At 34.3% G+C, this 60,948-nt stretch overlaps 2 protein-coding genes and 3 long non-coding RNA genes across 16 annotated transcripts; 3 read left to right on the forward strand and 2 right to left on the reverse strand.

The window, feature by feature from the left end:
* Nucleotides 1-9,334: 9,334 nt before the first annotated feature.
* Nucleotides 9,335-12,161, forward strand: LOC110802494 (uncharacterized). Its single transcript, XR_002537198.2, has 2 exons — nt 9,335-9,611; nt 11,808-12,161. It is a non-coding gene; the product is annotated as an uncharacterized lncRNA (long non-coding RNA).
* A 13,767-nt stretch (nt 12,162-25,928) lies between these two features.
* LOC110802499 (wax ester synthase/diacylglycerol acyltransferase 6-like) lies at nt 25,929-28,218 on the reverse strand. Its single transcript, XM_022007921.2, has 5 exons — nt 28,140-28,218; nt 27,939-28,006; nt 27,276-27,488; nt 26,603-26,740; nt 25,929-26,198 (listed from the first exon to the last, which is right to left on the reverse strand). The coding sequence occupies exons 1-5, from the start codon at nt 28,216-28,218 to the stop codon at nt 26,043-26,045; spliced, it is 654 nt and encodes a 217-aa protein (XP_021863613.2). The 3' UTR covers nt 25,929-26,042.
* Nucleotides 28,219-28,552: 334 nt separating this feature from the next.
* On the forward strand, nt 28,553-31,165 carry LOC130472305 (uncharacterized). The gene is made up of 3 exons (XR_008932389.1): nt 28,553-28,845; nt 29,975-30,037; nt 30,969-31,165. It is a non-coding gene; the product is annotated as an uncharacterized lncRNA (long non-coding RNA).
* Nucleotides 31,166-31,405: 240 nt separating this feature from the next.
* Nucleotides 31,406-39,311, forward strand: LOC110802500 (uncharacterized). Its single transcript, XR_002537199.2, has 4 exons — nt 31,406-32,365; nt 32,587-32,704; nt 36,320-36,465; nt 39,090-39,311. It is a non-coding gene; the product is annotated as an uncharacterized lncRNA (long non-coding RNA).
* On the reverse strand, nt 34,645-60,511 carry LOC110802501 (wax ester synthase/diacylglycerol acyltransferase 10-like). Of its 12 annotated transcripts, XR_008932385.1 has the most exons (9): nt 60,273-60,511; nt 60,149-60,192; nt 59,937-60,005; nt 58,708-58,844; nt 54,467-54,996; nt 54,186-54,323; nt 52,391-52,744; nt 52,027-52,142; nt 34,659-36,326 (listed from the first exon to the last, which is right to left on the reverse strand). XR_008932385.1 is itself a non-coding variant. In XM_056842914.1 (2 exons), exons 1-2 carry the CDS (start codon nt 43,634-43,636, stop codon nt 36,225-36,227), a joined length of 864 nt encoding a protein of 287 aa, XP_056698892.1. In that variant the 5' UTR covers nt 43,637-49,534; the 3' UTR covers nt 34,645-36,224. The 12 variants fall into 12 exon arrangements, 1 of the variants encoding a protein (XP_056698892.1); XR_008932386.1 differs by lacking the exon at nt 54,467-54,996 and having other exon boundaries at nt 34,662-36,326; nt 58,708-58,766; nt 60,273-60,430; XR_008932383.1 differs by lacking the exon at nt 54,467-54,996 and having other exon boundaries at nt 34,675-36,326; nt 52,391-52,740; nt 60,273-60,430.
* Between the last annotated feature and the right edge of the window lie 437 nt (nt 60,512-60,948).

Raw genomic sequence — 60,948 nt, forward strand, 5'->3', positions numbered from 1 at the left:
AAAGCAAAGGTTGATCAACAGTTCGGTAAGTTCTTGGCTATGGTCAAAAATCTCGAGGTAACGATTCCTTTCATTGATTTAATATCTCAGATTCCTATGTATGCAAAATATTTAAAGGAATTAATCACTAAGAAAAGGGATCTTGGTGGTGTAGAGAGAGTGGCTCTAACTGAGGAGTGTAGTGCTATGTTACAAAACAAGTCTCCTCCTAAACTAAAGGACCCAGGTAGTTTCTCCATCCCTTGTCATATAGGTGCTTTATTCATTGATAAGGCTCTATGTGATTTAGGTGCTAGTGTGTCCGTCATTCCCCTCTCTATTTATAAAAAGTTGAACATGGGAGAATTGAAATGTACCACCATTACTCTGCAAATGGCCGACCATTCTATTAAATACCCCTTAGGTGTTTTAGAAGACGTCCCCGTGCGAGTAGGTAAATTCTATATTCCTGTAGACTTTGTTGTACTTGACATAGAAGAGGACAACCAGATTTCAATAATCTTAGGCAGGCCATTCCTTCATACCGCGGGGGCAGTTATCGATGTTAAGAAAGGAAGTCTAACCTTGACTGTAGGGGATGATAAGGTGAGCTTTAACTTGTGTCATGAGATGAAAAGTCCAATGCAAGAAGTGTCTTATTCTTTGATTGCCTCTAATGCTAAGTTGCCTCATTCTTATTCTAGAAATTTTTCAAATAATGCACTTGGTTTGAAAGGGTTTGCAGGTGATGATGATCCTGGTGATGCAGTTGATGCTAGTCCAACAGTTGGAGCAAGATGTTCGGTGCTCGATGGCACCAAGTTCAAAGCGAACGACCAACGTTTAAAGTTATACCCTGAAAAAAAAAAAAAAAAAGTTCATTGGAAAATTGGAGAAGGCCCGTCTCTCCGATCTACCTATCGCGCTTGATTTTTGAGGTTTGGAGTCAAGCTAATGACTTAAAACGAGCGCTTATCGGGAGGCAACCCGACCTCTAACTCTCTATCGTTTCAATTTTTTTTTTTTCTCATTTTATTCCTATTTTAATTTATTTTTTTTCTATTTAAATTTCTTATTTTTCATTTGGTTAATTCATTGAAAAAAAAAAATAGAACAACAAAAGCACAAAAATATTTTATTTTCGAGTTCACTTGAATTCAATTTTTTTTTGTTATTTTTAGATTAGTTTTTCGTTAATCGTTTTTATTTATTTATTTTTATTTATTTTTTTGTGTGTTTAATTTTCACTAACGATTCTAACTTTGAGTTTAGTGGTGCTTGAATTATTATTTTTTCAGAATTATAGGTGCAAGATCAAGTCCATTCCGAAAATCCGATGCATCGACAAGCTTTGTAAGCCACAATTATGCAGCGAGCAAGCGATTCACGCCCAGCGAAGGAGTTCATTATCCGCGCATAATCCAGCGCCAAGCCAGCTACGTCGCTGGCCGTTCTCCCCTCGCAACTGAACATTCTGCCTTGTGCGCTGGCCATCCAGCGGCCTCGCTGGAATTCCCGCCCCACCTGATTCAAAATAAGCAAGAAAATACTAAGTCATCCACCTACGTAACTCCATCACCTTCGCAACTCCATCACCTTCGCCATCCACCAGCCCCCTCCCTCACCCGCGACACCATCTCCCTCTTGCCACTAACCCACCCCACGCAATCTCCCTCGCCAGCAACCAGTTCGCCATCACCACCACTCCTTCGCACTTCCTTCCCTATCGCACACTGGCCTCCTACCACCATCGCCTCACCGGCGTCCCGCCGGCGCAGAACCACAAACCGCCCACCTTCGCTTCCCCACCAGTCGTCCATCCATCTCCTGTCGTTTTCGCCCAAACACCATCACCCACGACACCATCCCCTTCGGCGCACCAGCCTTCCAACACTGCCATCTTCCCTCCTTTTTCTCCTCTCCAATCTCCCATATTCACCATTGTTCTATTCATAATTTAAAACCCTAACTTTTGAAATCAATTTGGGGGTTTTTGATTATTTGTAGGCATTGGCAAATTGTGTAGTATTGTGGCTTGTTTGTGGAATTCACGTGCTTTCGTAACCAAATTCTAGTCTTTGTGGTGCACAAAAGATATTAAAATTCCAATTTTTCTAAAGTTTATTCACTTGAATCATTTTTTGAAAAGGAAATTGGAATTTTGATGTCAATATTGGTTGTTGAATCTGAATGGTTGTCGTTGTTGGTGATATGAATTATTTGTTGAGATTGGTTAACGCTTGTCGGTTGTCAAGTTTGAATTATTAGCATTGGGCGAACATTGTCATTGCTTGAACTATTCTTTGGGATTGATCGTTGAATCTTGAAGTATGCACTGTCTTGGTTGATTGGAGTATTTTAAATCGTGGTTGTTGCATCATGAAAGCAACTAAACCAACTAGCTCTCACCCAAATCCACCACATCTATGGAGATTGGCTCTTTGCGGTCGTCAATTTGAAGCTTCTGGCCACACCGCTTCTACTGTCGACAGTTCTACCGAGTCATCCTCGGCCGACGAGGCTCATCACGAGTGAGCACTTTCCATCTCTCTCCCTTGCTTGAGTTATATTGTTGCTTTTTTCACAGTGAGGGCACTGTGTTTTGTTTTACTTGGGGGAGGGATATCTATCTTTATTGCTTTCTAGTATAGTTTTATTGCTTTTTTAGGTGTTGTACGCTTTGTACCATCCATTAGGGGTGGGAGTTTACGTGCAACGAAAAAAAATGTACTGCTTTCCTAGTGTTATTGTTCAATTTAGTTGCATTTTTTGCATTCATATGTCTTTATACCCTGCATTGTGCAATTGACTTTCAAACTATGTTCGGGCTTTATTTGACTCTCTTGAGCTTCTTTTGAACTTAGTTATGATTCTGAAATTCAGTCGGTCATGCTATACATTGATAACTGCTTGGCATTGTGTGAACCAATTGAATGGTATGCAGTAAGATGTTGGTCTCGTGTCAAGAATAGCTAGCCAATTATCTTGTAGGTCACCTTACTATGTGTTTGTGTGATTGATGTGACTTGTTATCGTATGATTTTGGCTTGAGATTCATTAGTAGTTTAGTTGCAACTCATGCATGCCGCGTATGACAGAGGCCATTCTCTTAGGAAGCCTTCAGACGAACTTAGAAACATCAGTTCCTGCCTTTCATTCCCATGTTGTAGCCTTGTCCGTTTATTGTTTTAACTCCACAAAATTGAGCCCTATTAGCCCCGTTGGTTACTTGTCCCGAGTCTAGCTTGGGGGAGCTTCGGTGTTCGTAATGGTTTCATTGATGTTGATTGATTGGCACACTAAGCCAATAGTTCGTGGTTCGAGGCTATGTTTGGATTTGTGGTTCGGAAATGGTGTATATTATTGTTGGCACCCAAGCTTGTAACAGTTAGCATTAGATTTATTTATGTACTTTTGATTTCATTATCTAGTTTCATTTTCATACCAGACGTCAAAAAAAAAAAAAAAAAAAAAAAAGAAGAAAGAAAAAAAAAAAAAAAAAAAAAAAAATGTTTTTCGTTTTTGTATGTAATTTGAAAGCAAGGAAAGGGGAATGAAGAAAGATCATTGACATTATATTATGTTTTCCCTTGGTTGTAACTTGGTTGATTGTTCGGGTTTCATGGTTCGATGGAGTTGGATTTGCGGCATTATCACGCCGACGCATATAGTTCACATTTGCTCCCCAAGTTGGACCTTACTCTCACTTTTTCCCAAATTATACCCTACCCTTCCTTTTCACCTAGCCCCATTACAAGCTTATTATAAAGACCTCTTGATCGGCATGTTTGTTTTGTGATTGAATGAAAATCGTTTCTTGCTATTGTCATCTTACCCTATGTTGCATCATATATTTATATTCTACAAGGTATGCGGCGACGACTAGCTTGATTGAGAATAGTTTGTGGCTAAGCTTGGTTGTTTCGATTGTGGATCACGATGCTTTGTGGTTCTATTTGTATCTGAGCTAGATTTCCGTCTCAATAACTCTGTTTGATTGTTTGCTCGAGAGTTAGGTTGGTCTTACCATGGTTTTATGAAAGTCAAGTGCGTCATGCTTCTCTATCTTTGGTTTAGTGTTGCTTGGGGACAAGCAACAGTCTAGCTTGGGGGAATTTGATGAGTCATATTTGTATAGGGTATTTTAGGCGCATTTAGGTTGCATTATTAGGCATTTATATCATTTTAGTTGCATTTAGGATCACATTTGCATAAGTTATCGTTGTCGTACTCTATTACGCCCCGTTTGTGTTTTCTTAATGTTTCAGGTGATTTTACGGTCATTTGGATGCTTTCGGAGTGTTATGAGTTGATTTGGATGATGAACGGATGGAATGTTGACTCGAGGATCATTGCATATCTCTAGGGATAATTTTGAGTCAATAACGAAGCTAAACGCTATTTTTCTAAGCATCAAAACGGACAAGCGTTCACTCTTTTGATGATATCTCAAGTTCTACATGTCGGAATAAGGCGATTTTTATTGGCCTAGAAAGTAGACTTCAAGAGCTTTCCAACGACAGGTCACACGTCCTTATAGGCATTGTAGAACAAGAGTTATGACATAAACAAGATGGCTCGACTATCCGATTCGCCCGAAGCCCAAAACGATGGCCCAATCTTCCCCTTGGGCGCGAAAACCAGCGACCCACCAGCGGGCCCGCTGGTTTCTCCGCCCAGCTACTTCCATGCGGGTTCGTTGCGTCGTTTCTCGTGATTGTTCAATTAAATGATAACTTATGTAATTATTATTATATTCCTATTTTGTTTAGAATTTAAGAAAGACTAAAATACCTCAAGGGAATGAATGTATTCCCTTATGCTTTTATTTTCTTTTACGTTTTACAATTCCTTAGAACGCTTTTCACGTTATTTTCTATTCTCTCGTTTTCCATTGTTGAACCCTAGTTTTTCCATAATTCAATTCATAAATCTAAGGTACTTTTCATAATTTCTTTTGCTTTAATTCTTTCTTATTATTTTCGTTTCTTAGATTAATTCGTCCTTTGATTATGAATCTCGTTTTTATTATTTATTTCATGCTTGTTAATTCAATTATGAGCGAGTAGTTTTATTCTAGGGCTAAGTAAGGGAAGCCATGTTTATACCATGATTGTTATGCATTAAAGTTTGTTAATTTCTAGATTATGCTTGAGTAATTCCAATTGATTTGTTTTAATTATTGATTCATGTTATTGGCCATTTTCATGGATTGAATATCTAGCTAATAGGAATTAGAATCGAAAGATCGTATTTTTAGAGGCTTAGTACAATTGGCAATTCTGATTATGTTAGCGACCGTACTGCATATGTTGGATTGAAAGTGTTAAGACCCGACTGTAGGATTAACATGTACTTTAATTACTCGGCCTAGTTTATTCGTTGTCGAATTGAATTGTGTTATTGGATTGGTATAAGCATGGTGAACCGAACAGACGCCCTAGACCTTTAATTCATTGATAAATTACGCATTTTTATTATTGTTTTAGCTTTAGTAGTTAATACTCAAACTCAACTTTCGTTATTGAAATAGTTCGTATAATTGGGCAAAAACTAATAGAACTTGTCTCCCTGTGGGATCGACCCGTATTTGCTAAGTATCTGCTAACAACAGACACCGTGCACTTGCGGTATCACTTTTTAATCTATCAGTAGTCCTGTTTCAACACCGAAAACCTGTTAATTGCTAGTAATCAGAATGTATACAGTAATAAAAAGAAACTTAAAGACCTATATTCATGGCGCCTTATCAGTTATCGGCTTTTGCCCTCTAAAGTCAACAATTAGCTGATCAGATTCCTGCAAATTTGGTTTTGGATACATCACTCAGTTCGTTATGTAAGTTGTTCAGGACACGCAACTTGTTCATGACAGTAGCCATCAAGAACTGATGCTACTGGTTTCAGCACCAATCCAATTCCAATGGATGTAAAACCTATGGAGTAGTTTGTAGAAATTGGCTACAGGCTCTAGTGATTACTTTCTTGTAATTGTTATTGCAAGAATCTCTGTGTTTGTAATCCAAGGCTCAACCCTATTCCTTTACTTCCTCTTTATCTATCCAGTATGACTACAAATTGTAGTAACTTTGAATCTGACTATCCTATTTCTCTCTATGTTCATATTTGAACCAGACAAGTGGTGTAACGTAGAAGATGAATTTGATCATGGAGACGCAGCAAAGAACGACTGCAAGGATGTCAATGAGCTTGCAGATGGATTTCAGAACATGTAGCTATTTTGTCAAATACTTGAACTTAAACAATGTAGTAAAAATCAAAATTTTGACTATAAATTCTCACTATTATATCTATGAAAAATTATCATGATATCTTGTTAGATTCTTTTCAAAAAGTATTTTATAAATATAACTTTTTATAATTTTTTGCCATACAGAATTGGATATATTAATGGCATTGCACCGGAGTTCGTGCAAATAGTAAGGCCCCGTTTAGTTCACCTTATTTCTCCTGATGTGGTCTGATCGGATGATCTGAACTTATTTTTTCTGATGTGATTTGATCTGAACTTATTTTTTCTGATCTAGTCTGGTATGGTCTGATCTGATCTGATTTTTCAGAATTAAGTTTAAACAAAAATATATATTTATTAATATTAAACGACTTATGTGTAAAATAAATGTTACACAAATTTAGAATATTGTTATTATTTATTTAACTTTGCTCATGATTCAACTATTCCTTATACTCCCTCCGTATTTATTTAAGAGATACACTTGACCGGGCACGGGTATTAAGAAAAAGAATTGAATGAAATAAAGTAATAAAACAAGTGGGGTTGAGTAAATATTTTAATAAGAAAAACAAGTGGGGACCATGTCATTTTAGGGAGTGGGGGTGGAGGTGGGGTGTAGATATATTATTTAATTAGATGGTGGGGTTGAGAAGTTACTAAAAATGGCAAGTGTATCTCTTAAATAATTAAATACGGCCGGAAAAGGCAAGTGTATCCCTTAAATTAATAAATACAGAGGGAGTATTAGATAAACCTAGACATGATCTAGATAGATCGATTATGATCTAGACATATCAATTCTGATCTGGATATGATTTGTACAAATCGATTCTGACTTGGGGATCATATGTACAAATTTGGTTATGATCTGGATAAGATCTGGACCTATCGGTTCTAATATCGACATGATCATTAATTACAGATCTGGACATGATCTATACAGAGAAGTTTTGATCTGGACATAATCTAGACATTATCTGTACAGACAAGTTCTGATTTGGACATGATCTGGACATATCAGTTTTGATCGAAATAGATCGATTCAAATTTGGACATGATCTGGATATATGGGTTTGATATAGACTTGATCTTGACAAATCAATACAGATTTTGGCATGATCTAGATAGATCAATCAGAATATAATATATGGGTTTGATCTACACGTATGGATTTTGATCTGGACAGATCGATTCTGATCTGAACAGATCGATTCTGATCTGAACAGATCGATTCTGATCTGAACAGATCGATTCTGATCTGGACATAATTTGTACAAATCAGTTTTGATCTGGACATGATCTGTACTGATCAATTCTGATCTGCTCATGATTTTGACTGACCAGTTCTGATATGGACATGATTTGTACAAATCAATTACGATATGGACATGATCTCTGCAGATCAATTCTGATATGAACATAATCTGTACAGAGTCGATATCTAGACCAATCCTAATATGAAAATAATCTGTACAGAGTCGATATCTAGACCAGTCCTAATATGGACATATCGATTTTGATCTGGACATGATATGTACAAATCAGTTCTTATCTGAACATATTGGTTATGTGAGGATTGTACATGATTGTAAGGATCGGTTCTGATCTAGACAAGATCTTTGCAGATTTGAACATGATCTGGACATGATATGTACAAATCAGTTATGATCTGGATATTATGTGATCATACTGGTTCTGGTCTGTATATATAATGGTTCTGATCTATAAAAATCAGTTCTGATATGGACATGATCTGATCATATTGTTTCTGATCTGGACTTAATGGTTTTACTTTGGACATGATGAATTTGAATATTTTGTTAATGTTTTTTATGCCTTCAATTGCACTGAAAACAACATTCTTTTTTGTTAAAGCAATAATAGTAATAATAAAAATGATATACATATATACCAATAATAATAATAATAATAATGATAATAATAATAATAATGATAATAATAATAATAATAATAATAATAATAATAATAATAATAATAATAATAATAATAATAATAATAATATGGTCTGGTCTGATCTGAACTTATTTTTTCTGATCTAATCTGATCTAATCTGATCTGGTCTGGCCTGATCTAATCTGAAATAAGTAATAAGGTCCTGAAATAAGGTGAACTAAACAGGACCTAAGTGTAAAGATATTTTTGAAACGGAGGTAGTACTATTTATTCCAATTCAGTTCAGTTTAGTGCTAAATCAGTAGGATTCCAAGATGTTATAAATTTAATTGAAAAGGAAGCATGTAAGACAATGCAAGCTCATTTACATTGTGATTCTTGATTATTAATAGAAATCTATTTGTGCTTTGCAATATTATTTTCAATTAATGATGATGATTCTCGAAAATTATATTTGATGAACCAAATTATTTATGTGGTACGAGTTGTTTAACGTACAAACTATAAATGCCCTATAGCAGCGGAATCCGTCTTTTAAGTGAAGTATTATAGACCTCAAAAATGTTAACAAATAGTAAAGGGTAAGAAAAGGTAATTGCGTATAACTTAAGTTTAACTACTACGACGTAAATATTTGTCTAATAAGTTAGAGTATATTAACAAGTATTATAAATTTCACAAATTCTTATTTACAGGTGGTGTACAATAAATATTGTACACCGGAGTAAAAGTTAACTCAAAATGCTTAAAAGTTACCTTTATACATGTAAAAGTTATCTATTTTTGAGTGATAAATTTTTTTTCATTTTAATAAATATTGTTTTTTTAAAATCACTAATAATGTATAAAATTGATCATTTAACCCTTTAAAATGTTTATCTATCAACTTTTTTTTATGATATAAAAGTTATAAAAAACTAGGATAAAGTTACAAAAAGCTGCATAAAACTTATCTAAATGTACAATAAATTTATTGTACACCTTATGCGCGCAAGACCTTTTGTATGCATTTATAAAGTATAAATATACATAGGTTTTGGGGGGTTAATTTGTTCAAAAATGGTAATATTATATTTTTGGGTTAATTTGTTCAAAAATGGTAATATTATATTTTTAACCTATATCTTACTACTACAAGTGATACAAGCATACCCATTTTACCTCAAGCAAAATAAGATGAACTCGATCAAACTTTCTACCATGATTATAGAGTTACTTTGATCGATTCCTAACTTAAGTAGCTGAACTTCCCTATCCTTCACTTAATCTATAACCCTTTAAAAAGTGGGAGTAAAATCACTATAGCTTATCTACAGTAAAAATAAAAACGCTTCGTTTCCTTTTTCCTGTCATTGGCACTTCTGTGGTCTCTCCCCTCAAATATCCCCTTTTTCTGCCATGGATGGAGAGTGAAGACACCAGCAAGCAACCTCACATCTTCGCCAACTCTGAATTTTCTTCTGGTAAATTCTCAACCTTTTTGCACTCAATTGTTAATTTCTAGGTTTTCTTTGGTTTTTAATTTGGTACTTTTCCTACTGTTCTTCCTTTTTCTGGAATTTTTAAATTGCAATATTTGTTATGGATGATTTTTATTCTGATCAAGTTATTGTAGGATGGTTTTGTTTGATTTGGGTCATTATTGAATTTTTCTTTTTGCAAATGGTATGATGAGCAAAATAAACACGATTAAGATCCAGGTTTTTTTGACTTCAGGGATGATGAACTTTGTTGGAGACAATTACACTCAGCTCATAAGCTGCTAATTGATTCTTCCTTCTTGGTTATTTCAATTCCATTAGATCCAACAAAAAACCTCTGTCTTAAAATCTGCAAATTGAATTTAACATGGGCCATATTCATGATAGTTCTTCATGTAAATGTACTATAAATTGTAGAGCTTTACACTCATATATAAAAGAGCTTGTACAAAAAATCTTGATGGCCAAGGTCAAGGCCATGCCAGGCCAAGGAGGGGGTTTGGTAATAGTTTTTAACAAGAAATCGACGCACCTCGGTTATTATTCACTAGCTTGATTTTCCTTTTTATCTCTATCGCTCTATAGTATATGCTTTTATAAGTTTTATGGCCTTTTTTTTGTGCATTATTTTGACATCTCGTACATCTGCTCCTCACATGTTTCTTGTGTACTTATGAATTTGTGCATTTCTGTAAAAGCATTCAAGAATTGCTAAAGTTGCTGCTATAAAACTACAAAGCCTTGACCATAAATTATGATGTTGTTTGGTTTTATTGTTGTGATGATCTTGCTGCAAAGTCCTTGTGAATGTTAAATTTGTAAATTCAAATTTATATATTTGCCTTTTGGTTGTTTTGTTAACTTAGTTGGTCTGCTAATTAATTTGTTATTTGAGCTCGGCGGGAGTGTGAAGTCTCTGTCAGTGTTTTTGTTGTTATTTTTAATCTGTCTTGTTCTTAATTTTGCAGATTTTATGATTCTTTGATAGATTTTAATAAGAGAACTAGATTATGACAGTAACTATCTCAACCTTCTTTTTGTTTTGGAGATTTTCTGATTGTATAATTTGGTGCTTAATTAGAACTATGCTATTTCTTTCAGAATTTCAACCACTGAGCTTCTAAGTGTATGTATGTTTTAGAATTTTTAGATTCTTATGGTTCTCTTAAAGTTTGCTCACCATTCTACAATTTCCGTCAGACTAGATAAGAGAAATAAGTACGGAATTCATAAACTACGTATCATTTATTTGAATTGCTCAAAGTTAATCGTTTTGGGGGACTTTCTCTTATGTTGAATTGCAATCAGTGTATAGAACAATCTATCAGGAAGATTTCTAATTAGTATAAATCAAGAAGGAAGTCAAGCTTGTGTCAGTTTATATATGTTCTTATTTTGTCTAATTTAGTAAAGAGATGATGGAGTATTAAATCATGAGGTTATGGGGTTCTTTGCTTAAATTTTTCCTATTAAAAAGAAATCATGTAAGATATGTCTATCATACTAGATTTATATATCACTTTTGTCAAGGGACAAATATAGTATAAAAACAATTGTGTTCTTTTTGTTGATAAAAAAAGGAAAAACAAAATTAAATGTGTGTTTTTGAACTTCAAATCTTATCATTTATGGAGTCGCTTACAGACTTACAATGCTTTAAGACCAAGTTCTCTTCTTAGAACTTCTAGGTTGGCTAGAAAGTTTATGCAGAACATGTCCTAGAAGAAATTACATGAATCTATTTTTTGTTGCCAACTTTCACAATTTACCTATAAATTTTGCTAAAAATATTATGTATCACATGTTGTTGCCTGGACTTGTATGATCCATCACATAAACTAAGATTGATGTCAAGTATATTTTACTTGTATATTGCATTTCCTACTATTAAGGAGCTATATTTAGTTACGTTGATTAAAGTTAATGTATGGTTTACTAATTCAGATCTTGTAATTAGTTCCTTGAGACATTAAAAAGAGAAAAAAGTATCATGCCTTGAAATAATTATATGATCAGTATATTTCTACAACTATTCCAATTTTTTTCCCTTTATATGTTTCATTACATGAAAAATAGAATTGATGATACTAACGGACTATTATACAAATACATGTTCGATGTCATATGTATCATATCTACCTTAATTGACATTGCTCGCATGTGATTTTTCATGATAAGGCGTGCAATAGGATCGAGAAAGTTTCGGATACGTGTACTTTGCAAGTTAGAAAAAGTATATTGGAGCAACCCTGGAAGACTGGAATCGAGTAGGCCGGGTAGTCTAAAGTATAGGTGTTGTAATGGAAATTATCTTGCGTAGGAAACTAACGCGAATGTCACAAAAGCACGAAAGGGTTGTTACAAACCTATCCATTATAAGGTGTTGTATTGTACTTGCTTCACCATATGCTCCGTTTAAAATTAATAAGAAGTCTTAATGCTACCAAAGGCGAATATATAGCATTTTTTGTTATTTTGGCAAAAGAAGAACACGTTGGAGAATACAAGTCCTATACTTTTTTTTAATTTATCGATCTATCTTTGTAAAGTATGTAATTTTCTTTATCTTATTTGTCACACGAGAGTCCATATTGGACAATAACTTTCTAAAACAAAACTACTTATATCATTAATACAAAGGGACATAGAGTACTAGACCAAGAGCGATGCCAATCTGCCGCTCCAAGGTATACCGCGCGCAACGCACGCGTCCAACCTACTAGGGTTAACAAAAGTCAAACTGGACCAACATTAGTTCTAAATAATCCAATTAATATAAGCATGTTACAACTTAAAATATTAAGCTAATTGCATTATAAACTAGAAAGACCTCATTAATCCCCCCATTCAATTTAAACACACATATATATCTCTATTAACTAGCCCAAATTATACACTAGTTTAAATAATAACCATCTTGTCATAAATTAAACCAGTACTACTAGTGTCATATAATTTGCATTAAACAAATTGACTGTTGGTTCAGTGGTGATTGAGGCTGAACTTGGTAGTGATGACCCCGTGTTCGATCCCCCGCAACAACAAATGGGAGGGGAATGAAACCTATCCACTCAGACTCGCCCCGAATCCGGATTATCCCTAATGGTGAACCGGGTGGTACACCAAAAAATTACAACAGAGTAACTAGCAGAGATATCAATTAAACACATAACAATAGTAGCAAAATATGCGTTAATTTGTCAATGCCCTCAATGGTTGTTATATGGCAACTTTGACCCGGGTTAACAAAATTTCTAGAATAGTACTCTATTATACTCTCTCCATCTCATTTTAATAGCTCCATTTAACCAACGCTTTCACAAAACGTGGTCAAATGGAGCAAGTAAAATGAAACTGAGAGAGTACTATTTTTCATGGAAATGTGTTGCACTTGTTGGTCATATGTCAGATACTCGGATACAACTATTGGAGTACTCAGAGTAACCTATTTTTCATAGATTGGTCTTAACTATTTAGTTCTTAATAAAATACTATCTTTTTTATTTATTTTGGTGGACGGTTCCTTATTACGCTTCTTATTAGCCGACCTTAAATCATTTTAGACTAAGACTTTGTTATTTTTGTAGTACACATATTTATTTATCAAAGTTTTCTTTTGATTTGTAACACTTATCTCCACCATTAATATACTTATACATTACGTATTATAGTTTGAAGAATGTATTTGCTATTAAAACTTAAAAATGTGTTATGAAACAAAGTCGTAGATTAAGTAAAGCGACCCCAAGCTCTGTTTCAGGTTGAGCAACCGTAACTTATAATTTGCGAATTTACATAGACTAACCTGTTTTTCATAGATTATTTTGCATTTTAGCACGTGTTGACATTTTCCTGATACTATAGTCCGAAGTGTACATAATGAGGCAATTCCCATAAACATGTTTATCTATACTAATGCAATTGTCTTATTGCAAATTAGTATCAATGTGTTGCGCGTATGAGATATACTGACTTGGATCAAGTTTCAAGCATTCAAGCGTTGTACAGGTTGTCAAAACGCATGTCCGTGACAATTTGTCGTTCTTAGCTTTCAAACTTCTAAGACTAATTTCATTTTGTTATTATTATCTCTTAAGACGTATTTATTTTGAAATATATAATTGTAATTCAAAAATATATTTTACTTTCATTTGCAATTAAGACACCTGCAAAATGAAATGTCCGGATTCCAAAATTAACATGAAAAACAAGATAAATTTAAATGTCAAAAATGGGGGAAAAAATTGAATTCTTCAGATATTTCATTCCAGATGAAATAGAATAGTTCACCTGTTCTTTTTTAGTTGATATATTTTTACTTTTGACACTGTTCATATCATCTATTTTGACCGTCAATTTTAATTTATACTTAAGAAAAAAATCTAGTTATGTGGAGTCTTGATATAATTGTACAAATTTATAATATCTACATTTTAGAAATTTTATAAAGAAAATGTCAACTAAACAAAGAACGGAGGACGTATGATATTCTAATCGAAATATGTAATGTTTCCAATATTTAACAATTATTTACAATAAAAGAAAAAAAATAAAATAAAATGTATTTCGTAAATAGATTTTTTTTTCATGTCATAAATTTTTTCATGAAACATTAAAATTATTATGTGATATGAATTGTATATTGATTTACGATTCAAAACCATACAATAAAATAAGTATTTTTGTTAGATTTAACTACTTTTATAGAAATTTTAAAGTTAATTTGTATTTATAACCAATGAATTTTTTTGTTTATATTCCTTATTATAATTAAAATATTCAATTTATAAAAAAAAAGGCATAAATTTGTAAATTTGTGTAATACATAATCTCCATAAATATGTAATACATGAGTGAAAAATAAATTAAATTAAAAAAAAATCCTTATATAAAATATTAGTTCAACTTTCCAAGTTAACAAAAAAAAATCAAAAAAAAAAAAAAAACTGACGAATGAACCTGAATTTGATAGAATTATTTTCATTGAATAACTTTAGCTTGTATAATTCGAATGATATAATAATCCATATTCAAATTAATCTACCTCGTATATTCAAATTTTCTGTAATATTATTAATTTATGTTTTTTGTAGTCAGAAGTGTAAACTATTGTTGAAAAATGTTTGGAATTTTTAAAAGTAAAAGGAAACATTTGTAGTTAGATCGCACGTCTTTAGGGTATGTCATATAAATAAAAAAATTAACAAAAATTTCTATTTTATTAATTATTTGGGTAAATATTCATAGATGGAGTATCATTTTTGTTATATTAGTTCTTTTGGTAAATTTCTATACATTGTTTCAAGTTATGTTATTATTTTGGTACAAATAAGTACTCGTAAATAATTTTATGTTATGTAAATATCTTAAAATTTTTGAGTAGTGGAAGTATGGAGGTTAAAGGATGATAAGGAGAAGAAACAGTGGGATATATTACACATGGTGTCGTTTAAGGATATGCTCTCCCATGAGACCTATTTATGGTGTCGTTTAAGGATATGCTCTCCCATGAGACCTATTTATCATTTGGACTGCGATGGTTGGTTCATGTAAGATTCAGACTATCCTTTTGTGTCCTCCACCCGTTCGATTCGATCCTGTTGTGTTCTTTCGTATTCAAGATAAACTTTTTTCACTGAACATTCAGACGATGCAGGCAGGGATCCGTAGCTATGGTGTCAAAGGTTGGATTCAACATGTCTTTCTAAGGTCCTTGGTGTTCTCAAGTTGGCCAACCTCACTCTCGTCAAACTTGGATAAGTCCTTGTATTTTTTGTTTTTTACACTTCATTTAGTCATTTACTTTTTCAAGTGCTTCTAATACTTGTAATATTGTTGGTCATGTAGATATAGAATAGTTTATTTTGTTATTTTGATATGGTTATAGGATATCTTTCATTCATAAGGATATAGCTAAAGCTTTCTTATTGATCACTAAGATTGATGTATGATAAAGATAAGAAGACATAAAATTTCTTTCTTCGTTTTGTTTAACTAAATATTTTCTTCATTTTGTTTAACTAAATTTCTTTCTTCTATTGTCATTTACTTCTTCCAAGTGCTTCTAATAGTTCAAACAAGATTCGTCAGTAAAGGAATGATTGCAGTTTAACAACAAATCAAATCAGCGTTCTCTATACAAAAATTCTTGATTTCTTGTACATAATATGATCGAATTGATTAGGAAGAGAATTTAGAATTTGAAGGAGCTCAACCTTGTTAATTGTAAATATCTGGGCATGATTGACTCTTTCTCGTGCTTGTCTAAGGTTCTTTTGAGCAGATCAAGCATACATTCTTTTCATGTTGTTTGCAACATCTAGTGTAATAAATGATTTTGGCGCAAAGAATCTTCGCCTAGTGTTCATCTCTAGAATACAATCTCTCTGTTAGAACTCTTCAAATGTCTGTATTTCAGGTCCGTCCTCGTTCTGATAACGAGTATTGATCAGGAAATTTTTGACCCAACAACTCCCAAAACCAAGCAAAAATCCTAGATTTCTTTTGTAAGTACATGCATTTGGTATAGCTTTTCAGCATCTTCAAGCTATATAAGTAAAGTTATAACAAAAAACAAAGTATTCCTTCAAAAAAATATTAAAAAGAAAAGAATCCAAAGTAATTAAGCAAGCTAGCGTTCAACCACTAATAGGAGTATTGTAAAAAAAACACGTTTGAGCTCATCGTGATCGTACTGTAAGGGGGCGTTTGGTTCACATGGGGTAAAGGGAATGGAATCAACAAAGGGAAAGAAAGAGAATGAGAATAATTCCCTTTGATTTAGAATGTTGTTTGGTTATTATTTTCAATGTTTCACATCTTTCTCTCACCCTTGTTCCATAGCCGCCGACGTTGCTCTTTCTCCATAGCCGCCGCCGGCGCTCATTCTCCATAGCCGCCAGCTCTTCTTCTTCTTCGGTACCGCCGACGGCTCTTCTTCTTCTTCGGTACCGCCGACGGCTCTTCCTCTTCGATACCGCCGACGACTCTTCTTCTTTGGTACAGTCGTCGGCTCTTCTTCTTTGATACGTCGCCGGCCTTCTTCTTCGGTCCCGCCGCTGGTGGTCGCTGCTTTTCTCTCCCTCGTCTGTGGTCGGTGCCACTGGTGGTCGTTGCTTTCCTCTCCCTCCTCTGTTCAACTACGCCGGAGCGTTGACCTCTGTGCGTTATTTCTGCCGGCCTAGGGTTAGAGGTGGTGGTCTGGCGGTGGAGGGCAGAGGCGGTGGTCTGTTTCTGGGTTACAGATATAGGGTTAGAGGAGGGAGAGGGGGGGTGAGAAGGTGAAGGGGGAATGGGAATGGAAAAGTCTAGGGGGGGGGGGGAATCAGAGTAGAAGGTTTTGGGGGTAACCCAAAAATGAAATTGGGTAAAGGGAATGGTGAAACATGTCAAACAAACAACAACAAAGGGAATGATATCAGCCCATTCCCTTTCCCTTTCCTAAAGACTCCCAACCAAACGCCCCCTAAGAGTATCCGTCATAAGCCTTGATTTCAAAAGAGAATTGATTTACATCACCCAAGCCATAAGTATCGTACTGTAAGAGTATCCGTCATAAGCCTTTTAGAACTGTGTTTTAAGTTTTAACTCACGGTTATAGTGTTACTCCCTCCGTTTCTTTTTGTTTGTTACGTTTGGACTTTTGCACGTTTATTAATGTATAATAAAGATTCTTTTTCTTTTTAATTTAAAAAATAAACCCAAAAAAAACCTCAATCTACTAATCACTACAACAACCAATAAGATTATTTTATTTATCAAAATGAACCAATAATGGAAAAGCACAAAGATCGCTAACTTAACATACTTGGGAAATTATACTATCATTCCTTATTTTTTTTTATTTAAACGAGGAAAATTACGTTTATTTTTATAATGTTTTCACTCTTACCAAAAGTCTGATATTGGAAAAATGAGAAAAATTTAATGTTCTAATAGAAAAGTGTGAGATATTAAATGACCCAATGTATTTAATTTGTTAAAATAATCATTTGACATAAATTTTGATAGAATATTAAAGCATTTATGTGATAATATAAAAGGAAATGTAAATAACATTATGTAACATCCAAAAAGGAAAACGTAAAGAACGAAAAGTAACCGGAGGGAGTAGTTTCTAGTATCATTGTTCCGCTCTATATGGCTGACTTTTCTCCAAATCTCAGACTTGCCTATTCAAGCAACTTATATTCCTGGCTAGTTTATACGAGTACTATTGTTTGTATTTAGCTCCTTTCTGATCATAGATTATGCTAATTAAATTGTGAACGTATATTAGGTAGTTTTCATTCTGATCTAACTGAAAGAAAATTTCCACACACATGAACTGATTTTTAATACTTCTAGAGAATGTAGTGATTAGGGTAATCAAATAATACTAAACTAGATTTATGCCCGTACGATACACGAGATTTTATTCATGTTGATTGAGATTTAAATTCATGATTAACTAAAGTGTGTCTCTTTATACTCACTTTATCTTATACTCTTAAATACCAAATATATCTTATCCTAAACTATGATTGTTTTTTTAATTAAAATTTTCTTCCGAATTCCCGTCAAAAAAAATCAAATAAAAATTGTTTTCGTTGTATTATATATTGACCTTATCCTTGACCCTTGTAAAAGCAACAACTACAAAATTGGAACAGTGAATTGGCGTCCCCGCCCCTCAAATCCTTATATGAAAAATCAATTTTCTCTTAAGAATAGTGTATTTACTGTTAACCCTACATACCCCATTTACCAATTTACCCTCTTAAGTTCTCCTCTTCAATTGCCAACTGACGCTTTCTTGGTCGACGATCCTAACTTTCTCCAAAACGTCTTGCGTGCACAAGGTGCACAATAAATTTATTGTACACTAATATAACTTTTACTCATTTTCTTGTAACTTTAACCTAGTTTTGATTAACTTTTATATTAGTAAAAAAAAGTTGATAGATAAACATTTTAAAGGATTATATGATTAATTTTATACATTATTAGTGATTTTGAAGAAATAAATTTTATTAAAATGAAAAAAAAATTCACTAAAAAATAAATAACTTTTACATATATAAGCTTGACTTTTAAGCATTTTGAGTTAACTTTTACTTTAGTGTACAATATTTATTGTACAACCCTTGTAAATAAGAATTTGTGAACTTTCTCTCCTCCGCCCCCCTTCTCCTCCTCCAGTCCTCCCTCCAGTCCTCGACCTCGATCAATGGCTCTCTCCTCTGCTGCTTCACCAATGCATTCTCTTCTCTTTTCCAGTCGAGTTCTACATCGATTTAAAGGTTTGCGCCCCTTCTCTCCTAATTGCACAAATTCGCGTTTTTAGAATGTTATTTTTCATCGCTTCTTTGTGATTTTCTTCCCTTTTTCAGTTTTCTGTTATTGTTTGTTTGATTTAGTAATTTATTGGGTATCTCACCTATTGGTATTGTGTTTGTTGTGACTGCGCTTATCTATGATGAACGAACGAATGCTTGAGATGGGGAGTTGTAACATTTTGATGTTTTTAGGGTGTGGAGGAGTGATTCTTGGGAAGAACAGCAAAATACAAAGTGAGAGTGTTGAATTTATTTTTCTTTACCTTGGTGGGTGGTTGTTGTACTCCTTGAAACAGTGTAATTGTAATTTGGAGCTATCTCGAAGAAATTTATGTTAAGTGTATGAGTTTAACTTAAAAGTATGGTGCACGGTTTGGAGGATATCCTTTGCGTGGAATTGGGGTTGACAATATGTTTTGGTGGAACTAATTTGGAGAGGTTGAATATGATTAACATCAAGTTTATCAAAATCGCGATTCTACTTTAAATCGGAATGGCCTGTCAAAATCGGATCGTAAAATCGAATCGTAAAGTCGTAAGATTCTACAAACTTTGCCAAAATGACATTCTATAATCAAATGTGTAAATTCTTTATCCATCTTTTAAATAAATAACACTAAAAATTAAACTATTTAGTTAATTCCTCATGTAATAGGTGATAAATGATATTCTAACTTGTTTAAGATATTTTATAGAAGGCAAAAAAGTTCATATTAAATAACAAAACTAAGGGCAAATTCAATCATTTTTGGGTAGATAATAATACATGATAAATCATACGAACAATACAAGACGACACACTTTCAAACAAAGGCTATACTCGTCTAGGAACAACGTGCATGTCGTTAATGGAGAAGACAACACATAATTGATGAACAAATTAATGGTTTTTGCAAATTGTTAATGAATTGAAGGAGTGAGACTGTGACAGAAAACGAGAGGAAGGAGTGCGTGAGAGGAAGGAGTGAGAGTGTGTAAAGTGTGAAAGTGAAGGTTAGAGTAAATAAATGAGTTCCTAGGGTTAACAAATGGATGATAGATTATGGGCATAGCCCAAAGTTGAGTAAAAAGCACATTAAAAATAAAATCGGTAGAATCGTGCTGAATCGTACGATTCTACGATTCTATGAGCGATTTTTTTTTATTCCGATTCTAGGTACGATTTAGATCTTTTGGGCCAAGTAGGATCGTAAAAACGTACGATTTAGCGATTTAAAGAATTGCATGTGGTTTATAATGAGCATGGTGATAGTCCCTTTCTACGGAGTGAATTTAGCTCTTCAATTTCCATCAAAAAATAAATAAATTAGCTCTTCAATTATTTATTTGGTGTAGTATCAAACAAATCTATGCAACTTTATTAGTTAGGCAACTTAGTTGAGGTTTAGCTTTGTTATAATGTTAATTTTATTGTTAGCTAATATAATGGGCACTTGTCGTGTTTGGTTTAGTGTATTAATTTAATAGAAAAAGTATTATATTTTTCATTCTTCCTTCTTCTCCCTTAATATAATTTTAAATTTAACACATCAATCACATGAAGAACTTAGATGTGGAGTCCTGATAATCATTCATCCGCTATGCAAGATTCTGGAGAGTATAATAACCTAGGATGTAAAACAAATTGGTCGCATAAAAGCTGGAGGACAAGAAGGTCTAGCAGTCACATTAAGAGACTTAGATGTAAACATGATTATTATTTATTTGATATTTAAGTTCCATAAAAGATTTAGATCTGGAGAGTATGTCAATAAAATTAAGAAACTTAGGAAGGAGTGAAACTTATCTTGAATAAAAACTTCATTCCTTTTTTAGCACGTCACTATTAAATTCCAAATTTGATTAATCTCGTTTGAGGAACTAGATAATGAGTTACATAAGGCATCAAACTGTTGACATATATAAACACTCAGAACTAGAGTAATGAGCTATACTCAACACTCATTTTCTTGTTCATTAACATTTATTCGTGATCATTTTGATTTAGACTTGATCATTTTGTTCAATTCATTCTGACAGTAAGTGTTCCCTTCAACATTTCTTTATCACAATGCTGTAAAAAATTTAATTACTGATGACTAACAATACTATCAGTCACATTTCGTTGTTTTGAAGAAATTTGGGTTTGAAGTATCCACTTATGGTAAAGAGGTTGGCTTGTATGGTTATAGTTGGACAACATCTGCAAACCGTATTGATATACTTCTGCCTGAGGTGATTCTATGACTATATTCTATAAACTTGTTGAAACCAGAATATAAACCTTCGTAATTTGTAAATTGATCGTGTTTTGAGTATATTGTTGTCTTTATCACTAGTTAGGAAGAAGGTTACTTGGAGTTGTCAGCAAATATTATCTAAGCATTGTTTTGGATCATATTTATTTCTATTATGCATGTCTCACATTAGATCAGATGATCAGTTTTCAAAAAGAACTTTTTTTTTCCAACTTCTCATGCATTTTAGTGTTTTGAATGGTTATCAGGCCCGACCCTAGGGGGTAGGCGAGGGGTGCGACCGCCTAGGGAAAGGGACCCAAAATAAGAACATGTCCAGTAAGTTAGTATTAGTAATAAACAACGCATTGAATACACATGTTATTTACTTGGCTCGTTGGTAGAAAGTGGGTGCTAAAGATTTGATACCTACCATAGGTCTAGTGTTTCACTCCCCTCATTGTCTTTATTATTTTGCTTATCCGTTCCCTCATTGTTTTTCTTGTTCACTTCCATCTTCCTTTTATTCGTTCCACTCTTTTTCTTCTTCTTCTTCTTCTTGTTTTTTTTTTTTTTCTTTTTTCTTTTTTAGACTTTGTCAATATTATTATTTTTGTGTTTGTTAACTTATACTGTAATTTTTTATTTAAATTTATTTTTTAGCAACTAATTTTCTAATTTATAATACTTTGTACGTACACATAGTGTCTCAATTATTTAAACCCTTTATTTGTATTAGCTCTGTCCTTTAATCCTTTACGAGATAATTAAGTGTTACGTTGAGTTTATGTACGTAGTATTTGACTTTTAGTACTTAGTTCTAATTGATGTAACTATATGTGGGCGAAAAAAAATGATTATTTGATGGACTATGGTCTATAAGTTTTAAAATAGATATCAAATTTTAATGAAGACAAAATTAACCGATACTTTTATATGCTCAAAATGAACCTTTATTTTAAAAAATTAAAATCTCTTTATCCATATTAGCTATCTTGTAATTAAGTAAGTATTTATTTTATTGAAATATTTCAAGAGATCAACTAGAGCAGGATTTTAAAATTCTAGAATCCTGCAAAGGATATATAATAAATTTTTATTGATTTGAATTCAAAAATATAATGGATTTAACAAAAGAAATTATGATATTAATTCAGTTAAGCTTTGAACTCTATTGTCTAGGCGTTCTAACAATAGTTCATATCTTTTGTTACTTTCAACAAGTAAAACTAATTTGTCTTGAATGATCTAGAAATCAATTAACTTTCAAAAGTCCATCAAAATAGAGCTTTAGAACGTTAACTTGTTGATATGGTCTCAGTAACAATGCTAAAGGTTAGTGGAACTCAAATCAAGATATTGATTTGAACCTAGTAAAGTTCTATTGTTAAAGAGTTGTTTGTTTTAATCAAGCATACATGACTCCACCCGAATTCATGCGGAAAAACCATAAAGCCAGAATCCAAATTAATTGCCACATAGTCTATTAGCATAGGTGACATACTATGTGATGCGTGCCTTCCCTAGCTGCTCCCGAACCGAACAAGAACAAGTCTTTAGAGCCCCAAATGTTGCCTAAGCAGGTCCACAGCACGTTCGGATCCGCCTTAGGTTTAACCAACTAGGATTTTACTTAAGGTTTTATGTATTCGGTTAGGCTTGTATTATGTTCTCCCTTGAACACAATGGGAATAAAGAATATGATTTCAATTCAATTGATGTGTTATAATTATGAGGCCCTAGCCTTATATTTATAGTGTAGGAAATAAGGAATTTGAGTTTTACTAGGAATAGAATTACCAAACCTACTAGGATTGAAATTCTTATTCAATTAGAATTGCAATGTTAATTAAAATCTTAATTATTTAAATTCTAGTAAAACTAGGAATACTTAATCCAAGGTTACTTGGGAATTAAGCAATCGGATATTTCTTGAAGCCCAAGGCAAAAAAACCCAACGCAGCCACGATGGCCCACGTGGGTGTGCGTGCTGCCTCGGCAGGCCTTGCATACGATGCTCGCAGGCTGGGCGCAACCCATGCGCTGCTGCCTTGCCGCAGGCTTGACGCGGCGCATGAGCTGCTGCCTTGCTTGCAGCTTGGTGCGGCCCATGAGGCTGCTGCCTTGCTTGTAGCTTGCCGCAGCCCAGGCACGGCCCATGGCTGCGGCCTTGCTGGCAGGGCGCGGCCCCATGGTTGTTGCCTTGCTCGTCGAGCGATGGGTCGGCTCGCTTGCCGGCTTGTCGCTCGTCGAGCTTCCGATTCGTTTTTCGATTCCGGAAGTTATTTCCGTTTCTAACAAATATTTACGTTTCCGTTAATATTTTCTTTTCCGATAATATTTCCTTTTCCGATAATATTTCCGATTCCGGTAATATTTCCGTTTCCGGCAATATTTCTATTTCTGATAATATTTTCCGATACGAACCATGTTTCCGTTTCCGGCAACATCTACGACTTGGATAATATTTATATTTCCGCCATGAACCATATTTCCGTTTCCGGCAATATCATCATTTCCGGAGTGTTCTTTATTTTTCCTTTTGACGATTTCTGCTCTCACTGGAACTGAGATCCGTCGTTTCCGAATGTTCCTAAATGGAGTACTTAATGAATAATATATTCACTTAAATAATTGATCCGTTCACGTACTATTTGTGTGACCCTATGGGTTCAGTCAAGAGTAAGTTGTGGATTAATATTATTAATTCCACTTGAACTGAAGCGGCCTCTAGCTAGGCATTCAGTTCACTTGATCTGACTGAATTTATTAACTTGTTAATTAATACTGAACTGAAATTATTAGACTTAGCATTAAATGTATACTTGGACCAAGGGCATTATTTCCTTCACCAACGCCCAACGCTAATGGCACGTGGCAGATGCCGACAAAAGAAGGACGATGACACCGTCCTTTTGATAGTTGGCATCGTACCTTTTGTAAGATTTGGCTTTAGCGCTTTGCTCAGAGATTAAGGAAAAAGTTTGCGGCTAAAAAACCACCTTTTTGTATCCGGGATTTGAATTTGGACTCGGTTTTACGGGACGGGGCCCGGCATGCTCGGTTTAGTGGGTCGGCGCCCGTTTTTGGATTGCTTAATGGCATTTTAATTCGAAATGGCCTTGTAAAACCAATTGAGAGGTCCATTGGGTGAGATTGTGTTTGGAATTTGAACTTGATTTTTTTTTTTTTTTGTTGATAAGTCAGAGTAGTTTTCATTGCTCAAAATAGAAACCAGATTACAAAACAAAGTTCCAAGCTAGACAAGCTAAGGAACAAACAGCATGACAACAGTCATAAGAAAGAAAAAAGAAGAAACAAAGCCTAAATTGTACATTTGTTCTTCCACCAAATCTGGTCATTAATGCTAGATTGCTTAGCACCTATGTGAGCCAATCTGTCAATCACACTCCTCTGTATGAATCTGATAGTAGCTGAAGGAGTAGGAACCTTCTGATTCCACAGGGTATCATTTCTTGCTCTCCAAAGAACATACACAGTAGCATTGACAGTAGTGTGTATTGCTGTCTTTTGGAATTTACTGCATTTACTCTTCCATTTAACCCACTTCAGCAGGCCCATATAGTGCACTTTACTAGTAGGAATATCTAGCCATCTTTCAATCCCCTGTAAACATCTTCTAATGTATTCACAATCAAAGAACAGATGTGAACTTGAATTTTTAAAATTGAATTTTGTACCGAGTTCTGAAATGGGAACGAGCTCGGGAGTTGGGCTTTGGATATTGGATTTTGGAATATATTTTAGCAATTGGGACTTCCGCATGGAGTTGCACCAACCACCTAGCAAGGATAATGGTTTTGTCATCATCCCATTAGGGGAGACACAAATTAGGTGTCTACACTGTTTTTATTGAGATTTATCATTTTCAACGAAAAAAAAATCACACATTGGTTTGATATAGAACTTTTAAACATTTTCTTAACTTTTCGATCAGTAATTTGTGATGAAATCTTGGAATTGGTATTATATTATTAGTTAAAATACTTTCTGGAGAAGAAAAAGAAAAGAGGTAGTCATCTTACGTTAATAAATTTTGATTTTTTAATGTTAGCATACATACATTCTAAAATACACGAATACATCGCGTGCATAAAAGAATATATTACAACCAAATAGTTAGGGAATACTTTAAAATATTAGGATTTTTCTTCAAAATTAACCAAATAGTGTTAAAAAATAATTAAGTTACGTACCTAACATTTTCTTTTAGTTTGTTACCTAACATTTTCAAAGTTAATAGTACAAACACATACGAAGTAATTATTATTTTTTTCTTTATTTTAAGGGGACATACGAAGTACTTTGTTTACCATGAAACAAAACAAAAAAAAAATGATAAACACCCAAAAAAAAAAAAAAATTGATTCTCAATAAGTTGCATAATCAAATACGGAATAGTTAACTACGTACATTATGTAGTTTGTAGCTTGGTAGTATATTTGATTTTTCAGCATTAATTTTATCACAAAATATATAATAATATAATTAATATATAGTTTGTTAATATTTTATGATATTTATTATAAGTAAAAAGTAGTCACTTTATTTTTGAAATTAAATATAAACGAGCTTAAAAACAAACACGAACAAGCTTATAAATGAACATGAACGAGCTGTTTGCGAGTGTAAACGAGCTGAATACCAAATTGTTAGAGCGAGTATCATTTATTAAACGAGCTCAATTTTTTATTCGGACCCGTTTATTTATTAATGAACGTGTTTTTGCCGAGCTTGTTCACGAGCTGTTCACGGACGTATCGGCTCATAGTATACTATAATGAAGAGAACATGAAGGGAAAAAAAACACCTTAATTAAAGAAATAACCCTAAATCGAATGAAAATGGTGGGGAATAGACTAATTGGTAAGAGATGCAGTTGCAGCTTCCTTCATCTCAAGTAATGCATCTTCAAAGCAGGTTGCAAGAAATTCAGGGTCATGTATCACTTCTTTGGCTACTTGGATTTGTAATTCTGCCTTCCCCATGTAGCTTACCATATGCAATGTCATTGCCTGGACCCACCATTTTCAAAAACCAATGTTATACGGAGTATATTACCTCTGAAAAAAGATACGGGAAAATATTTTAAAGTATTACGGAGAACTTATATTTGTAGCTCCAAACTTATTTGTACTTATTACTATTACATCCACCTCATTTATGATGACATTAAAAGTGATAACATGTTTTTTGATTATATTAAATTTTCTCATGTTAAAAGGGCATGTAACACTGTAGCTCATTCAGTGACAAGGTGGGATACAAGTGGTAGTACTGAATATGTTTGTATTGGTACGTTTCCTCAAAGTATCACAACTTTGGCGGAAATTGATTTAAGCTAATAAAATGCCCGTAATATCTTTCCCTCAAAAAAAAAAAATTAAATTATTACTATTACAAAAGAAACCATACTTACATGAGGTTGAGCAGAAGCCGTAACTCTTATAAAAGATATAGGGTTCCCAGCAATCGAAATCTCCTCTTGAGGACCAGCAATATTGGACATAAGGAAGCTTGTATTAGAGAAGAGATTGTAATATAGGTCACCTCCAACCTGCATCACAAGCCAAAACTAGGAGATTGAATATGATCTATGACTATAATGGTCCAATTACTACGGAGTTTTTATAAAGAATATATATATGGAGTAAATTGTAAAAAAAAATAAAAATATACGGAGTATCTAGTTAAATTAAGTTATTTCCTCATTATGAGTGGCTGAGACATTGCGACTAGTAAAAGGTCTTGCATGCATAAAGTGTAGAATAAATTTATTGTACACCAAGATAACTTTTATGCACTTTTTAATTTGTATTTCGTAACTTTAAAGTAGTTTTTTATAACTTTTATATTATAAAAAAAGTTGATAGATAAACATTTTAAAGGTTAAATGATTAACTTTATACATTATTAGTGATTTTGAAGAATTTTTTTTTATTAAAATGAAAAAATTTATCACTAAAAAATAGATAGCTTTTACATATATAAAGGTAACTTTTAAGCATTTTGAGTCAACTTTAATCCGGTGTATAATATTTATTGTACACCACTTGTAAATAAGAATTTGTGTTGCGACTAGTTCTAGTTACCTTGGAACCAAATAATTTGAATACAAGGTTTCCTACATCGTAGCATAAACGAGCTTCCATTGATAGTTTTTTCTGATCCATTACGGCCTTAGCTCGAGCAGTGAAGGCTAGAGCATTCATGTCACGTTTGAAGTAGGTAACGGGTAATAAGACCATGGCAAATTTGTTGCCCCACAGTGACCCTGAATTCCCTGATACCATTGTAGACACATCCTGCTCGATTACAACTTCATTAATGTTAATTAGACATTACTAATATATATTATATTAACGAAAATGATAAAGGTCACAACATGCGACCTTTAAGCCGTGTCACAATGATGACATGGCATGCTTATGTGTCATGATTTAAATTGGAAACTAAAATATTTAACTTATATAATCTATTATATACCTTTCAAAAAAATGTAGGAAAATCTTAATACTCTAATTTGTTTCCTTCTTTACATTGATTACCTTATTTATATATTTTTATAGTAAAAATATTGAATTGATAGTAAAAATATTCTGATGACGCATGACCTACGTGGCGCCTATATGTACCAATTAAACTGCGACACGTAAGATTGCGACAATTAAATGTTGTCGCAACTTGCGACCTTTATCATCACCCTTATATTAATATTAATATTAATATTAATGAATCAAATTAAACGGAAAGACCTGAACTCCAGATTGTTCTCTCAAGTTAATTGGGCATAGGCCAGTTATTTGAACGCCATCCTTCATAGCTAGCAATGAAGTACATAAAATGTAAGCAGTGTGTAAATACGGAGTATAAAACGTTATGATCGAGCAGAATATACTCGTACTTATAATTAGCTTGTACTTCGTACTCCGTACTATGTATATAGTTGGACTTACCAGATGGATGTCGAACATTAAGATATCTTGTTAGCCCACACCATAATATTCCATAAAGAACATCATTTATCGTCTGCATTTATAAAATACTTTGTATGAGTTATTGTTCGCATATATTTTTGAAATGTAAAGTACGCATTAAATATCCACATTGGCAAATCCATGATTCAAAACTTGGCAAGTCACCTTTTAATACGCTCTTTAGAAAAAACCAAAGTCTTTCCTCAATTTGAGATACTACTCTTATAAATCAAAATAACGTGGAACTTGTTAGATGTTGAGATAGAATTAGGAATTAATTCTATAGTATAATATTAGAGTTGTAGAATATTACGTTTCCTAATATGAGTTTGTATATAATTAGGAAACTACAATGTAATATAAATACAAAGCAGAATAATGAGAAGCACAGACTTTGATATCTAATTTGTCATGGTATCATGAGCCTAGGTTTAGGTCAATAAATTTTACTGGTACGATTTCAAAGAGAAAGTTTGGATTTATTACTGGTACGATTGCAGAACCAATAGACGACAAGGACAGGCTGGCGGACTGGATAGCTGTTCATTCAATGTTGGTATCCTGGATAACTGGAACTCTTGAAGAATCCTTGCGTACAACAGTTGGGGACTTCGATGATGCTGGAGCGTTGTGGCAGCATCTCAAGACACGGTTCTGTGTTGTTAGCGGGACTCGCCTATGCAAGGTAAAAACACGCTTAGGTGATTGCAAGCAAGGACTGAATGAAAATGTAGATGAGTACTATGGGCGTTTGTCCCTGCTGTGGAAGGAACTGATCAAGTATGCTAGAGTTCCTAAGTGTTCTTGTGGGGGATGCATTTTTTAATATATTATTTAATATTCAAATATTTTGGAGGGAAAATATTCAAATTTCTTAGAGGGAATATTATTTTCAAAACTGAATTAAAATTATTTTTTTCCGGATTTTATTAATTCCTAATTCTATTAGGAATCAATTTTGGAGAAAAAGAGTTTTAATCAACTTAAAATTATTTTATAAATCCGAAAATTATGTTTAGTATTTTATAAAATCAGTCTTATATGATAAAATGTTTATTAGAATATATTTCGGATTTATTTTGGAAAAATAAGATAATTTTAATTAAAATTGGATTTTAAGAGTTTTACCAATTCAAAATTCCCTAAAAATCCGAGTTCTTTGAGATAAATTCTGAAATATTCAGGATAAATCTTAAATAATTATTCAAGAGTCTCTATAAAATTTCGTGAATTTATCTTTGGTATTTCTATTTAAAATAAATTTTACTCTAAACCGAATATCACCAAAATCATGAGTAGATTCAGAATCCTATCATAGCTTAAACACCAACAACGGCTATACCTCTTAGGGTTCATTCTAACCCTAACCCTAATCCTATACCTATAAATAACCCCTACTTCATTCATCATTCCTCACACCAAAAGTTGAGAGCTTTCCCAAGCCCGCTCTTAAACTTCTTCGATTCTCCCTCTTTGGCTCTAAACCTTCTTACCTAAAACTCTTATACCACCACCACGACACCCCCGTCGTGCACTCCTTGACGCCGACGTCTACCTTTTGGTGTCGTGACTTTCACACCCCAATTGATTTCAAAGCCTTCTCTTTTTACGGTCAGTTTTTACTATTTAAAATCTTCTAAAAATGCCGTAATTTTTAATAGTTTATTTTTAAAATCATAGTTCAAAATTTTAATTTATAATATTGTTATTATGCATGCATAACTCATGAATTAAATTTAAGGGCATTAGATTTATTTTTATTAATTTAATTGTTTAATCAGGAATTAATTAGGGTTTTATTTATTAATTGTTAGGAACTCGTGAGTGATCCGTAGCAGGATCAAATTTATCTTTGTGTGAGTTATTATTTAATCAAGGTACGTGTATGTGGCTAGATTATTATATGAATGAAATCTATGTATGGTTTGATTATTAACTTCAAATTATTAATTGTTTTCAAATTGAAAATTGTGAATTAGTGATTTTGAATTGTTTCTTGATTTGTGAAAATTGTTTGAAGATTTTTGAAAGGTTAAATATTTTTCTTGATTTTAATATGATGATGGATTTGTTCAAGTGGTGTTTGAAATAGTTTGTTTGGTTTTGATGAGTTATAAATCTTTATTTCAAAATACGTTATTTTCTTTAAAAATAAATTTGATTAAATAAAAGGAGGATTGTTGGTTTATCATATGGTTGGAACTGGATGGTCTTTCATGACATTATTGTATTTTTATAAAGTCTCAAGGTGGAATGGATTTCATGGAACTTTTATGTTCATACGCATTACTTGTTGTGTAAGTCGAGGGTCACTTGTTGACTATTATTTGGTTAGTACTCCAATGTATAGATTTGTGATGGAATATTAGATTGGGGGTGTGCACATTTAATAAGGAAGGGGAGATAAGAAGAAGTGTTTGATTTTCATATTCTAATTGGAATATATTTTTGGAAAGTTTCTACTTTTGGAATATTGTTACATTTGAAAAGTTTATATATTGGGAATATTTCTTTTCGTGGAATGTTTCAACTTTTGAAAAGTTTCTATTTTGGAAATCTTAATTCTTGAAATGTATATATTTGTGGAAGTTACTATTTAGGGAAAGTTACTATTTATGGAATGTTTCTAACTTTGGAAAGTGAATCTTCTATGATTTCAATTAAGCAAGTTTGAATTAAATGGTTTGTGAAAGTATGTTCAACTATATATAAATGTTTTACATGTCTTGCATATATTCGTACTTAGCTTTTGCTAACCCGTATTCCCTGTTTGTTTTGGCTTGGCCCTGTTCACCTCTCGGTGAGCAGTTTTCAGGAACTTGATGTGATGATGTGACATTCTTGCATACGGGATTAATGGAGAGTTCACTAGTTAGGATTTATTTTTTTCTAAGTTGGTTTCATTTGTGAGTTCAGATTTTAGTATTTTAATTTCAAGGGTTTATCGAATATACACTATTATTATTTCGATTATTATTATTCAATAAAGAAAAGTATTTTAGTTATTCCGCTGCATTAGTTGAGTTAATTAGCCTTTAACGTAATCACGTGGCGGTAATACTCCTAAGTTTCTCTCCATGCTGGTTTTATTCAAATAAATGTTGGTTTTAAAAAAAGAGAAATCACTAGGGAAAAAAATATCAAAAGTGGCTAGTTAAAAGTTGCCCTTATTTAACAAGGGCATCTTTTGAGTGACAAAAATTAAAACAAAAATAAATAAATAAAACTCTCCCCTCCTAATTCCTGGGAAGCGCATCTTTTGTGTTTTCTATCTACTTCCCCTTTGTTGCTGGTGCTCGTGCTCCCCTTTGTTCTTGCAGCTCCCGCGCACTACTCTTCTTCTGCACCGTTTTTCCTCAAATCAGTGATGAATTCGGCGAGTAGTTTGTCGCCGACTCCGACTATGCGTTTCAAGTTCGGAGCATACCTTTGAAACGAGGGAGAGATATTCCAATTTCTTCAGTCCGTCGCCTTTGCTTTCCTCAACTGCCGCCATTGTCGCTGCTGCTTCAAGAATCGATTTTCATCGACGGTCTCGCACTTTGTTGGTGGGATTTCGAAAGTGAAAATTGAAAATCTGTGTATATTTTCAAGGTTTATGTAACTCGTTGAGTACCTAAGAAGATTCGCTTATTTAATTGCTGAATTGTTGGTGATTTATTGTTCTTCCTTTTAGTTGTTAATTTGATGAAAATTTAGTTGGTTCTGTTAATTTACAAACTGCAATTTAAAATAAAAATCTACAACGGAGGAAATCCTTCTTCATGAAATGGGGAAAAACCTATGTTAAACTAATTCGGGTCATTTTAGGGTTTGATTTTTTGTTTTTGATGTTATTTAGATCGATTTTTTGAGTTTTGCTTAATTTGCTGATGTTATTCAGTTTTGTTACAATGTGGTGCTTGTATGAGTTTTCCCCATATGAATCTCTTTGGTAAAATTTCGGTATGAATTTCTCTCAAGATTTTCTTTTTCGAGTATCAATTGCAATTTTAATAATTGTTTGCACTTTAAGTTGATCTTAATCGAATTTTGCTGATAATTTGTTGGCAGTTTCTTTTTTATTTTTCGTTTTGAATTGCTCTGAAGTTTGTCATCTGATCTGAATTCTTCTTTGTTATATTTCCAGGAAGTGATATCGGTGTTGATAAAACACATTCTTCAATCTCTCCCTAAATATTATTCAGAATATCAACTTGTATGAGGTAAGTTTTCAATTTAAATTACTCTGGGAACTTATTTTTGCTCAAAGTTCTTGGAAGTTAAATTTGGGTAATATGGGGAATTTCGCTAATATATACGAGTATTGATTCCTATTTTAGTTTTCCTTAAATTTCTCTCGCTTAGAGAATTGTAAGTTTCAATAATTTGGATTTCTTTTGATTTTTCAATGTGAATTGCTATCTTGTTTCTGTTTGATGGGTAGGAGCTTGCTGCTTCTAGAGGATGTGAGCAATAACTACAGGAGAAGCTCTTAAAGGAGATCAAGGAATCCTGATTAGGGGCTACTAAAGTAGCAAATACAATAATGCAACGAGCTCGGGGTGAGTACTAGTTTAGTATTAGGGATTAGAAGCTTAATGTGTTTCTTTCTTCTTATTTTTTACTTGCTTGAGATGATTTAATTTGTACACAATATTTGAGGTGATGAAATTTCGATTATTTTAGTGTTAATGTGGTTGTTTGAATGAGGGAATGTTGGTTGCAGGAACATTATTTTGTTAGATTTGTAACCATGACATTTTTGTTATTGCTCAGGATATATACATGGAATGAAAAGTTCTAGTTACTAGTTTCTTGAGTTGTGCTCTATTGATGGTTTGTTTTCGGTATATCTTGAATTTTTTTAGCTTATTTCATGTGTTATGGATGTCATTTGATTGTTCTATGCATATACTACTATGTTGGAAACAATTGCCTCTAGATGGAGATACTATATTACAGGGGTTAGATACTTAGATTTATGGGTACCATGCTGTGGTTGATTGTGCGTTAGCTAATCAAGTGTGCACTGAGTGTGTATTTCCATATATGTGTGTTATAACATGTTTCATTAAACAACAACACAGCCTCCCAGAGCGAGGTTTCCATTGATCAAGTGGAGTTGGGAGCTAGTGCTTGACGTATGAGTGACTGTATGAGGGGTAAGATATATGCACTCGGTTATGAATAAATGATTGAAAGTGTGCTAATTAAAGATTGAGTGAGACTAAATTAGTGTGTTTTTCTATAAGATCTGGCGTCTTAGTACATGTGATTCTCAAAGTCTTCAAACAACACGCAACCACCCAATGCAGAGGTTCCATTGATTGATGGCATTGTGGATAGTGTGCTAGCTGAACAGGATCATATAGGGAAGTGAATTTTTGGCTATATAATCAGCAAAGTAACTGCTATCCAGAACTTGTTCCCTTCATTGAACTTGAAGTAGATTGGATTATTGACTTGACTTTCAAGTAGTAAATCTTCTTGTTGGGGGAATTGATTATTCAACAAGTAATGAATTTGCATTTGGTAGGAGTATATACCCCGGGAAAAGATGAATCCCTAGTCAATGTACCATGGGTCAATCTTTGATGTTATTCTTATACAGTTTCCCTGGCAAAAGATTGCCTAACCACACAAAGTGAGGGGTATTGCATTGCTGGCTTCAGAATAGTTGAGATCCCTTTGCGATTTTTCTCAGAGTAGGATAATGAGAAATATCCCTATTTATATCACTCTCGTTTTGTGCTGTTGTCCAGTAGTATTCCTTGTTTTTGCTAAGAGACTAAGACCTAAGTTTTCATGGAAGCACTTTGTGTTATTTGGCGTTTGGGAAATGGATCAGGAGTTTCAAGTTTTTCAGGACTTCTTTGTTGGTTTAAACTTTAGTGATATGTGAATTGATGGCCTGAAGTTTTACCAATTGGAATGCCATAATTGTCATCAACGATTCAACGGAGTATAAGAATTTGTCAGGTATAGAGTAATGGAGTATATTACTCTTTCTGCTCAAGTGCATAAAACCTTTGTAGTTTTCATGTTACCCCCATTTCATAAACACATCTTATCATAAATTTTTGGCCAACTTAGGGACACCTCCCTTTAGATTACTGATTTTTACCACTAGGTTATTTTTGTCTTTTGGAACTTTAGATCTACCCATAGTTACCCTTAATTTCTACTTATCTTTTGAAAGGGAGACGAGTCTAAGGTTCATTCTTCTAAGCAAGGGGATTTAGTACATGTTCCTTCCCTGTTTTTACAGAAGCTCATTTTCTAACCCAAGAATGCGGATATTTAAATCTATCTCTTGAAACGAAAAAAAAAACCTATAGAAACTGCTGGCCTTGCTGAGTGGATAGCAACGTACCCTAGCTAGTTCTTCTTACTTCCGTCTTCATATGTGCCTTTGGCCAAGGCACAAAACTTACATGAAGAAAGAGATTGTTTTAGCTGTTATTATGTCAGTAAACTAAATTCCTACTCCATGTTTATCTCTATTACTGGCTTCGAGCTATTCTTTAATCAGTACTTTTTGTACTCCGTAATTTTAAAGCCACATTTTTCCAGATTCCAAACTTATCTTCTGCATCCCCAGTTTCCATTTGCAAAAAGATATGCTTTATGTTATAGCATCAGTAGATAATTACCAACTTTTTTACACGTCTAGGGTAAATTGGTTGCTTCTTATTTGGTTTGTGGGTATTATCCACGATAATAACTCCTCTCTGTAGAAGAAATTAGCAGCATGTGTAAATTTAGCTGTCTGAAATTAGCAGTGTATACGAAAGTAGTTTACAGGGTTTTCAATATCAAGATATAGACATTAATTTAACATGTTTAACATAGTAGGTGTTTCTTCTTGTCGAATAATCCGAAATTTTGAACAACATGGAATCACCCAACTTGCTTATTTGCATCAAGTAGGAGTATAAGTTAATTAACAACCAAAAATTAACTTATGTTGGTAGTTGAGAATGTCGTTTCAAGAAAAGTTTGATGGAGCTGAGAACTAAACAAGAACTTTCAGATCAAGTGCAGAGACCAATAATGTTTGACCCATTATCGCCTTGTTTTGGTGTTTCTCCTCTAATAACCCTAGCTCATTTCCATCAGAGTTCTCGATTGTGAAGTATAGAAACTAGAAAAATAGGGTGGATACCTAGAGGCTTTTTCTAGGAACACGCACGATTTGCACGTGATTAGGTGGTTTTTGAGTTCTTGAGTGAGATCACACATTCAACAATTATTGCTCGATTTGCACGTTGAATTCAATCTTAATCTGCAAATTTTCTAGGATAATTTATTAATGCTTAAATCTGAATTGTTTGATTTATTGTGGTTGCTACTTGATGTTTGATTTTCACGGCATTTGGAACTGATGATTGGAATTTGGTTTCGTTAGTTGGTGTTGTTTGCTATTTAGATGTGCTTTACTGGTTTAATAGTTGTTGCGCTGTTTTCCTAGGTTATGGACTTATAGACCTTATTGCTGTAAAAACATGTACTCGTACTGCGGTTAATTAGAATAATGTAGATTATTAGTAATTGTGTATGTATCAATTTCATTTCTGTTCTTGTAACAAAACTTGTTAGTTTACGTGCAACTTATCTGCTAGCTAGGCGTTTTGGCAAAAATGTTATAGTTATCTTTTCCATGGAGTGATTGTGTGGGTGGGTTGTATGGTACGACAAAATTTTATTTTTTTATTTATGGGTTGACTGATCTGAGGCTGATTTGCACTAATCTGCGTTAACTGATCTGCGCTGACTGATCTGTTGCTGAATGATCTGCATGATCTGTTGCTGAATGATCTGCATGATCTGTTGCTGACTGATCTGCGTGATCTGATCTGAATGATCTGCATGATCTGTTGCCGAATGATCTGCTGCTGACTGATCTGATCTGCTGCTGACTGATCTGCATGATCTGATCTGCTGCTGACTGATCTGCATGAACTGATATGCTGCTGACTGATCTGCTGCTACCCTGCTGCTGCACTAGTGCAATGTTGCTGCCTGCTGGATTATTGTTGTTGCTGCTGCTTGATTATTGTTGTTGTTGTTGCTGCTGCTTGATTATTGTTGTTGTTGCTGCTGTATTTTTTGTTGCTGGTTGCTGCACTTGTGAGAATGTTCTAACCGCCACATTTTGTATCTTTTACTTGATGCAGGAACACCCTAGGTACCGTGAATAATAATCAAATTGTGAAACGTGGATACTAGTTATGGGAGGAAAGATAGGAAAAGAAAGCATGGGACAAACATGAGTTTTTGTCTTGTGGTTCGCAGCAAGGAAATGAACGCTTTAAATCTAAAGGTGTGTATTCTGTATGTCTATGTGGGTTTGTCATTTATTTTCTATGATTTATATTTTCCCATAGACTTTCAAACCCTTTTTTTGGCTACTTTGAGCTAGCTGCTAAGAATATGTGAAGATTAAAGTTGGTGGACAATTTATTTAACTTTCAAAAACACGTTTTAGCTACAATTTCTTATTTATTTATTTTAATTTCATCATTAGCCATACACAAAATCAGTCAAATATTTGAAATAAAATCTCAATACTTCTAAAACTGACTTTCTATAGGTCACAGAAAACCGAGATCATATTTTCACATACACGATATGTCATATTTTGACTAAAATAGTGGTTTTCGCTCCCAAGTCTCAATTGATGAACCAAAATAGGAATTCTAAACGCTTTTCATGTTTAATTCACTTAGTATTAGGTTGCCAATCCTCATTCTCATCGAAAATGCCATTATTAGCCATAAATGACTTATATCGACCCAAATGACTTATAGACGTGCATAACGAACTTGAAATGAGTCTTATAATCATATAACTAATTATATGAATCATGAAAAACGTTTAGAATATGGAAATAGGTTCGTTTGTTGGTAATTGGAATCGAAAATGCCATTTTTGACCATAAATGACCTATATCGACCCAAATGACCCATAGGTTTGCATAACGAACTTGAAATGAGTCTCATAATCATATAACTAATCATATAAATCATGAAAAATGTTTAGAATGTGGATATAAGTTCGTTTGTTGGTAGTTGGGATCGAAAATGCCATTTTTGGCTATAAATGACCTATATCGACCAAAATGACCCATAGGCGTGCATAACGAACTTGAAATGAGTTTTATAAACATATAACTAATCATATGAATCATGAAAAATGTTTAGAATATGGAAATAGGTTCATTTGTTGGTAGTTGGGATCGAAAATGCAATTTTGGCCAAAAATGACCTATATCGACCCAAATGACCCTTAGGCGTGCATAACGAAGTTGAAATGAGTCTTATAATAATATGATTAATCATAAGAATCATGAAAACATTTAGAATATGGATATAGGTTTGTTTGTTGGTAATTGGGATCGAAAATGCCATTTTTGACCATAAATGACCTATATCGACCCAAATGAACCATAGACGTGCATAACGAACTTGAAATGAGTTTCATAAACATATAAATAATAATAATAAGAATCATGAAAAACATTTAGAATATGGATATAGGTTTGTTTGTTGGTAGTTGGGATTGAAAATGCCATTTTTGGCCTTAAATGACCTATATCGACCCAAATGACCTTTAGGCGTGCATAACGAACTTGAAATGAGTTTCATAAACATTTAACTAATCATATTAATCATTAAAAAGGTTTATAATTTGAATATAAGTTTGTTTGTTGGTAGTTGGGATCGAAAATGCCATTTTTGGCCATAAATTACCTATATCGACCCAAATGACCCTTAGGCGTGCATAACGAAGTTGAAATGAGTCTTATAATAATATGATTAATCATAAGAATCATGAAAACATTTAGAATATGGATATAGGTTTGTTTGTTGGTAATTGGGATCGAAAATGCCATTTTTGACCATAAATGACCTATATCGACCCAAATGAACCATAGACGTGCATAACGAACTTGAAATGAGTCTTATAATCATATACTCCCTCCGTCCCGGAATACTCGATCCTATTTGACCGGCACAGAGTTTAAGGGATTTGAATTGACTTATTTAATTTAATAGGTAGTAGTTGATAGTGGGGTATTATTAATGTAGTTAGTGGGAAATGAGAGTAGGTGTTGAATTTTTAATTAGTTTTTGTATGGAGTAGGGGGTAGGTGGGTTAATAGGGATGGAGTGAGAAATAATATTATATTGTTAGAGTATTTCCATTTTTAGAAACAGGTCAAGTATTAAGGGACGGCCCGATAAGGAAAACAGGTCAAGTATTCCGGGACGGAGGGAGTAGCTAATCATATGAATCATAAAAAACCGTTTAGAATATGGAAATAGGTTCGTTTGTTGGTAGTTGGGATCGAAAATGCCATTTTTGGCCATAAATGACCTATATCGACCCAAATGACCCTTAGGCGTGCATAACGAACTTGAAATGAGTTTCATAAACATATAACTAATAATAAGAATCATGAAAAACATTTAGAATATGGATATAGGTTTGTTTGTTGGTAGAGGGGATCGAAAATGCCATTTTTGACCATAAATGACCTATATCGACCCAAATGAACCATAGGCGTGCATAACGAACTTGAAATGAGTATTATAATCATATAACTAATCATCTAATTCATGAAAAAGGTTTAGAATGTGGATATACGTTCGTTTGTTCGTAGTTGGGATCGAAAATGCCATTTTTGGCCATAAATGACCTTTATCGATCCAAATGACCAATAGGCGTGCATAACGAACTTGAAATGAGTCTTATAATCATCTGACTAATCTTATAAATCATGAAAAAGAGTTAGAATGTGGAAAGAGGTTCGTTTGTTGGTAGTTGGGTTCAAAAATGTCATTTTTGGCCAATATAATTGTTTTCGCGACCAATATAATTTTTGTTTTCGCATATGAAACTTAATTTAATTTATTGGTTTGCATATACGGTGTTCATTTAAAGGTTTTCAAAACTCCAAAGGAGGGTCCCTTTACCAAGATGGAGTTGGATGAAGTTCGAGACAAGTGGGTTACTTAATTCAACGATTGTGAACTACCCTCAGTGTAATAAATAGAGAAGGCTTGTAGTTATTCGTGACTCCTACATTATTTTGTTATTTATCGATTTAATTAATTACATTTGAATTAATTCGGTTATATTATTGGAAATTTGAAATTTATATCATTTTTGAGAATGTCAAGCTGATGTTTGATGAAACAGAAATTATATTGCAGAATATTAGGAATTATATTGCAGATTTTTTTTTTTTTTTAAAAAAAACAAAAAAACTCAAAAGTTGCCCTTGTTTGCAACAAGAGAAACTTATGTGCAGCTTATAAGGTGCCCTTGTTTGCAACAAGGGCAACTTATAAGTTTCACATAAGGCGCCCTTGTTTGCAACAAGGGCAACTTATAAGTTTCACATAAGGTGCCCTTGTTTGCAACAAAGGCACCTTATAAGATTATAAGTTGCCCTTGTTAAGGGCAACTTTTGATAATTTTACAAAAGTGACCCCCCATTGGTGGCACTTACGAAAGGCAACTTTTTTTTTTTTTTTAATAGGTAAGAAGAAGGGACCCTAACTGAACCAGCACCTAGCACAGGTGAACCTGTCCAGCTCCGCAGGTCATCGCTTGAGTCACTCCCAAGCATTTTCACAGTTGATGGGGCTCGAACTTGTGACCTCCAAGTCACAAGGTGAGTTTCCCACCAACTCCACCAACTTATGTTGGTTTACGAAGGGCAACTTATAAGCCACTTTTAAGAGCAACTTATCAAGTTTTTTCCTCTAGTGAATTTGGGGTGTTACAGATACACTCTCGTCGACGGTCCCGCTTGTGCCTGCTGTGCGCACACAAGTGCCCCGTTCGACCCTCGACCCTCACTCTTGTCGCCAATAGGCAAGAGTGCCCTTCAGAATCAGACGCTTACTCGTGCCCCTATGAGTCACAAGACACTCATTCCGCACAAGGCTCGCATCCTTGCCGCCAATAGGCATGAGTGCGCCGCACGGATCCGGTGTCAAAACATTCGGACCGTGACACATTAACTTTAGTTTGTGAATCGGTAATATGGAGTAAATAGAGAAAGAGGATAAATATTAAGAAAATACTCCAGAATATAGAGAAAGGACAAAAATCGTGGAAAAATATAGTCGATACATATAAGCGCCACGTAGGTCATGTCATCAAAATATCTTTACTATTAATGCAATATTTTTACTATGAAAATATGTAAATAAGGTAGTCGATACAAAAAAAAAATATTTATTGTATTTATAATAATTTATAATATTAAGATTTTCCTATCTTTTTTGTAACATGTATAATTGGTTATATAAGTTAAATATTTTAGTTTTCAATTACATCAATAACATGTTATCATTATAACACGTCTTACTCTAAAACAAACCTTATTGTATGATTTGTATCCAAGGTAAACAAACCCAGTGGTCGTAGGTAGAGAGAAAACAAAGGTTGATAAGGCCAAAACGTGACACCAACTTGCCACTTACACGGTACTACCAGTTACCACTGTTTCCAGGACCATGAGTAACACTTTGTTTTGTTACATTAAAATGATGTGTGCTTTCATCCTTGTCGGGAAGTACTTTGCACATATGGTAGATTGGTGTGATGTTTAGTTGGCAAGTGGGAATGAGATATTATGAACTTGAAATTGAGCTCGAAAAATCTGACACGATATGAGAATATGACACGAATCGGATGAAAAAAGCAAGTTAATTAATTATTGTTAAGGGGAAGACACGTTTAATTAAACAGGTAAACATAGCACGACAAATTTGTCACGTATTAAAACAATAGAACAAACTTATCTCGTTCTAGTGACGAACCAAATGAACATTGTCGTGTCATATTGATATAATAACCTAAAAGATGATTAATTCCGTGTTACCCTCTTGCAGTAGGCATCAAGCAGTCGCCCTCTAAGATAACCACAGCTTTGGAACTTGTATGCACTCACAAATAGGGATGGCAATGGGTCGGATCTGGACCGGGTCCGACAAGATCCAGACCCAGACCCGCTTTTTAAGAGGTGGATCCAGATCCGACCCAGATCCGCTGGGTCCAAAAAAATCAGATCCAGACCCAGATCCACTGGGTCTAATGGGTCTAGGGTCGGATCTGGATCCTAAATGGGTCTAAGCGTATTTCTTTTCAAAAAAAAATTTGTCCCTCATTTTTCTTATATTACGTAATTTTTTCTCCCATTTTTTGTATGTAAACGTAACGTTGCTTTAATAAAACCACTAAATATGGAATATTCGTTAATTTTGTTTATGAAAAAAAATCATATTAGCCCTCTAATACAATAAGTATTTAAAGTTTCTAATATTATTATGTATATGTCACGTCAAACAATTTTTAAATAGTTTAGTATCATAAGAACTTAATAAAGTTTAGCACGTAAAGATTGAATTATATTTAAATTTTAATATTTTTTTTTAAAAAATTATATATATGGGTCTGTGGATCGGATCTGGACCGGATCTGGATCTTTAATTCTTGGACCCGGACCCAGACCCGCCCCATTGAACAAAGACCCAGATCCGCCCCAGATCCACAGGGTCTAATTTTTTTGGACCCAGACCCTTAAAAATGGACCGGGTCCAACTGGATCTGGATCGGGTCTTGGACCCATTGCCATCCCTACTCACAAACCGGAATGGAGTACATTATATTTGTCCAAAAACAGAAAATTATTTCGTGAGAGTAGATGAGTGTGTATGAACATTTTTTTTGAGGTGTTTTTGGCTGATCTGAAAGGGAGATAATACAGTCAGGCTTGAGAATTGCAACAATAAAAGGAAGGGGGGAGGGGGGGGGGGGGGGGGGGGGGGGGGGGGTTTACGAGGAGAGAATAATGGGTGATTAAGTCTTAATCAATTTCCAACAGTTGGTGCCAAAAGAAAGGTAGAGCCACAAACTACCCAAGAATCACATTCCTTGAGGCCGTGTCGGCCAGGTATGTCGTCACGAGGAAGTATTTGCGCATATTAGATATGTATGGGTAAATACATATCAGAACAAAAGACAAAATAGGAAAAAAGGACAAAAAAGAAATTAAATAGTACTTATTTAAACAAAAATGATACTTTTTTTTACAGAATGATACTTTTTTAAACATGAATGGTACTTCTTTTTTTGTCTTTTAGCTATTTGTCACATCTGATATACGAAAAAACAACCTCATGTCGTCACGCTTGTGTGTGTACACCAAGACCTCCCTTCCACTTACTCAAACAAGATATATTCGCAAGTCCCAAACTCCCAACCACTTCCATAAAGTGAAAATGCTCTTGAACTTCTTTCTATCCGGGATAAAAGGATCCTCATTTTCTCACTCTCTTTTTTAGTTTTTTTTTTTTTTTTTTTAACATACATAAAGAACTTCCAACAAAGGATTCATTTAAATGGGTCGTGTTAGTGTTGAGATTCCCAACACAGAAATGACACTACTTAATCCGTCGAAGAAAAACAACCAATCGTTTAATATATTTAGTGATAAGCCTTTATATGGAATCAAGTTTATTAAACAAACACGACAACACGACATACAAACCGAACATAAAAAAGAGGGTTAGTATCAAAGGATTTCCTACACACACGATTAATTAAATGGGTCATACGACACAAAATAACACATCTATTAAGAAAGAGGGTTAGTGTTGTTTTGACTTTTCACATCTATATAAGTATACTAGTATGTTTAATTCGAGACTTACCGCATTTGGGATGGCATTTTTGATGGTCTTCATATCACTAATTAGAAACCTTGCAATAGTGAGCTTCCTTGGCCAAAACTCCACCCCTTCAATTCCACTAATCACACCCCCTTCATCTTTCACCCACATACACCTTATTATAAACCTTAACACAAAAATCAGGCTAAACCAAATAAACATTAATCCTTCCCATAACCCTATTTTTGTTAAGCTCCTTTTCTTCTTAAAAGCATTGTCTTTTTTATTTGACATGCCCATGGCATCATGATGATGATGGTCCTTAATTGATGAGCTACCCATGGTCCATAGCAATGACATCAACCCCATACCATCAGCCACAGCATGGTGAGCTCTAAATATCATACACTTGTGTTCATGCATGATGTGTAGCTCCCATAATGGCTTATCCAAGTTCATGGGTGGTGAGATGGCCATGTCAGCCAAGTAAGAGTTGATGGCATCATCATCATTGCCATAACCATGGTCATCATCTTGATGGATGAAGATATGGTCATCTAGGTTAATATGGGTTTTTTCCCAGTGTTCTGTTCCATTTTGTGGGTTGACAACTAGGAGGCTAGAGAACCTTGGGATTTTAATCATAACGGAGTTGGATAATTCGTCTTTAAGGGCAGTGATGTCGATGGGATTTTTGAACCCTAAGACACAGTGGATTACATGGTTGTGCTTAGGGTGGATGCTTATTCGGGTTATCGGAGTCGAAGGCTCGGCTGATATATGGTTTCCTTCTAGGTTATCCATTGTTAACAATTGGATATGATGTTTTAGATGGTGTATAGGAGTTAGCTAAACATGAGACTAGGAAGGTGTGTGGTGTTGCTTGTCTTTTATATAGAGATTAGAGGGTTAGCAATGTCACACCCACGAGGGACGAGGTCACGCATTAGCCTCGTGCTTTTTCGACCCCCTCACAGTGGCGACTTCACTGGGGATAGTGAAGGAAATACTCGTGCTTGTAGGTAATCAAAATAGCCGAAGGGTGGAACGATCTTACCCCGCGTTTATTTCCCAATCAAGTTGGGACGACCTGAAAATCAGCATATTAATGTGAACGGACAGAACCGCATAACGAATCTTGGCTCCCTTGGTGTTTCATCTTGGGAGTTGGGACTAAGGATACCCATCGCCAACCGGGGGGTGCATACGCTTCGAATGTTGTCCACTCGGCACTTTTGCTAGTAGTACACCCGTCCCAAACCCAATCGCTCGCTCATTAGGTCCCTCTCGCCTGCATGCCCCCTTGGCTTGCACTTGCGGGTTGGCCTCTTGAGCGAAATTCGTCTGCTGAAGACACTACATACCTCGACCGGGGCATGTGTTGGATCTACGATAGAAGCGGTACCAAGCCAGGCGCAAATAACTACCCATAGAAGCCTATCATAAACTACATGACATGTTATTATTGCCTCATGATGGAATGTTAGTTACGGCAGGTAATGTCCTGACCGAATTAGGAAAATACCGCATCTTAATTACTTGAAATAGAGGTCAGGGAGTTACACTGGGTAAAAGTTATTCTGGTGTACAATAAATTTATTGTACACCTTGTGCGTGCAAGACCTTTTCTATATGATTTATAGCTTGGGGATAAGTTTTTATTGTTTGAAATTTGAGGTCAAGGGTTCAAGTCTTGTATAAACAATATTTCTACTTGTATTCTTTTTTATTGTATATGTGTATGTAAATGCATCAGATAAGACGACCCTTTAAACGAGGGAGAGAGCCACGCGGCAGATGAACTGATTATAAACACTTTTTAATATGTACGGAGTAGTATAGATTAGTATGTTAGGCAATCAAATAATCTCTCTATTTTATTTGCGTTGATTAGACTTTGTTTTTCACGGTCCTCAAAACATAGATTAATTTGACCACTAATAAATTTAATAACATTCATGTATGATTTTTTCTTATTTTTTTTTAAAGTTGATAATTTAAAAATGCATATTGATAAGTATCCAACAATATCGCAATTCACAAACATAATATTTCCGTACTTGTAATAATGAGAAAAGTCAAAGTTTTCAAACTTTGACAACAAAACTTAAAGTGTAACCTAACAAAAAAAAACAGAGGGTGTATTATTTATCGAAATTAACCGGTTAGACAATTAGATATTTTATGTAACTTGGGGAAATTTTCCTTTATCGGTAAGAACACCTCCTTAGGTAAGAACACTTCTTACGGTAAGAACACTTTTACACTCTCCATGTTCTATATTTGTTTAAACATGTTCAAAATTTGTTCAACCATGTTAAAAATTTGTTCAACTATGTTCTAAATTTGTTCAACAATGTTCTAAATTTTCAAGCTCATGTTTTAAATTTATTCAACGATGTTCTAAATTTGTTCAACCATGTTCTAAATTTATTAATTTTATTCAACCATGTTCCAAATTTTTAGGCACATGTTCTAAATTAATTCAAGCATGTCCTAAACTTATGCAATCGTGTTCTAAATTTTAAATCTCATGTTCTAAATTTATTCAAGCATGTTCTAAATTCGTTCAACCATGTTCTAAATTTATTAAACAATATTCTAAATTTAGAACATGAGAACCTAGTCAACACATATACATATATACATGTTCTAAAATTTCAAGCTCATGTTCTAAATTAATTCAAGCATGTTCAAAAGTTTTAAACATGTTATAAATTTATTCAACCATGTTCTAAATTTATTCAAGCATGTTCTAAATTTATTCAACCTTGTTCTAAATTTTCAAATTCATGTTCTAAATTAATTCAAACATGTTCTAAATTTATTCAACGATATTCCGAATTTTTTCACCATGCTCTAAATTTATTCAAGCATGTTCTAAATTTATTCAAGCATGTTCTAAATTTTCAAGCTCATGTTCCAAGCATGTTGTAAAATTATTCAACCATGTTCTAAATTTTCAAGTTCATGTTCTAAATTTACTCAAGCATGTTCCAAATTTATTCAACGATGTTTTCAATTTGTTCAACCATGTTCTAAATTTATTCAAGCATGTTCTAAATTTATTCAACAATGTTCTAAATTTAGAACATGAGAACCTAGTCCACACATATACATATATACATGTTCTAAAATTTTAAGCTCACATTCTAAATTCATTCAAAGCATGTTCTAAAATTATTAAGCACGTTATAAATTTATTCAAGCTTTCTAAATGTATCCAAACATGTTCTAACTTTATTCAATCATGTTTCGAAATTTATTCAAGCATTTCTAAATTTATTCATGCGTGTTCTAAATTTATTCAAGCATGTTCTAAATTTATTGAACAATGTTCTAAATCCATTAAAGTGTGTTATAAATTTATTTAAGCATGTTATAAATTTATTCAAACATGTTCTAAATTTATTGCAAATATTCAGAAATTGATAAAAAATACGAGTGAATAAATTTTGATAATTATGTCTAATTTTAAACTGAAAATAAAAAAAAGGTTCATGATTGTGCTTCTGACTCCGCCGTTGCCGCCACCACTGCTGGTTCGGAAGAGCTAGGATTCGCTGCCTCGCTCAGCACCACCACAGACCGGCGAATCATGAGAAATCACCAACTACACTAGCGAATCACGAGAAATCACCAAAACTAATTCACGGATCAGATTCGCGGCCACCAGCAACACCGGCAAATCACCAACACTGATCTGTAGTACTAATCGTAACCACCAGGAACACGACGATCTTTGGTTCAAATTTGCTAAAACTATTTGGTAAGATTTTATTCGAATAACAAATCGAAAATGCCTATTAAGAATTTGCGATTGAGATTTGATAATTAACCGATTGATGAATTAAAGGAGGAAGGCCGGTGTTCTTACCGGATAATCGATCGCGATGAGGAAGGTATTCTTACTGGATGAATTGCGATTGATATTTGAGGCGATTAAATTGCTCCGAGTAGCGGCGGCGATTGAATTGATGTGATTGGATTGCTGCGACCGGCGGCGAATGAATTGCGGCGTTTGAATTGCTTCGACCGGCGACGGCGAAAGGCGAACAGCGGCGGCGGAGTGAGGTGAGCAACGACGGAGAGAGGTGAGCAACGGCAATGGTCGGATGTTGGTGGCGGCGACGAGAAGCAATCGCCGGGAAATTTTGGGGCAAAATCACCCGCCATTGAAGAGAGAAGAGAGAGAAAGTTGTGAGGAGTGGAGAGCAGGAAGAGTTTAGAGAGAGAGAAAATGCCGACGAGGAAGAAGAAGGGGGTTGCCTGAAATTACGAACATGCCCTTACTCTCGTATTAAATTTGGGCGGTTAGATTTGATTTCATCCTACGGTTTAGAGAGTGTTCTTACCATAAGAAGTGTTCTCACCGTAAGAAGTGTTCTTACGGGAGCCTTTCTATATATAGGGGAGGGATCCGGTGAGAACACCTCCTTATGTAAGAACACTTCTTATGGTGAGAACACTTTTACACTCTCTATGTTCAATATTTGTTTAACAATGTTCTAAATTTTCAAACTCATGTTCTAAATTATTCAACCATGTTCTAAACTTATTTAACCATATTCTAAATTGGTTCAGCCATGTTCTAAATTTATTCAAGCATGTTTTAATTGTATTCAACCATGTTCTAAATTTTTAACCTCGTGTTCTACATTAATTCAAGCATGTTCTAAAATTATTCAACCATGTTCTAAATTTTTAACCTCATGTTCTAGATTAATTCAAGCATGTTCTAAAATTATTCAACCATGTTCTAAATTTGTAAGCTCATGTTCTAAATTTATTCAAGCATGTTCTAAATTTTCAAACTAATGTTCTAAATTTATTCAACCATGTTCTAAGCTTATTTAACCATATTCTAAATTGGTTCATCCATGTTCTAAATTTATTCAAGCATGTTTTAATTTTATTCAACCATTTTCTAAATTTTTAACCTCATGTTCTAGATTAATTCAAGCATGTTCTAAAATTATTCAACCATATTCTAAATTTTTAACCTCATGTTCTAGATTAATTCAAGCATGTTCTAAAATTATTCAACCATGTTCTAAATTTTGTAAGCTCATGTTCTAAATTTATTCAAGCACGTTCTAAATTTATTCAAGCATGTTCTAAATTTATTCAAGCATGTTCTAAATTTATTCAACGATGTTCTAAATTTGTTCAACCAAGTTCTAAATTTATTCAACCACGTTCTAAATTTATTCAAGCATGTTATAAATTTATTCAAGCATGTTCTAAATTTATTCAAGCATGTTCTAAATTTACTCAACGATGTTCTAAATTTATTCAAGCATGTTCTAAATTTATTCAACCACGTTCTAAATTTATTCAAGCTTGTTCTAAATCCATTCAAACATGTTCTAAATTTATTCAAGCAAGTTTTAAATTTATTCAAACTTTCAGCATGTTCTAACTTTATTCATTGTATTTAAAATTTATTCAAGCATGTTCTAAACTTATTCAAGCATGTTTTAAATCCATTCAAGCATGTTCTAAATTTAGAACATGAGAACCTAGTCAACACATAAACATATATACATGTTCTAAAAATTTAAGCTCGTGTTCTAAATTAATTCAAGCATGTTCTAATCTGACTCTAAAGCTCCAATTCTTTAGCCAACTATATCCTCTACTTCTCCAATTCCATTCCTGTTTAATTTCCAGCTCATAAACCTCTCCAAACTTTACTACAGCTCTCCAAACTCCCTCACAGTCGTCTCTCTGTCTCTCTCCTCAACATCTACCTCCATCTTCACCGCCACTCCACCCTCATTCGACTGAGTCGCCGTATAAATTTAGAACATCATTCTGATTTGAGGAATTGGAATTGGAATGTAGAACATGAATCCGGATAAATATTGAAATTTAGAACATGAATCCGGATAAATTTCGGATTAATTTAAAACATGAATTCGGATAAATTGAGGAATTGGAGGAGGAAGGAGGAGACGTCAACGTCGCCGGTGAGGTATGAGCGGCGCCGACTTGCTACGACCGGCGACCGGCGAGATTGAAACTCCTGAAAATCGATTTTAATTTTGGAATTGAGAAATCGATTCAAATCGATTTTAATTTTTAATTTTTGAAATCGATTTTAATTTCTAATTTTTGAAATAGATTTTAATTTCTAATTATTTGAATCAGGTTAACCAAACAGATCGAGAAGAGAGCGGATTAAACTCGATTTCGATTTCGAAGGATCGAATGAGAATTGCTGAACTGAAAATTGTGTTTACCTGATTCGCGAACCACAACCACCGGCGAGAGGGAGCAGCGGTGGCGGCGGCGGCAGCGAGAGGCGTGGCTAAAAGTTGGTGGTGTTCGAAAAAGAGAGAGAGAGGAATTGAAGAGAGATGATGAGCACCAGAAATAATGAAATAACGACCGGCGAGCGACGATTATCGAGAGGCAACGGTCGGAGGTAGAGCTGCAATGGCCGAATGCGGTGGTGGCTACGACTGAAAATCGCCGGATGGTGGTGGTGTTCCAAAACGGAAGAGAGAGAGGAATTGAAGAGAGAGAAAGAGCACCGAAAATATGAAAAAAAATATGGGGAAATAATAATCAAATTGGGTATTTGTTTATAAAAATTACGATAATGCCATTATAGAAAGTGTTCTCACCGTAAGGAAGTGTTCTCACCGTAAGTAAGTGTTCTCACCGTAAGTAAGTGTTCTCACGAGAGCCTTCCTCTATATATATATATATATATATATATATATATATATATATATATATATATATATATATATATATATATATATATATATATATATATATAGGAACAGGTTCTGGTGAGAACCTCCTTTACTATGAGAACCTCTCCTATAATGAGAACCTATCACAACTGTAAGATTAATTCAGGATGGACGGATTGGATTACATTTTCGCATCAGTGATATCGCGCCATTATATTGTTTTCTGACATTTTCTCTAACTTTTCCCAAAAACACCGAAACTCTTTCTCTCTCTTCAACAAAAACAACCCAATCTCTCTTTGCGGCCCTAAATGCTTGGATTTGTTTTCTACATTCTGTAAATTTGGTCGAAAATCAGGTACAATTTCTCAATTTTAGTATCAATTACACTCGAATCTGTCACAAATTAAAATTTTCTGGCATTTTTTTAATCAACTTTTGTTCGAATTCGATTGTTTATCAAGAATTTGTTACATGTTCGCACGTTTCTTGCACAATTTGATTAATTTGCTGAAAAATTTCTCCAAGATTGAGGTAAAACGATGTGAATTTAGTTGAATTAGGGGGGTTAATTGTACAATATCGCACAATCTTTCGCAAAGTCAAATTCACTGACATTTATTCTAAATTTTCTAGCTGCAATTACATATTTAAGCTTTAAATTAGGTATTAATCCCAATTTCTTAAGTTTTCTTGGCTAAATTTCAAAGCTATTAAACAATTCGTCCCAATCAATTTGTTTGTGGAAAATTTGGTAATATTAATCCAACCTTTGGCCGGTTTTCTTTTATTAATCCCACCTACGACATATTTTTTAATAATCCCACCTTTACTACCCAACGACTTTTATTGGGCTTAAGTGACCGATAACTGGTGAAAAAATCATCGAGATGGTGATGAATTGATGATGATGACTGAATACATCTAGAGAGAGTACTTCCACGTAGGGATATATTACCGCTGACAATAGGTTTATGACGTGTTGGGCCCAATAAAAGACGTTGGGTGGTAAAGGTGAGATTATTAAAAAATATGTCGTAGGTGGGCTTAATAAAAGAAAATCGGCAAAAGGTTGGATTAATATTACCAAATTTTCCTTTGTTTGTGGCATATTTTTAGCTATTTTTTTCCAGAATTTTGGAGCTCGATTTTTGTTCTAATTTTGAGAGATGATGGGAACATTTTTTAGGGTCTTAGTTTTTCTCTAATGAATATTACTGTTTCTTGTAGTTGTATAGTTTCACAACTAGATAAAATGTTTACTAAAAGCAAATAAATTAGATTAAAAATGTGTGGAAGTATACTAAAATCATGTAAAAGTAGATTAAATGTCGATGAAAGTAAACTAAATTAGACTTAGAAGTAAACTGCAAATGATAAGATCCTGCTGGAAATGTTAACTTCTTTGCAATGTTTTTCTACTAAGCATTGGGGAATCTTGTATGCTGGTTTAAGTCAGAAAATGCTTGTGTTTGGTTTAGAGGGATTGATCTGCTGTTTAGAGCTTCGGTTAGCTGCTGCAACCTGCGCAAGAAGTTGCAGTTGAGCTTCTGTTTGGTTAGTAGTTACTCTGACGATGTAGGCCTGAAGGTTCAACTAGTTTACAATGAATTTTTTGGATTTTGCAGCTGCTTCTGTTTGTTCAGTTCAGTTTTGTTCTTCTTGGTATGGTTTTTTTGTTGAATGGATCTATAGCTTGGTAGGTTAGTCTTAGCTTTTTCGTTTTTGGCTTGAAGTTTGTTTAAGACCGGTGCATGACTGTAGGCGTAGGAGTTGAGTCAGCAGCAGTATGCTCAGAGTGGCGGTGTTGGTCCGTTGGTTCTCAGCTGTATAGTACTATAGTGTTTATGTTAGTAATGAATTCAAGTCCATAGGAAGGCAACAACACAATTATGCAATACCGTCAATTCCTTCTCTTATTTTAAATGTAGATCAAAACTAGGTAAAAGTAAATAAATTAGGCTCAGAAGTAATTCATTTGTAAGTGTGGATATGAATTCTTATGATCTTTTTCCATAAATTTCACATTTGGCATCTTTGAATTTAATTGAGATGGTGTTTTGACCAAATCAGACCAAACAGATAAAGTGACTAAATTGTGCAGAGTAAACTAAATCTCTCTAAAAGTAAAGTAAATCTTTGTAAAAGTAAACTAAATGATAATGGAACTTGGGTTAATTATAATTTTTTTCTTAAATATGAAGCCGAAACCTATTAGCTCAACTAGGGATAGCAATGTTCCATTGCACATGGATGTAGGTTCAACTCCTACATAGGTTGATGAGAACACATAACTATGCCCTTTATGAGGATGTTTAATCTTTTTTTCCAAAATAGATTACATAAATTTTCTTTTATTTAATCGAAAAGTAGATACAAACCACGTAAAAGTAAAGAGAAGTGATTCAAAAGTAAATAAAGGATGTAAGGACTTAAGCACTTTGTTTATCATAATCCAGTAACCTACTGACAGTAAAAAAAGTTCACCTGAGGACAATAGTCGGCTCCAGCAGAAAATGCAGTCTCTCCTTCCCGCAATGCGCTTTTCCATTCACCAATTTTTCGGGCATCAGAACATTTACTTAGATGCTTCTCCACTATTTCTGGGAAATCAATTAAGCAAAGCTAATAAGGCCGATATGATTAGCCATACAGAAATGTTAGTTTACTGCAAAGTTTATATGACAGATAAATCAAATCAAATACAAATAGAATGTAGTATCAGATGAACTAGAGTGCAAATATTCAGTTATCGGCTTCTTTGTTTTATATATGTGTGCATGCTTATACACAGGTGCTTCTTTATGAGACAATACATAAGTTCTGATATATTCAAGGAATTGAGTCTTACTATTTACGTTTTGCATCAGTATTAAATGCGGAAGGTGGTTTAAAGTGAGAGCAGTCGCTTCCTCCAGTAGCATTATCCACTTCTAGTTCAATCCCTGATAACCTTACCATATTAGGTTCAGGCGAAAAAGACATACCTAGGGCCTGACAATCAAGATCTTCTTTGGCATTTAAGAGGCCATTTGGTAATGATGGAGAAGTTGACGTTGAGGGTAATTTCCCCAACTTATCCTGCTGATGTTTGTTATTCGTAGAACTCGACTTCTTGCTGCTAAATGATCCTGGAGGAGTTCCATTCGGAATATCGAGGCATTCGGAATAACATTCTTTAACCATACCTCATCTATGTTGCTATCTACCCAAAAAAAATAGAAGTAATCGAATAAGAAAGAATTATATGAGGTCCAACGATCAAAGTAAAGGTCTTTAAACTAAAAGTAAATAAATTTATACAAAAAGTAAATAAATAAATACAAAAAGTAAAGATGAAGCTACATGGGATTTGAACCCGTGTCTAAGCTGGACCTATTGAGCTAGTAGGCTAGTGTTATTTAAAATAGAGTAAAAGTAACAAGAATACAATATATTTTACCTTTTGTTCAGTTTAAAGTAGATAAAGAACCCGTAATTGTAAATAGACTCAATTAAAAAGTAAAGAGCATCACATAGGCAGTAGCACAAAGATAGTACATTTGTCATTTCACTGAACAACCCCTATGCCAACTCCAAAAGAACCCAACATCCCTTTAACTAGCTTCAAGGAAAATGAAATATTATGTAGTAATTCGAAAAATCTAAGAAATAAATAATATAAACTCGAAAGTAAACAATATAGACTCAAAAGTAAATAAAGAAAACTCAAAAGTAAACGAACCTACGTGGGATTCGAACCCACATATTTTGTGCTTTTGCACAATGATCTACCAATTGAGCTAGTATGCTAGTGTTTTTAAATAGAATAAATAAAAGTAAAGCAAAGACCAAAACACTTCCTTGATTTCCTCCAATATCTATTTATCTTAAAGTAGACTAAATCTCTATAAAGGTAAACTAAATTTATGTAAAAGTAAACTAAAATCTTTAAGGTATGTTGGCTGATTTTTTAGAGTAGGCAAGCAGAAGCTTCGGTTACAATTTCAAAATGCCAGGAGTCCCATTATTTTCAGTTTAGCTTACTACACAGATCAGCAGTATAAGGCTGGTTCAAGTCAGACTAGGTACTCCTTGTTCGTTTTGAGTGGTTGTTGCAGCTTTGAACTTTTGTGGTTTGCTTTGTGGTGGTGTGCAGTCTTCTGGTGCAGTCTGTTGCACACTTGGCCATGATGCCTGTATCAAATAGCAGAGAATAGCAACAACCACCTGCAGCATGTACGAGAATCCTTGTATTGCATCAAATAAAATGCTACAAATTTCTCGCCGAAGCTTGTAAAAGGTTGCAGAATAAAGGCATCTTTTCCCTTAATCCCAAACTAGAAAAGTTAGCCACAAATGGAACTATCATATGCTTTATAGGGTAAATGCAGAAATAGAAGTCCATAACCCTTCTCTCGAAGGACAAAAAATGCGGTATCTCTCAATTTTCTTAAATATGCTACCAGTGAACTAAATACAATTCAACATAAGTTATCCAAACTTGCAACAACCAGATGGTTGTAAGTCCTGTGAAAAATACTATCACAGTGAGTTGACAATCCTAGGCTATCCCTTTCAGACAACACTTCTGTTTTGTCATTTGAAAATTAATGCGGTTACACAAATGCTTAATGATTACGGTAGACAGCCAGAACTTTCCTTACCATATTTCCTTGTCCTGATTCTGAAGCAGCATTTCCATCAGATAATAAGCAACGCCAAAACTATAAAGAAAAAGGAGACAAATCCTACAGAGAAATACACAATTCCTTTTTTCCTTCCATTGGAGTAGCGTTTGGAAGCTGCAGAAAAGGCACACCACTATAAGAACAAATGGAATAAGTAATAAAACCAGGGCTGATAGCATAAATCAAAGCGAATTATGTAAGTATATCTGTATGCAGGAAGAAACATGTGAGCTTAACCAAAAAGATGCAACCCTAACCAGGATTGGCAGAGATAGCTGAAATGAGAGGTCCATAAACTCCCCTGATCGGAATCCTTGTTGTCCCATTACCAACCCAGTTAATTCGGATCTCCAAAGTATTATTTGTCACACTTGAATAAAACACTATGACTGTTGGCTTTTCAGCACCATGAGCCTTATCTTCAATGTTGAAATCCTTCTGCACTAATTTATCCTACAGACAATCTTAACTTCAGGCCTTCTGCACTAATTTATCCTACAGACAATCTTAACATCAGGCCTTCTGCACTAATTTATCCTGCAGATAATTGAACTACTTTGTTTCTTGCACCCCAAATTGCACAACTTAATATCACAACTCTCCTCTGAATCTCCAACTCCCACACACGGAAAATCTCAATGACCAAATCAAAGAAAGAACGCCAAAGCCTATCCACAAGCCCCCTAAGTCCACTCTCTTCCCAAACGCCAACTGCTAGTGGGCACCTTTTGTGGGCATGAAGACCACAATATTAACCAGCAATTGTTCCCAGAAAAGTTAAGCTTGCCTAAATAAAAAAATTCGTAATATTAAGATCCAATTTTCAATCAAATAAACAAAAATTTGATAACCAGTTGTGCAGCTCGCGTATGTTTATTGTATGCATCTAGATTCCACTGCAGTTAACATAAAACTAATAGAAACCCTCACAATCCCCATACATCAAAATATACCAACTAAAGTAAACACAAGATCAGAAAAAGTAAACACAACATCAACAAACGAATAAGAACTAGAAAACCTAATTTAACTTGTTCAAAAATAAAAATTAAAAGGAGAATTACCTGGTTAACAAAAGAAATCGAAAAACAAAAACCAGCATCGAAGGTAGAACGAGAATAGAATCAGGATCCGGTGAGAACCACCCCTTAAGATGAGAACTGAGAACTAATCTCAACCGTAGATCAAACAAATCCAACGGCTGAAAATCTACCCGAAAATCCGAAAATAGTAAGGGTAGATTCGTAACTTATGCGCGTTGAATGACCTAACCCAACTCCCCCAATTTTCAGAATTTCTTTCTCTCTCTTCCTTCCTCCTCTCCTGTGAACGCGCTATCTCTCTCCCCCTCCTCCTCCTCCTCCTCCTCCTCCTCCTCCTCCTCCTTCCTTTTCATATTCTCTTCTTCTAACTTCAACCATATTTGTTCTACCTTCGATTCTGGGTTTTGTTTTTCGATTACTTTCGTTGCCCAGGTAATTATGCTTCTAATTATTATTTCTAAAAAGTTAAATGAAGTTTTCTAGTTCTTATTCTTTTGTTGATGTTGTGTTTACTTTTTCTGGTCTTGTGTTTACTTTTGCTTATGTTGTGTTTACTCTTACTCGTTGATGCGTTTACTTTTGATTATATTGTGTTTACTTTTACTCGTTGTTGTGTTTACTTTTGGTTATATTTAAATTCTGTGCATTTTACTTGATTTTTCATTCTGATTTTGCTCGAATTAGGGATCTGCATTTGATTTCCTCGAATTGGATAGATTTACTTGAGTTGAGTTGTTTTCTACTTGCGCATAGTCTAGCAGAAGTATGCATTTTCGTGGATTACAAGCCTAGACTTAAGCCATCACCTATATCCAATTGTTTGTTAAATCCCTATGCAATCCAACGTTTCCTGCAGCTAGAGATTGAGTCTAGTAGCTAACTGCTAACGTTAGTGTTTGCAGGCATGACTTAGTTCAGGCCGATCTTGCAGTGGCCAACTTCAGCGAGCTCTCGGTTACAAATCTCCGGAGATTATTTACACACAAGGGTTCTGATTTTATGGATTTGCAGAAGTGGATTGTGAGAACTCATCCTGGAGATAGGAATGAATTAGTCTGATTAATAGTCACCAAATATATAGGCTGATTTTGGTTGAAGCTACATAATGATTAATGTAACCCTATCTGTGGACTACTATCTGTCAATTTTTAGCTGTGAATTGGGTTTTGTAATGCTAAAAAGTAGGTGTGGAAAAGCAAAGGAAGAAGCAACAAAGGCAGCATGGGAAGCCAAAGAAGCAGCAAAACATGGATTAGGGGCAGCAGCAGCTAAGACATCAGAATTGGGTTCCAAGGCTCAGGAAAAAGCTCGTGCAGGAGTTGGGGGTAACAACCCAGTTCATATCAAAGAACAGTCGTCCAACTGTTCAGACAGCTGCTGAGAAAGCCCAGCAAGCCAAAGAAGCGGTCGCGACTGCAGGATAGAAGTCTATGGAGTACACTGGGGAGAAGGTCCTCCAAGCTAAGGATACTACTGCAAGCACCACAAAGACTGTGGCAAGGTACGTGGGAGAGGAGGCGGTTGCTGCAAAGGATGCAGCATTTCAAACTGGTAAAACTGCAGCTGGGTATGCAAGGAAGGTCGTAGAAGAGGTGAAGGACCATGTTGTAGTTGTTGGGTGGGGAGCTTCCCATTACACTACAGAGGCTGCAGTAGAGGCTACCATGATGGCATGTGGATCCGTGAATACTTTAGTACGCCTCAGACGTTTGGACTACGTAAACCATCATGCCAGATTTTGCAGAAGCTAGAAGTTGTCAAATTTAAGACTACAACCCTTGCTCTGCTGTTGTTCAGTAGCTGAAATTTCTCGTTGTTGTTATCGGTCTGCAGTCTACTCCTTTTGGTTATGCATTTTGTGTTTATATTCTGCAGTTAGTTGTTCTGGTTTCTTCAGCCTTGTACTCGATGATTACTTACTTTCGAACTAATTCTATTTAATTTAACAAGTTATATATCTACATTTTAAATGGAACATAATGCAAAGTGTATGATAGTGTTCTAACTATTACTACTGTATGGTAAGATACCAAGATACCAAGATACAACTATCATACTAGCTCAATTGGAAGAGCATTGTGCAAAAGCGCAAAGACGTGGGTTCGAATCCCACGTGGGTTTATCTTAGTGTGTTGGCTAAGAGCGTTATTCAAATGCGCAAACATGAAGTCAGCCTACAATTCCAACACACCCACTCAGCTTCCTGAAACAGAAACTGAACAAATGTAGCCTTTTGTTCTGATAATGCAACCTTTTGTTTTGATCAGCTAGCCAGTCGCGTTTAGTCTGTTAACAGTAGCTAGTTGCTGTAGACTTGATGCATAATGTTTCATTCTTATTTTATTTACTCCTAGAGGGATTGAGTTTACTATTAGAGAGATTAAGTTTACTTTTAGTCAATTTGGTTACTCTTCGGTTAGTGTCAACACACCATCTTAGTCATCAACTATTATTCCAACTCAAATCATATTGTCCTAGCCTTAGTAGCTAAAATTTGTAAGAAAAACCGATGCGAACTCATAAACAGCTTAATGAATTTACTTATGAGGCGAATTGATTTACTTTTGAAATAATTCTATTTACTTTTACGAGTTTTTTTTTGTACTTTTGAATTGAACAAAAGAAAAATTATATCAACCTATTTTAGAGCAAAGAGATAAACTATATTTACCTTTGAATCAAATCGATGACAATGGAAGTGGAAACAGTTTAAATTTACTTTTGGAACAATTCCATTTACTTATAAGCTTGTTTTATTTACTTTTGTATTTTTTGCTTTACTTTTGTATTTTGTGTTTTACTTTTGAATAAAGATTCATAACTCTTCTTTTTTAGTTTAATGTATACTAGTTGTACATGTACATTAAAAATATTTTGATTTACTTGAGTTATTATGATTTACTTTTGAGTTTCTTTTATTTACTATGTAGTTTCTTGTATTTACTTTTGAGTTTTTTTAAAAAAATTACTTTTAGAGACAACCTATGTAGGAATCGAACCTACATCCCTTATGCATCACATAATGCTCTACCATTTGAGCTAATAGGTTTAAGCATATCTAGTAGAGTTGATCCATTTACAAACCGAGTGACTGGTCCTGACATTCATATATGTGGAATTAACATGAGAAATACACTCTTGTGGATCGACCTGAGAGATGATAAGACAAATGGTACAAAATGAGAGATGATAAGCCAAATGCAACACTGGAAATTGCTGGTTCCTACACTGCACTATACGGCAATGGCGACAATAATCAATTGTGATAATGGACAACAGGACAACAATTTTTAATAGATGATTAGTTCATGTTAAGTGCGTGCTCAACTGCTCAATACAAGATAGGACATGGATTCTAATAAGCTCACCATCTGTATCAGGAGTCTAAGCAAACAAGTAATACCAATAATCATCAACCTATATTGATTTACTTTGGAGTCTAATGATTTACTTACTTTGAAGAACAAAACAGAATTGAACAAACAGGAGCCGCTGCAGAACCAAAAAAACACCACTGCAAACCAGTTGAACCCATCAGGCATACTTCCTCAGAGTAACTACTTAGCCAAACCAGAAGGTCAACTTTATTTTCCTGCAACAGCTAACAACCAGAACTGAAGCTCTACACAGCAGGCAGTCCTTCTAAACCGAACACAACCACTGCCAAACTCAAACCAACAGACAAGATACCCCAATTCTTAGTAGAAAAATATTGCAAAGAACTTAACAATTCCGACAGGATATTATTATTTGTATTTTACTTCTAAATGCGGTTCCCATCCTCCAAAAAGTATAGGACAATCACCCCTTACTTTATTTAAGGCCATACAATTACAGGATTACAATTTCAGTTTACTTTAAATGAGATTTAGTTTACTTTAAGACATATTTAGTTTACTATTAGGAAACTGCTGCTTAGCTAAAAGCTTTTACTAAACTCGTTCATTTCGGATTCTGTTCTGCTCTCTTGCCTTAACATATTTGTTGTTTTATAGCACGAAGTCAACCCTGGTCAACTTGCTTAACCCGGCCTACAATACCCACCATCCAGAAGCTGACCATATTTTGTTTACTTCTGAATCATTTCTATATACCTTTTTCATTTTTTGCTTTACTTTTGAGTCGGATAACATATGATGATCGCTAAGTGCAACAACACCAAATAAGCACCAACGTTATGGCATTGTCCAACTTACAAGATTAGAGAAAGGAAATATGAATTACAGCTCTAAATTTAAGGGCACTTACAGGGTTACATTAGGAACAAGATTAAAGCCTTCCCTTTCTAAGATCCCCAAATGTCATGTGACAATTAATAGGCATCTAACAACATATTACATAATGTCTAGAACACTTGATAGAAGGATGAAAATAACTAATTTCTTGCACCCAACCTCATACCTATAACTACAATTGACCTCTTGATATACTTATCATTTTACTTTAATAGAGATTTAGTTAACTTTTAAGAGATATTAGTTTACTTTTTCACTTCACTTAAATCAAGTCATGTGGGAATTTTTTTTCAAACAGTTGGCATGCATCTAAATTCAGACTCTTCAAGAAACGAACAAGAAGTATCATCATAACTCCAGTCTAATAAATACATACAGAAATGGCAGAAACATTTCTTAGGCATCAAAGCTCAAACTAATTGCGAAGAAAACTGAAGAAACTTAAGTACCTAGAAATCAATTTGGACTGAACTCGCAACTCTTGCCCTTGTCTTTAGGCATTTCGCAGCAAATTCAATCTACAAAATGATACAAAATTTTATCTGATTACCGTAGAAGAAAAAACAATGAATTTGAGAACGAAGATCAAATCAAATACGGGATGAATCTTACGAAATTTGATAACCTAAAAATCTAATTGGACTTAATTAGAAACATTTACCTTCAATTTTGAACTTGATGATTGCAGATTCAAGTTAAATAATGCTGCAAAAGAAATTAGAATTAATTAATCAAATCAAACAATTAGTATTCGAAATTTGTAACTTCGGATTGAAAAGTTGTACCTAATCTTGGGACGAATTTCTGGAATTTGAAGAACGAAGGCTTTCAAAAAGCCCAGAAACCGCGCGTCGCTTTTCAAGAGCAAGAGAGAAGAGAGAGAAAGTGTGAGATAGTTTGGGGAGTAGAGAGAGAAAGATGTCAATGTATTTTGGCGAAAACCGGATTTCATGAGATTAAATCTTATCCGTCCATTCCATCTAAATCCTACGGTTGCTAAAGGTTCTCATTATAAGAGAGGTTCTCATCTTAACAGATTGTGATTAAGGGTGAGTTAGACTTGAGTCAACTTGACAGAAAGTTAGTTTATACTCCGTAATTAAAAGGTGAAAAAAAAGTACAGGTCCTAAAAAGTAAAAATGTAACCCTTAAAAATCATTACCAAGTCCGGTTAATCGCGCACAATTCCCCCAAGCAAACATGATTTGCAGATTTGAGACGAAAAAATTAATTTATCCCCACCCTAGCTCCAACAAAAGAAACACCCCATAAAACATCAAATGACCACATTTCATTGAATTTTCAATTCAAGCATTCAAATTCAAAGATTCACATTTCAAATCAAATTTATTAGTGAGCTAGTCAGCTAGGGATTGGTATTGTTTGAATTGACGTAGTGATGACTACTTGCACGTTATGAGTTATGACTAATATTGTAATTGTAATGTCTACTTGGACCAC

The sequence above is a fragment of the Spinacia oleracea genome, chromosome 4 (assembly GCF_020520425.1).
Source record: "Spinacia oleracea cultivar Varoflay chromosome 4, BTI_SOV_V1, whole genome shotgun sequence".
NCBI classification, from domain to species: domain Eukaryota; kingdom Viridiplantae; phylum Streptophyta; class Magnoliopsida; order Caryophyllales; family Amaranthaceae; genus Spinacia; species Spinacia oleracea.

What these genes read in the sequence shown, in the direction of transcription:
- LOC110802499 (XM_022007921.2), bottom strand. Translation starts at nt 28,218, where the DNA reads ATGCAGACGATAAATGATGTTCTTTATGGAATATTATGGTGTGGGCTA. An exon ending in GAGAACAATCTGGAGTTCAG is followed by an intron (nt 27,489 to 27,938) that starts GTCTTTCCGTTT and finishes GTAATCGAGCAG; the next exon opens with GATGTGTCTACAATGGTATC. An exon ending in TCAAATTATTTGGTTCCAAG is followed by an intron (nt 26,741 to 27,275) that starts GTAACTAGAACT and finishes CTTGTGATGCAG; the next exon opens with GTTGGAGGTGACCTATATTA.
- LOC110802501 (XM_056842914.1), bottom strand. Translation starts at nt 43,636, where the DNA reads ATGGATAACCTAGAAGGAAACCATATATCAGCCGAGCCTTCGACTCCG. An exon ending in AAAATGCCATCCCAAATGCG is followed by an intron (nt 36,327 to 42,874) that starts GTAAGTCTCGAA and finishes CACGGTACCTAG; the next exon opens with GGTGTTCCTGCATCAAGTAA.